General features: G+C 34.6%; 2 protein-coding genes and 1 long non-coding RNA gene across 4 annotated transcripts; 2 read left to right on the plus strand and 1 right to left on the minus strand.

Moving 5' to 3' along the window:
- The first annotated feature begins 31,779 nt into the window (after positions 1–31,779).
- Positions 31,780–35,798, plus strand: LOC127859524 (uncharacterized). Of its 2 annotated transcripts, XM_052397029.1 has the most exons (4): positions 31,780–32,131; positions 32,792–33,025; positions 33,303–33,453; positions 34,806–35,798. In XM_052397029.1, the coding sequence occupies exons 1-4, from the start codon at positions 31,842–31,844 to the stop codon at positions 35,607–35,609; spliced, it is 1,479 nt and encodes a 492-aa protein (XP_052252989.1). In that variant the 5' UTR covers positions 31,780–31,841; the 3' UTR covers positions 35,610–35,798. The 2 variants fall into 2 exon arrangements, with proteins under 2 accessions (XP_052252989.1, XP_052252990.1); XM_052397030.1 differs by lacking the exon at positions 34,806–35,798 and having other exon boundaries at positions 33,303–33,545.
- LOC127859521 (uncharacterized) lies at positions 33,065–38,309 on the minus strand. The gene is made up of 4 exons (XM_052397024.1): positions 37,933–38,309; positions 36,282–36,421; positions 35,618–35,715; positions 33,065–34,619 (listed from the first exon to the last, which is right to left on the minus strand). Exons 1-4 carry the CDS (start codon positions 38,146–38,148, stop codon positions 33,538–33,540), a joined length of 1,536 nt encoding a protein of 511 aa, XP_052252984.1. The 5' UTR covers positions 38,149–38,309; the 3' UTR covers positions 33,065–33,537.
- Positions 38,310–65,646: 27,337 nt separating this feature from the next.
- On the plus strand, positions 65,647–71,121 carry LOC127859564 (uncharacterized). Its single transcript, XR_008039456.1, has 2 exons — positions 65,647–66,092; positions 70,075–71,121. It is a non-coding gene; the product is annotated as an uncharacterized LOC127859564 (long non-coding RNA).
- The last annotated feature ends 968 nt before the right edge of the window (positions 71,122–72,089 follow it).

Genomic DNA, 72,089 nt, shown 5'->3' on the forward strand with positions numbered 1-72,089 from the left:
CAACAAGACTTTTTAGACTTGGTTTTACTTGATCCAGTCTGGTCACCAAAAATCAATCTATGAACAACTTGGCTGGGGTCTCTTTTGTGGTAGAATGCTCTGTATTACGGTACTGTATCAAACATGTTGACACTTTTGTCTAAATTGTTCTTTGATCGTACTTAGCCGCTTTAAGCGCCTGTTTCATAGTCTGAACAAATTTCTCCGCCAATCCGTTTGTTCTTGGGTGATATGGTTCACTGCGAAAATGTTTCACACCATTCATTTTCAGAAAATGCTTGAATGTTTCACTGACAAATTGTGGACCATTGTCACTCACAATTTCTTGACAGACTCCAAAGTCTGCACATATAGCCCTTATCACTTCTATGGTATGCATGGCTGTAGTCTTTTTCATTACATTTACAATTGGCCATTTTGAGTATGCATCAACCAGAACAAAAAAAATATATCCATGAAATGGTCCCGCGAAATCAATATGTACCCTTGACCAAGGCTTTGTTGGGTATTCCCATGGATGGATGGGTGCTTCTGGAGGGCTAGGATTGTTGGCCATGCAACCAGAACATCTTTTGGTCACATTTTCCAACTCAGAGTCCAAATTGGGCCACCATACATAGCTTCTAGCCAAAGACTTCATTTACACCACACCTATGTGTCCTTCATGGAGTTCTTCAATAACTTTTCTGCGTAATGCTGCAGGGATAATAGCTCTTGAACCCCACATAATATAACCTTGGTGTAGAGAAAGTTTATTTTGTCTCTGTATGTACGGTTTTAGTTCATTTTTGACCACATACATATCCATGTTACTCATTCCATTTGCTACCATTTCGTACACTTGCGATAGAATTGGATCGTTTCTTGTAGCATTTGCTATTTGCAAACAGGTAACTGGAAGGTTCTCCATCATATGATTAAGAAACTCTTCTGTTGCGTCTATATTGTTCATATATATATATATATATATATATATATATATATATATATATATATATATATATCCGTTTCATTCAACGGTAATCTGGACAGACTGTCGCAGTTCCCGTGACCTTTAGTGTTTTTGAATTGTATGTCATACCCATATCCTGTCAAGAATAAGGCATACCTTTGCAATCTTGCTCCTGTTGTGGGATTTATTCCCTTTTTTGGGTTAAATATTGATAACAGTGGCTTGTGATCTGTAATCAGTGTGAATTTGTTCCCGTACAAGTACATATTAAACTTTTTTACACCCCATACCAAAGCTAAAGCTTCTTTGTCAATTTGACTGTAATTCTTTTCAGTTGTGTTGAGAGTTCGCGAAGCAAATGCTATTGGTCTTTTTGATCCATCTGATAACTTGTGACTCAGAACTGCTCCTATGCCATATGCACTTGCATCACACGCGAGCATTACTGGTTATGTCAGATCATAGTTTATCAGAACCAAATCTGATGTGATCATCCCTTTAACTTTTCTTACAGCAATTTTTCATTCTTCTGTCCAACTCCACTGCGCATCTCTTTTTAGTAATTGATGCAACAGATACAGCACTGTTGAGAGATTTTTCATTTATCTTGAATAATATTGTACTAATCCCAGAAAAGCTCTCAATTCTTTGATATTGTTCATTTCTGGTGCGTTAACTATCGCTTTAATTGTGTCTTCTGTTTTGTGTAACCCATATTCATCAACTTCATGACCGCAAAACTCAATTTTTCTCTGGAAGAATTGACATTTGTCAGGATTAACTCTGATGTTGTACTCTTCTAATTTGTGTAGCACTTTTTCAATGTTCTCTAAATGAATTTTCTCAGTACTGCCAGTGATAATCGTATCGTCCAAGATTACTCTTACCCCAGGAATTCCACACATTATTTGCTCTATAGTTCTCTGAAATATTGCAGGAGCTGAAGCAATACCAAACATTAATCTGTGGCTTCTAAACAATCCTTTGTGAGTGCTAAATGTCAAGAGCTCTTTACTTTCTTCATCAACTTCCATCTGAAGATAATATAAAGAAGTGAAACTCCAGCTACTGGAGCAGTATTGAATTCTCATCATACACAATTAGTTGGTCCATTATTTAAGGCAAGGCAAGTGACCAATTGCCAAAACAGCACAATACAAAACAACCTACATAACACATAAATTAATAAAGCTGGGGTCACCGCCTTGGAACGGTCAATGCAAAGCATTGGGGGTTTAAACCGGTTTTAGAGCGCTCAACCTCACACTTGGCTCAGCAATATTCATGATACATTTAAGTGTAAATATTATTTAACCTCATAGCATTGTAACTCAAATTAAACAATAATAAAAGGGAATTAAAACACATTTAATTTAATTACCATTTACCATTTAATTACTCAATGGCAGGAAAGAGACCAGAGCAACAGAGCAACAACTTTTTGAGGAACGATGAAATGAAACTACCAACAAGTGTCAACTACATTCCTTCTTTATAGAAACAGATTTAGGAATATAGCATCATATAGTTAATAATTCAGATCATCATCGCGCATATACAGGAAGAATCAGCAATAATGAGTGTAAAAGTTCCATATAACATACGCTAAAGCGACCATCTAAAAATGAAAATTGAACGCTATAAACGCAATGACCTATGCATGTAGATTACAACTGTGAAAGTTGGTCGTATGACTTCTTCAGTGGTGTATACAGATATGAGTTAACGATTCTCCAGTGCGAATGCACAATAGAACCATTGTCTTTTAAAAACCTGCAGCCACAGGAAACAACTTCACGCTGATTTATGCCATGTGCTTTAGACTGGCGCCCTCGGTGTTTATGATGTCGATGAAATTGTAAAAATTGAGGTTAACTTTTTGGCATTCAGTCCTGTTTTATAGTTTTGTGTCGTTTTATTTTTTGCATTTATTTATTTACGCATATTAAAATTTTATTATAGACAGACGCCCGTGAAATTCATGATTCGATGTGCGATGTGAGTCTAAATGTAGTTTTCATGCAGATTTGTTCATACGACACAAAGACACAATTATGTTCAACAGTGAAAAAATGCCCATAATATCACTTAAAGATTCCAAATTTTAAGAGAAGAAAGATACAGTGAATCGAAAACCAACAAACACGTGTTTTTAAGTACGTTAGCATCATATCCTTTTGTTAAAAACGAGTTAATAAAATTGAAAAGTTTAATATAAACATTTTCTTTAACATATTTTAATTTGCGAACACGCTTCACAACATCTCCATAAAATGATGGATGGGAAATTCCATTAGTTAAATGTCATTTTAAAGAAACATTATATTTTGAAATTAAATCACCATACTTTGAGTGAAATTTAGAAGCATTTTTTCAGGTCTTTTTTTGTAAATCGTTTCCCTTTGCCTAAGGATTTCTTCAATTCGCGGTAATGGATATTTATCCACTTGAAGTACTGGATTACCTGTTACTTTGAAATCACCGCAAATTCGGATTTCATCGTTTTTTGCTTTTGGAACTGGCACAATTGGTGTCGCCCAATTGCTATGTGTAACACTCTCCAATATTCCTTCAGTGACTAATCTGTCAAGCTCGTTTTCAATTTTTGGCTTCATCGCAAAAGGGACACTTCTGGCTTTAACAAATTTTGGTTGAGCCGTGTCTTTTTGTTGTAAACGTGCTTTAACAACTTTGATTGTACCTAAATCTTTGTTGAAAATTGACCTGAATTAATTTTTTAAGAGCTTCAACTTTCCTGATTGCCGCATTAATTTGAAGTGTTTTGATTGATGTCCAATCTAGCTTTAATACTTTCAGCTATTCTCTTCCCAGTAAGGGTCTACTTCCATTTTTGACAACATACAAGTCCAACACTGTCCTTTGACCATTTAGTTCCACTTTGCACTTCATAACTCCAATTGGATTAATTACTTCGCCACTGTAGGTTTTTAGAGTCAAGGTAGTTGGTAATAGTCTCTTTTTGGGAAATCATTTTTTGCAATTCTCTTCATTCATGACAGAAACTCCGGAGCCAGTATCTAATTCCATTTTTACTGTCTTTCCATTGATGATAGGGGTAACCCAAATCACGCTTCGTGCCTCTTTATACGCATGTGTCTTCATGTGAAAAATGCTCATCTATGTGATGTAACTTCTTTTGTTTCCTTGGGCATACAAGGGGCAATATGACCCTTATTTTTGCATTCGAAACAAGTAGCATTTCTAAAACGACAGTCATTAGAATTATGGTTCGTGCGTTTACAATGAATGCATTTTTGTTTGATTGTTGAATTGCCCTTCTCCTTATTTTGGCTTTTGTTTTTGTCCCTATTTCTGCAGCTCATTTTGTCCAATTTATGGATATCTTCAGACTTGCCATGTAACTTGAGGACATCCTTTGTGCCAGCTTCCATGGCGTATACTATTTTAACAGCTTTGTCATAATCCAAATCACTTTTGGTGAGCAATCGTTTTTGAATACCTTCATTTTTCAGTCCGTAGACAAATCTATCACGTAAAGAATCATTCAGATTTGCACCAAAATTGCAGTGTTCAGCTAATTTCCTCAAACTTCTGTTGAAATCTTTCACCGACTCATCTGCCCTCTGATCTCTCTTATGGAAACGAAAACGTTCAGCTATGATTAATGGTTTAGGATTGAAATGACTAGAGAGTTTATCACAAAGGAAATCAAAGCTTTTGTCTTTTGGCAAATCGGGTGTTGTAAGGTCACGCAAAATCTGATAGGTAGTTGGTCTCTGATAGGTAGTTGGTCCAATCAGAGCCAATAAGACTGGAACCTTTTTTTCATTAGCAACTTCATTGGCCAAAAAATACTGGTCTAACCTTTCTTTGTAGCAAATCCAGTTCTCACTGGGGTCGTACAGGTCTATTATTCCAATAGCTATAGCCATTTTGATCGAGACATCCACCAAATTCAGCAACAATATCACAAACGGACTAACTTAACAAGTAAAATTCTACTGTGTCACCGCCTTTAACCGGTAACGCCCTTCTAACCGGCAACGCCCTTCTCTCTAGCGGTAAATTTAACGCAACACTGTCCCTGTGTGATTTAAATGACGAAGTTTACGTGATGTTCGTATTATTATCTCGTCGCCAATATGCTATGTATCCGACTTTAGGATGATAACAAGCAAATAACAGGAACGCGTTTATAGATTTATTAACAGTGTAATTTCCTGTACAGTCATTAGGCGGTTGCACACAACTAGATATATTCGGTATTGTATAAATCCCCCGTCCATACATGACAGATGAGACAATAGTTTTCCACACGAACACGTTTGTAGATCTCAAAACGCTTCACTTAACTACATTCAATGATCGGTACCACTAACTTTCGCGGGAGTCAAACATAGATATGCAACTGGCATTCAATGGAATACATTAAAACAGTCACTTTACCGGATTGGCAAACTGTAACATTACATTAAATATGTTCTATACTTCTGTGGTCGATAGTAGTGCTATTTCTATTATATAATAAAAGCAATTTAGCAATCTGAGATATGTCTGGTGTGGTTATTTCTTATATCCGATATGTGTCTGGAGAACTTTGATGCCTTTGATTGGAGGAATAACTTAAAAGATTAATTCTTTTTTTTTTTTTGGGGGGGGGGGGGGTTGTTTTCTGTTGTATTGTGCTTTTGTCGAACGAAATAACGTTTCCGGAACAATTTTTTCTATAATATCTGCATTCATTCGAGATTAACTTCCTAAAAGTTGCTGGGAGGTACCGTTTTGATGGTAATTATAGGAACAGGACAGATCCATCTCTCCAATGACTCCGTTTCAAAACGTGTATACATTGGCAAAACATGCTTGTAAGTTGGCAGTTTTTTAATGAAACACTTAGGGATCGGAATTCATGTTATTAAACCACAAGTTATTTCGTGCGGAAAAATACCAGATTATTTGGTATTGGTCAAAATTAAGTTCACAACCACACCTAGATTCTTTATTGACTGGATAAAAAAAGATCTCGACACTCCTAAGGTTTACTTCCTTTATGGTGCAATCTTACAATACCCGAAATCGACCGCAACTAACTTGTTGGTATTGGTTTTGTTTAATACTCTGTGAATTGGAGCATTTATAAGAATAATTAACCAAATAATATTATCACCGGTCTAATATATTTCAGTCGTCGGATTCTGTCTGAAACGACATTGCTACCGCATTCAGTTATTTTACCAGTCAGAGAAGGATGTCGCCTGTCAGTAATGCATTCGAATAAGAAGCAGCAGTAATTATATATTATATACTAAAATAACTACTAAAATAGCTTTACCGTAACAGTCACGGGTGTTAAATTTACTGAATGAGTCATTCAGCTGTTTATGAAAATTAGTGTGTTCTTTCTCATTTCGTCACTTCTTGTCATGAGGTAAGCGAAATGCATGAAAAAAACGAACTACTTGAAAACCGTCTATATGAACGAATACATTTAATAAATAAAATCCGCACTAATCCACCCGAAGGAGGGTGTTCTTCGGATAGCCCAAAGCGCCCCCACGATTGTAGCTGCAAAGAGTACACTGTATTTTTTATCTATCGGCAAATGGATACTCATCAAGACGATTCAATCTAGATTGATATTCAGTTATATGTACCCACTCCCAAGATATTGCACGTGAATAATTTTGCTTGCAGTCTGAACATGTTTATACGAGACCGCGCTTTCCGCATTTGTGATATTTTTTCGTTAAAAGAATGTCATAATAATAATAATGATTTTTGCAAACTGTCATCTAAAAAAACACAATAACAAGTAAACAAATCCATATACGCCATAACAAATTCATGACCAATGTGTGTTTACTGTTGAGCTTTGCGATGGTGCAATATGTTGAGAATCCGCGCGGATAGGCACGTGACGTCTGAAAGACGGGCAAGATTCACAAGGATGAATCAAATACATAACTATGGTTATTAATGTTTTTTAGTGTATGCTGATATTCGGTTGCTCTTTTTAAAGGTATACAGACACGTATGTTTTTTTTAATAAAATCAACTTCCATGTTATCAACTTTAATATAAAATATATAGTCAAATCTAAAATATGTTGTGGACGTGTGTGTGATTTTACCTATGGTGTGTTTTTCCTTGCAATATTTTTCTATAAATAAAATACCTTGTTCGGACAGTTTTTTTCTGTTTAAGCTGTTAATGCTTTTCTTAGTTTTTATGTTAATGATTGTTACAGAACACATATACCAAATAATAACATAATAATAAAAGGAGCACCACCGCAAGTATTATTCACCGTGTAAAGTGTTCTTGACTGCATTATGCGACTTTTGACACGAAAGAGCATTTCATGAAACACTAAACTTTAACGTATATATATATATTTATTCTTTTGAAAACCGAATTGAATCTAATACTGTTGATTGAGAAGTATTGAATATGTTCGACACAGAAATTGCAATCAATCGCAGAAAATCATGTGCAGATAATATATGGAATACAAGCGTGGTTAAGGGCACGAAGAAACAACTGTTGCGGTAAGACGCAGTTGTGGGCGTATAAGCCGCATTTAAGCGCAATAACCCTTCTATACGGCTGGTACATCGGCCGGCTGGATTTAAGTCGATTTATAATATTAAGGCGCTCCGATTTTTTTGTTGAGACGACCGTAAAGGTAACTAGGTGCGTGGAGTGTAGCAAAACATCAAAATTTCCAAATACCAAATGCCGTTGCATCATTGTTGCGTGTTGTAAGTAAATGGCAAACCAGCGATCATCCCATACGCAGCCCGGGTACGTTGTACCTTTAAGCAGTTAATATAACGCACTATGATTTCATGGTGAAGTTATGTTCACGAACGCATTATCACATTCGCATGAACAATAAACATGTTAGCATGAGGCGTGAAGAACGTATTCACGACAGATTATTAATAAAAATATCATGAGTGCAAAGCTTGTTCACGTGTGAATTAAGATTGCATCACCGGTGGTTTTGGGCGCGCGTGCACAAATTACGGATGCGAACTTCGGCTTATATATTGGCAAATTATTATTATTATTTAAAATATTTATTATGTAATATTCCAAGTATTCCGAAAAACCTATTTAGGACAGAGGATAAAAAATATCGTGTTGATAAAAGAATACTACTACTAAGTGATTGTTCCGCATTCCTTCTACAGCGACGCTTTGCAGTAAAGCTAGGCGGATTAATTATCGTAAGTACTAAACAATATATTTTTTTCTTTAATTGTTAATTTAAATTTTTATCACACAAATTTGGCAAATTTGATGTGATCGTTAAACATTCTTTAACTAGCAAATATGCACTAGGTTTTGAAGTTTTTTCTCTTTCAAATGCATATATTTTTTAAGTATGTTATCAGTATTTAATACATTGTTTAGTACATTTTTACATATACTAACATTACAACAAAAATAACATTAGACGTCAGTTTTGTTGTCAGTATATTTTAAAATAATATTTAGTTGAAGAATAAAATATATTTTGAAAATACTTTTGATATTAAGATCTTGTGTATGTATTAATTAACTATTTTAATGACATATATAACATTTAACATTAAACAAGCTTAATTAAATTTGAAGTAATATTAGGATTCTGTTCCGTTTGTATTGTTTATAAAAAAAGAATTTGCTCCAACCAAAGCTGAATTCCAGAACACAACAAGCTGGTGTTCAGGGATTTTAAAAATGTGTACTTAATCAAACAAAAAATGGTGAATGGTGCGTAATAAGGAAATACCAAATCAATGCTCTGAAGACATTAATCCCGTTCAAAATTTGAATAATACAAATTAGGGTCAGTGTTGTATTAAAATAACACTGAGAAAAATAGATTTAAAAATAAACTTTACACTCCCTTTAGTACGTGGTAAAGATAGAATACAGAGAAACAAGATTTATAGATACCGATACTATTTACCGCTTCCTTCTTTTTTATAGATAAATTAAAAAATATGGTTATTATTTGATGTAAATTCGTCCAATACATTTTTAAAAATTCTACGTTTTTTAATTTACATTAGTTTTTTTTGTTTATCAGTACTAATGTTGACATCTTTTAATGACATTTCATTAACTGTATGTAATCAAGGAGTCTTCCCCCAGGTTTACAATTCATATGAAAAATAATAGTAAAGGCTGCACCATATTTTTCAGATGTAGGCTTTACAGTTTTTCAAAATACTTTGTCTTTTAATGAAATGCGATTAAGTGTCCTTTTCATGAAAACTGGTTTCTTCAGTGCCCTATAATATACTGGTACATTTGCATATATGCGGTAACACAAACACAATATGTTTTATTATAGCTATATTTATTCGTATTCGTATAAATTCGGATAGGGATTTACAGCTTGTGAAATGTAATATTAAACAAATGTTTTTATTTCATATTAATTTCTTTATTCAAAACTAAAAGTTGCATATTACCATTGTCAAATAAAGAATGTATGTGGCTGTATTTTTATAAACAAACATTCTGGTTACATAAATCGCTAGTCAGACGTTATCAACTGCTCTGACATGAAGATTAAAGATAAAACACATGCAGTAGAAAAAATCTGTACGCAAATTTGTGCACAAAGTATTCACATATAATAATTGAAACCACATATGAGGTTTAACTACATATTACTTAAAATATTCTAAATATGTTCAATTATCACCCACAAATAACATTAATTGGACTGTTTTTTGTTTGTAACAATATTGTAAATAACAGATATGTGTTGGTTTCGGTATATTATCGACTTTGATTAACGTATGAAATTTTTGATTGTCTAGGATCACGATTGGGTTAGAAACGATTATCTACAGAAACTAACTTAATTGTATGCTTTTACAGCGTCTGCTTGCAAAGAGTTGAACTGAATTATAACGTCATGACGTAAAAATAATGACGTCTTTTCACTGTTATCTATATTTTTTAGACATTTTTTCCTTTTAAAATCAACGAATTATCAGTTTAAAAATCCCCAAAATTTCGCTACAAACCCCAAAGAAGCATTAAATAAAGTGACAGTTAAACCCAATTGAAAAAGATGTCCGTCCCTTGACCAATATCTGTCATTCTTTTTCAGATAGCGTGATATTTGAAGCAAATCCACTATGACGCGCGCTTTTTCAAGAAGAACGACGTGTATCATTCTAGCGATGTTTCTTTTGTTGACGTTACTTAGTACGTTGACGTCAGCCCAACACATGTGCCGAAGCGTCGGCTGGATGGGTTGCATAGACGTAGGATGCAGTAACGGGGGTCGAGGGTACTGTAGAAACTTTGGGAATCGCCCGGACAACGACTGTAAATGCGTAATGTACTGGTGACGTCGTTCCCGTTGAGTCATGTCACGTTGAGATGGGCGATGACGTGTGTTTGGGTGACGTCATGCTTTTAACTGAGGTTGTAATAGTGTGTTTTCTAGTGACGCCGTCATAAAACTCTAATGGAACATATTTAAGATAAGTCATTTGAAAAATCTGATTAAATATGTTCTAGTGACGCCATACAGAAGCTTTGCCCAAAAAGTCAAGGAAGTCAACTGTAAACTCTCACGTATCATGTTCAAGTGACGTCATCCAGCTGTTCAAATAAATAATGTTAAGTGACGACTAAAGGAATTTATGACGAAACATGTTTCCTGACAGCAGTGGTGGAACTGTTCAAACATTTTTAGAATTGGCTGATAGATTTTGACTGTCTGCTAATACAACTTCAATAGTGTGTTCATGTTGATGTCTAGTGTGTCCTGTATTGAAATTCACTCAGATAAATCTAGCCATTGGATGCTAAAGGAGTCTCGCTTGCCTGATACGTTTTAAAAAGAGAAATTGTAAAAACCACACACGATTTTTTCTCTTTCAAAAAAAAAGAAAAAACTTGTGATATGTAAGTGATAATATAATATTATAATTTAATGTTTTTAATTGTGCTGATTGACCGAAGGGGGGGGGGCTAGTTTTTAATTGTGTTGATTGACCGAAGGGGGGGGGGGCTAGATTATAAGATGGTAGCTAGGAGTGTATTTATCTACTGTTTCAAATAATCTCAAAGTGTCTTGGGTTGGTTAATGTTTTTGTGTTTTTATGTTATGTTTGTAAAGCGGATTATTTATAATTTATTGTCATTCGATCATTATATTGTTGTCATTCGATCATCACATTGAAGAAACAACATTAAACATGCTCTACGTTTTCATCGGAGTTTTAACTTGATTATGAAAATGTGTGTTGCACGCAATAAGAAATACCCCAATACCATTACAAGAGAAACCACTTTGAACACACGCTGGTCCTTTGTTTGAGACAAGTCCCCGAAAGCCTATACGACTGAACTAAACTATTACAACTGGGTTCACCGCGTTGGTACGATAAATACAACAATTAATTTGATGGACTTGTTTTAAAGAAACATGACATACCTCGCAATCTGCTCCTTATTAATCTTAGCACACATACACATGGCGATACAATTTAATATGTCCCTTTTAATCATTTATACATCGAGCAAATTCTTTTGATTTTAACCAATTTAAAATCAATGAAAACCTCAGTTGATTGTAATTGTCGATGCGTTCAGGTGTGACGTCAATGAGTTCGTCTGATATTTACTCTAACATTTGCTAACTCACGCCATATTTGGCGAAATGCGCATACTCTATGATAAAGTCCTCGGAAGAATCAAAAGGGTTTGTCGTAAAATTTCTAAAATACGCTTTTCCATTCACCGAATCTTCTGTTTAAATGTCATACTTATGCAATTCTTTAAAAACTTGTATAGATAAATCATGTTTTCGAATCGCCTTGGCGTACTTGCCTCAATCTTGCTAATAGTTCCTACCAATCATGAACAGCGCTGAACCACGCATTTTTATTTTTCTCAGGCTGGTATCCAGCTTGGCCGAAGGAAATTAAACTTGGGACGTTGAAACAAGAATATAGGTTGTCTCACTTAAATTTCTTATTCAATTTTAACACTTCATTCGAAGATTAAAAAGTTTCTAAAAAAATTAAGTAAGCATATTATTGACTGGGTTTTGTTATTTATTTTGGGCTAAGTGTGAGGTTGGGAATGCATTTTAACCGGTTTAATCCACTTTACATTGACCGTTCCATAGGTGGTGACCCTAATTTAAAGGGTTCTTTTCACAGATTTTGGCATTTTTTGAAGTTTGTCATTAAATGCTTTATATTGATAAATGTAAACATTGGATCTAAAAAGCTCCAGTAACAAATCAAGAATAAAATTAAAAAAAGGAAAAAAAAAGTAGCCCGCAGCAGGGCTCGAACCAGTGACCCCCGGAGTCCTGGAGTAAAAAACAATTAGACCGCTCTGCCATCCTGCCAAGTACGTACGAGTGACGTTTTTTATACTTTATATAAGCAATCTTCGTAGTTTCACAAAATTAAACGACAACAACAGAACTCTCCAAATTATTCAATCGTTTCGCGTTGCCACGCTTTATGATTTTCAGGTTTTTAAATCGTCAAAAGATGCATATAATGGCTATATTAGACCATAGTAAATGTTCAGTATTTCTGTTTCCTCAAAACTTTCATAACTAAAACGAAAATTTGCGAATCTGAAACAACTTTTTCAATTTTGTCAATTTACCAAAACGTGAAAAAATCCCTTTAAAGGGTCATTTTCACGTTTTGGTAAATTGACAAAATTTAAAAAAAATGTTTCAGATTCGCAAATTTCGTTGAAGCTATGATATATGTGAGGAAGCAATAATACTGAAAATTTACCATGCTCTAAAATATCCATTATATGCATCTTTTGACGATTTAAAACCTGAAAATTATAAAGCGTAGCAACGCGAAACGATTTAATAATTTGGAGAGTTTTGTTGGTGTCGTTAAATTTTGTGACACTACGAGGATTGTTTATATAATGTATAAAATAATCCCTCATTGTATGAGCACGGTTGGCCGAGTGGTCTAAGCGTTAGTCTTTTTCTCCAGGGGTCTGTGGTTCGAGCCCAGTTGAGGTTTACTTTTTTCTTTCTTTCATTTAATTCTTGATTTTTACAGGAGCATTTTAGATCCAATGTTTACTTTTATCTATTTAAAGCATTTTATGACAAACTTCAATATCTGCCAAAATCTGTGCAAATGTCTCTTTAATATGCATTCTTTATTTCACAACATCCACTCTAGGCCGAAACAAGCAAGATTGTATTAACATCATTGCCGATATACGAAAATGGTTGATACTCTTAATTGTTACCGCGACATCAAGGGTTCAGAAACCACTCCTGCAAGCGAGAGTATGCATGCTGTTCAACGTACCGAAATCGTAAAGAGACCTGCGCGAACTGCGCATTACCTGCAAATGAATATTATTCGGGTGAAACTAAATGCGATGTGATACAGGCCCGGTACATTAATATTAAATTTACTTCCCTGTATCATATGGTGTGCGTCACTAATGTATTTCATCATGTTTTATTTTCCTCCAGGACAAAGGACAGATGACAAAAGTAAGATATACTGTATTTAAATGACAAAGGGCAAAAGTAAGATATACTGTATTTAATCACGCCATCTCGTATACTTCCGATACGTCATCTAAAGGGGCCTTTTCACAAATTTTGGCATGCATTGAAGTTTGTCAATAAATGCTTTATATTTATAAATGTAAACATTGTATCTTAAAAGCTCAAGTAAAAAACAAGAATAAAATTAAAGAAAGAAAAAAGTTACCCTCATTTGGGCTCGAACCATGAAGTGAAAGTCTTCCGCGTACACCACTCGGCCATCCGTGCTTATGAAATAAGTGCTGTATTTTATACTTTATTTAAGCAATCCTCGTAGTATCACCAACTATAAGTACAACAAATTTTCCAAATAATTCAATCGTTTCGCGTTGCAAAGCTTTATAATTCTCAGGTTTTGAAATATTCAAAAAATGCATATAATGGATATTTTAGAGCATGTTAAATGTTCAGTTTTACTGTTTCCTCACAAATATCATAACTACAACAAACATTTGCGAATCTGAAACATTTTTTTATATTTTGTCAATTCACCAAAACGTGAAAAGGTCCCATTAACGTCACTGGCCTAATATTGAAAGCTACTGGCCTCATATTGAAAATACGCGGTCAGCGTGTGAACTTGCTCAGCAAATGAAAAACGAATATTCTGTACCAGGTAATATATGTTAAATGTCATGTTTGTGTGCGTCAAAATGATATCCAGTTTATGTCATTGTTCTCGGTATAATCAAATGTTGTCACACGCTCCATTTTTTTTAAATATATTTTTTTTCATTTTGGTTTTAATAATGTGTTTTCTTTTGTTTAATAAAAAGGATTTCTTTTTCTGAATATAATAAATAAATATATTTTTTTCGTGAATATTCATTTATTCAACATTATAATTAATTTTCAACTCCGCCATTGTCGGTCGAAATCCCAACTGGAAAAAAAGGAGGAGGGTGGGAGGGATAGCGTAGGGCAAGCTACCTTACAAAGTGAAAACTCCTCTAGCTACAGATACGCATAACAGGGGCCTACGCAGAGATGATGAGACAATACTTTTCCACAAGAACACGTTTGTAAAACACTTGACTTCACTACATTTAATGATCGGTACCACTAACTTTCGCGGAAGTTGTCAATCCTAGGTATGCAACTGGCTTCTTAGGGCATACATTAAAAACAGGCGCTTTACCGGATTGCCAAAAGGGTAACATTTAAAAAAAACTTGTTGTTTTCTTCCGTGGTCGGAAGTAGTGCTATTTCTCTCCTTGAAAAAAAGCCGCATGGCAATCTGAGCTATGTCTTATGTGGTTATTTCTAATATCCGATATATGCCTGGAGAACTTTGATGCCTTGGATTGGAGGCTAACGCAAAAGATCAACTTTTTTAAGGGGGGGGGAGGGTTTTTTTCTGTTGTATTGGGTTTTTATCGAAATAACGTTTCCGGAACACTGTTTTCTACGGTGTCTGCATTCAGTTGAGATTTGCTTTCTTAGGGTTGTTAGAAGGTACCGTTTTGATGGCAATTATTGGAAGAGGACAGATCCATCTTTCAAATGACTACATTGCAAATGTTTTATACATTGGCAAAACATGCTTTGAAAGTTGGCAGATTTATAATGAAAAAGGGATTGGAATTTATCTTATCTTACCACAAGTTATTTCGTTCGGGAAAACACCGGATTATTGGGTATTGGTTAAGCCATAGTTCAAAACCACACCTAGATTCTTTATTGACATGATGAACAACAAACAGATATCGACACTCCTAAGGTTAACATCCTTTATGTTGCAATCTTTCAATACCATAAATCGACCGCATCTAGCTTGTTGGTATTCGTTTAGTTTAATATTCCGTGAATTCGAGCATTTAAACGAATAATTAACCATATAAAATTATCACCGGTCTTATAAATTTCAGTCGTCAGATTCTGTCTGAAACGACATTGCTAACGCATTCAATTATTTTACCAGTCAGAGAAGAATGCCGCCTGTCAGAATTGCATTCTAAAAAGAATCAGCAGTAATTATATACTAAAGTATCTTTACCGTAACATTCACGGGTGTTAGACTTACTGAATGAGGCATTCAACTGTTTATGAAAATTAGTGCGTTCTTTCTCATTTCGTCACTCCTGTCAATAGGTAAGCGAAATACTTGAAAAAAACACACGAAATACTTGAAAACTGTCTATATGAATGAAAAAAAAAAAAAAAAAAAATTCGCACTAATACGCCCGAAGGAGTGTGTTATACGGATAGCCCAAAAACACACCCACGATTTCAGCTGCAAAGAGTGCACTGTATTTTTTTTTATCTATCTGCAAATAGATACTCATCATGACGCTTTAATCTAGATTGATATCCAGTTATATGTACCCACTTCCAAGATATCGCTCGTGAATAATTTTGCTTGCAGTCTGCATGTTTACATGAGACAGCGCTTTTCGCGTTTGTGGCGTTTTTCGTTTTAAGTACGTTATACAAATAATAATGATTTTTGCAAACCGTAATCTTGAAAAACCCACACAATAACAAGTAAACAAATACATCAACGTCATAACACACACATTTCTTCAAACATAATATCGATTTATAGGCATGTAGTGTCATGAAATGCATGGCCAACGTTGTTTTTTTTTTTACTTTTGAACTTTGCGATGGTGCGATATGTAGCAAATCACAGCGAATAGGCACGTGACGTCTCAAGGACGCGCAACATTCACAAGGATAAATACAATATTTTAGTGTATGCTGCTATTTGGGTGCTCTTTTTAAATGTCATATAGACAAACATGTTGTTTTTTTAAACTAAAATCCTTGTCAATTTTATGAACGTTAATATAAAATGTATTTTTATGTTTAAACTATGTTGTGGACGTGTGAGCGTGTTTCCTTTGATGTGGTTTTGGTGCTGGACATATCTTTCTATAAATAAAATACCTTGTTCTTCTGTTTTCGCTGCCCATGCTTTACTTAGTTTTTATTTGTGAGCGTTAGCTCACAAAAAATGCAGACGCAATTTTGCAAATCAGTATGGGCTTAGCTACAGTAGGAACCGTAACCCGTGACTGCCTGTGTGGATAACTCCATTAAATTCAAGCAGACGACGAATGCTAAAAGCGTCTGCTCTAACCACCGCATCTGCATGTTCTCACTGGTACACTAAATAGTGTGTATTTAACAGCTTGTAAGACAACGTTGGCCAGTCTAGTGTTTATCATTGAAATCTGTACATATTGGCTGCTTTCAGGGAAAACGGGGCTTAAGGCATGTCAAATGAGATTAGCATGTGCACACTGATTAGCTGTATCAATGATTTGAAAAAAACAACAACAACACATCTCCACCTGTGTTTTAAGACACACTCTTTATAAATTTGAATGGGTTGTGGTCATTTCAAACTTGCGATACAAAAAGCTATAACATAATTTTGAAAACTGAGTTGCGTCTAAGATTATACAACAGCGAACAAATTCAGTACCTTCAGCGCTTTGATTATGTTAAATTATTGTTACAGAACACATACAACAAATAATAACATAATAATAAAAGGAGCACCACCGCAAGTATTATTCACCGTGTAAAGTGTTCTTGACTGCATTATGCGACTTTTGACACGAAAGAGCATTTCATGAAACACTAAACTTTAACGTATATATATATTTATTCTTTTGAAACCCGAATTGAACCTAATACTGTTGATTGAGAAGTATTGAATATGTTCGACACAGAAACTGCAATCAATCGCAGAAAATCATGTGCAGATAATATATGGAATACAAGCGTGGTTAAGGGCAAGAAGAAACAACTGTTGCAGTAAGACGCAGTTGTGGGCGTATAAGCCGCATTAAAGCGCAATAATCCTTCTATACGGCTGGTACATCAGCCGGCTGGATTTAAGTCGATTTATAATATTATGGCGCTCCGATTTTTTTTGTTGAGACGACCGTAAAGGTAACTAGGTGCGTGGAGTGTAGCAAAACATCAACATTTCCAAATACCAATTGCCGTTGCATCATTGTTGCGTGTTACTAGTAAATGCCAAACCAGCGATCACCCCATACGCAGCCCGGGTACGTTGTACCTATAAGCAGTTAATTTAACGCACTATGATTTCATGGTGAAGTTATGTTCACGAACGAATGATGACATTCGCACGAACGAATGAACACGTTAGCATGAGGCGTGGAGAACGTATTCATGACATATTATGAATGAAAATATCATGAGTGGAAAGCTTGTTCACGTGTGACTTAAGATTGCATCGCCGGTGGTAGGCGCGCGTGCGTAAAACACGGATGCGAGCTAAGGACAAATATATTGGCAAATTATTATTATTATTTAAAATATTTATAATGACATATTCCAAGTATTCCGAAAAAACTATTTAGAACAGAGGATAAAATATCGTGTTGACAAAAAGAATACTACTACTAAGGGATTGTTCCGCATTCCTTTACAGCGACGCTTTGCATTCAAGCAAGGCGGATTAATTATCTTAAGTAATAAACTATACATTTTTTTGTTCTTTAATTGTAAATTTAAATTTTTATCACACAAATTTGGCACATTTGATGTGATCTTTAAACATTCTTTAACTAGCAAATATACACTAGGTTTTGAAGTATGTTCTCTTTCAAATGCATATGTTTTTTTCAGTATTTGATCAATATTTAATAAATCGTTTGATACATTTTTACTTATACTTACATTAAAACAAAAATTACATCATACGCCAGTTTAGTTGTAAGTATATTTGTAAATGATAATGATTTTAATCTTTAACTCAAGATTAACATATGTTGTTAATTTACTTTTGATATTTAGATCTCGTGCATGTATTAATTAACTATTCTAATGACATATTTAACATTTAGCATTAAATAAGCATTAAATAAGCTTAATTAAATTGAAGTCATGTTAGAATTTTGTTCCGTTTGTATTGTTTATGAAACCATTTGTTTTAACCAAAGATTAATTCCAGAACACAACAAGCTGTTGTTAAGGGATTTTCAAAATACGTAATTAATCACAAAAATGTTGAATGGTGCGTAATAAGGAAATACCAAATCAATGCGTTGAAGACATTGATCCCGTTTACAATTTGTATGATACAAATTAAGGTCAGTGTTCTTTTCAAATAACACCGAGAAGAATAAATTAAAAAAATACTTGACACTCTCCACGTATTTTTTTTTGGATGGATAGTTTATAATTTAAACCGAACATAAAAAAAGGTGTGAGTGGTATAGATATAATAATACTTAGAAACTGGATTTATAGATACTATTTACCGCTTCCTTATTGTTTATAGATACAATGAACCATCTCATACTAAGTATTTACAAAAAAGACACGTCAATATTGACAAAAGAGGCAGTGTTTATGTAACGCAATATGGATAGGTGTGGGTTAACATCCAAAAATATGGTTATTATTCGATGTAAATTCGTTCAATACATTTTTTAATTCTTTTTTTTGTTATTCCATTTTTTATTTCCATCGTAATATTTTTATTACATAATTGCAGAACATATAATGTATGAAATACATAGTTTTTAATATATTTGTTTCACATTGTTCTCGATATAATTATGATACAAAGCATCAGTGAAGACTATGGTTGGTGTGAATAAATATGTTTTAAGTTTCACCAACATGGAATAGAATCACAAAGTTACATAAATATATGGAGAGAAAAAAAATAAACAACTAAAAATTAAAAAAAAAAGGAAAGTGTATGTTGCTTTTGGGTAGGTGTACCTATGTTACAAATGTCCAGTGAGTATAAAATATATGTAATTTATTTTGTGTTGTCGCTATTAATTCCTCGAGTTTAATTCGATTATTAAAAAAAGATACAAAAGCATCTATTTGCGGTGTTGCTTTTTCCTGTTTGCATTTAAAGATAAAGTATTTAGCCAATAATATTACGGAGTTTATAACGTGTGCATTTTTGGAGTCAGCTATGGTGAAATTACAGAATGATATTTTTGCAAAATTTAGTTTAATTTTTCTAACCTGTTTGATTTGTTGTCAATAAAGTTTTTGATATCCATCCAAAATTTTTGAATGAGATGACAATCCCAGAATACATGAATATTCGTTTCTGAGTACATATTACAAAAATCGCATAAGGTTGACGGAACAAGATTGCATTTATGTAGGTAAGTGTTGTTTGGTAAAATGTGCATGAGATATTTATATTGGAAATTTCTAAGTTTGGTGTCAATAGTTAATTTAACTGATTGACTGAAGATAGTTCTTTGATTAATTTCTGGATTATTAAGCGTGTCTTTCCATTTGTCAAATTGTTTGAACTTTTCAGGTTTGTGTTTTAGTAAAAGAGATTTATAAACTAGTTTGCAAGCTTTTGTATGTTCTGTTATTTTGTTAAGCATGTATTCCGGGGTGGTATAAATGATATCGTTTACTTTTAGTTTATTTTTCCAATCGACGGGTATGCTTTTGACAATTTGATGGTATTTTATAAAATCTGCTTTATCTATTTCATAAAGAATTACTATATCTTGGAAACTGTAAAATTATCTTTTTCTAAAATCATATATTTGTTCAATATATTGAATACCTTTTTCGAACCATGTTTTAATAAAAAAAGTTTTATTTTCGTTTTTTATAAATGTATTATTCCAGATAATTTGCTTTTGTATTGGGATTTCATTTTTTTCTAATGAGACACTGAGCCATCCACAGAGGATGTTTTTTAAGAATTCGGATTTGATGTTAAGGTCTCTAACATCTTTTTCATGGTAATTTGATTTGAAAATTAACATTCCTCCATAGTTGTTTAGCATATTGGTATATATTCTAATCAGTTTTGAGTCGGGTTGAAATATAAATCTTTTCACCCAACTGGCTTTGAGGGATGTTAAGAATAGGTCAATGTCTAACATTTTTAAACCACCATCGGCATAATCTTGTATGATCTGCTTTCTGGCAATTTTATCAGGTTTTTCATCCCACAGAAATTTGAAACATAGTGTATTTATTTTTGAAATGATTTCTTGAGATGGATTTGGTAAAACTGTTAATGCATATACAAGCTTGGGTATTGCAAAGTTTTTTAAAATTGTGATTTTTCCAATTAACGATAGTTTCCACCGTTTCCATTTATTCAAACAAGTTTCAAAAGCATGAATTTTTTCAGGAAAATTTAATAACATTATTTCTGTTGGTTCGTTACTAAATTATATCCCTAAAGTTGAGGCGTGTTTAGAGTTCCAAATGAATTGTTTATGTTTGCAAAACTCGATTGGGTTATTTTTGAATGCCCCTATTTTAAGTATTTTACATTTCTGTCTGTTTAATGTAAGTTCGGATATTTCTGCAAATTCTTCTATGATTTTTATTAATGTTTCGAACGATGTACGAGAACCGTCTAGTATGAAAGAAGCGTCATCAGCAAAAAGTGACTGTTTTAGTTCTATATTATTAATTTTTATTCCTTTTACTTCTGTGTTAAGTTCTATGTCTATCGACATTAATTCAATGCAGATAATAAAAAGGTACGGCGATAAAGGACATCCTTGCCTCACCCCTCTTTTGATACAGAAAAACTCCGAAAAATGTCCATTATTTGTAACACGCGATGTTGCATCTTTATAGAATAACTTAACCCACTGTAAAGTGTGTTCGCTAAAACCGAAATGGCGCAGGCATTTAAACATAAATTCATGATCAAGACTGTCGAAGGCTTTATTAAAATCAGAAAAAAATATTAGGCCGGTTTCGTTAGATTCATCAATTCGTTCAATAATTTCTTGTAAAAGTCTTACATTTTCGCCAATGTACCTCCCTTTGATAAAGCCGGTTTGGTTTGTACTAATTATGTGATTTAAGAAAGGTTTTATGCGATTGGCAATGGCTTTTGTAGCTATTTTGTAATCCACATTAAGAAGTGAGACAGGCCTCCAGTTATCGATCAAAAGGGTGTCTTTTCCGGTCTTGGGTAGTAAGGTAATTATGCTTTGTTTTTGCAGTTCTGTAAGGTTATTTGTGTCTAAAGAGTAATTAAGAGAATTAACAACATATTCCTTAATATCTGTTATAAAATTCTGCAGAGATACCATCAGATCCTGGACTTTTATTGTTCTTCATGTCTAACAATGCTTTAGCGCATTCATGCTGTGATAGATACTTTTGTTCATTTTGCGTTTGTTCTGGACTTATCTTATTGCATATATTCGTAAAGAAACGTTCATAATTGTTTTTTTCTATATTGGTGTCCTTTTTATAAAGATCTTTATAAAAGTTTGCTGTGTGATTTAGTATGTCTTTTTGGTCTTGTATTATGCTATTATTTTTAGTTTTGAGTTGTTGTATACTTTTGGCTTCTGCTCGTTTTTTTTCCAGATTTGCAAAATATTTTGTGTTTTTTTTCGGAGCCTTCAATCCACTGTGCCTTAGCTCGTAGCAGTATTCCTTTTATATTATTTTCAATTAGATTATTTAATTCACTTTTTGAGTCGATCAGTTGTTTGCATTTATCTAAATCATTGCTATTTATTATTAGTTGTTGTTCTAGCTCTGTAATTTTCGATTTAAGTGTTTCTTCCTGTTCCTTTTTCTTCTTATTTATTTTGCTGGCATATTTAATTGTCTCGTCTCGAATGCTTCCTTTAATTATTTCCCACAAAGTATTTGGATTAGCTTCGCGATTGATGTTTGCGATTTCCGATATAGACGCCCGAATACAACTTTGATATTCTTGTTCCAATAAATATGAATTATTTATTTTAAAGTATCCTGGACCTCTGCAATATACATGTAGATTTAATTTAATTGATATTATTGAGTGGTCCGATTTGAACCCTGTGGAAATGTTGCAATCTGCGAGACAATTTACAATGTCCTGAGATATTAAAAAATAATCTAAGCGACAAAATATAGGCGGTCGAGTGTTTGAATGCCATGTGTAAACTTTTTTATGTGGATTTTTTAAACGCCATATATCACATAGGTCATTGTTTTCTATTATTTCTTTTATTTTTTCGTTACATTTTTTATTTGTATCTGATCGACCGTTTAGTTTATCTAACTTATAGTTAATAACAGTGTTAAAATCCCCACCAAGGATTAGTGAATGATCATTATATTTCTGTATATGTATATCCAAAGTGTTAAAAAAATCCGTATTATCCGTGTTTGGACCATAAATATTAAACAAAACAATTAGTTTCGCTTGTATTTCTATTTTCAATAATTGTAGCCTGCCTATTATAATTTCCTCATATTCTAAAATGTTTAAAGTCTAAATCTTTCTTGATAAAAATGCCAATGCCTAGAGAGTTAGAACTATTTCCGCTCAAGAAAAGGTCTCCTCCCCATTGATTACCCCAAGGTGTGTTATCTACATCTGCGTTACAGTGTAGTTCTTGAAGAAAGCATATTTTAAATTTGTTTTCCTTAAGCCATTGAAACATAATGGTACGTTTTGCTGATGATGCTAACCCTTTTGTGTTATAACTACATATTTCGACTGTCATTTAAAAAAAAATGTATTCGTCGTTCTCATCTTTTCAACCGACACTGTGTTATAAGTATTTGTAACTCGACCCTTAAAATAAAAGTTTTGGTTACATCCCGAAAAGCAACAGGTACACATGATAAATACAACTGTTTACAACAACAAAAAGGGAAGGGTTTTGCCATAAAAAATATATATACAAAAATTGTATAACAGACACATTCAATAAACATATGAACTAATACACTCGGACTATACTAAATAAACTAATTAGAGCGAGTATGTGTGTGCGCGTGCGTTTGTGCGTGCGTGCGTGCGTGTGTGTGCGTGTGCATGTGTGTGTGCGTGTGTATGCTTTTGTGTCCGTGTTCTTATGTGCAAGTGTGCTGAACTTAATATCTAAGAACAGTCCCGTTAATTTTAGCCCCCTAATGGAAGCTAGATTGCCAAACGGTTACAGAAAAAGCATTATTTAACCTTGTGTATTTATTTAAAGCTGCCCCTGTTTGGTCGTCTAAAACACGAGAACAAAAGTTTAGACAGCCATTATGGCAAATTATAAGAAGATGTGTCTATGTATGCTACAAAACAGTTTTAGCGTGTATGCGTCTTGTGCGCGTGTGCGTGTGCGAGTGTGTGTGTTTGACTCCTCTTATCATAACATGCATACACACAATTCTATTCCTCATCTCCAAAAATATCTTATTTATCTTGTAATGTTTCACTTCATAAAACATTTCATATTTAAATTGAACTCGAAAAACTGTAGATCCACATAAAAATAATCTTCAAAAAAGAACAAAAAACAAACAAACAATATTGTGTTATAACAATCACAAGTAAAATAAAACATGTACAAGACGAGACAGCAAAGAGATGTGCCTATATACAGTCCTTAAATATTCACAAAGTCTGAGTAATACATTCGCTTCAGATATAGTAAAGCTATTTTTAGGGGAAAAAAAACAAAAAAAAAAACAACGACTGCTAACAATACAATCTTAATCGGATTACTCGTTAAACTTTAGAAGGTACACATTTTAAGCTGTTTTAGTTATATATATGTAGTACACATTTATTCTGACCTATGCACTGCAAATAACAAGATCTATAACAAAGTATCTAGTTTTTCTAAAAGAAAACAAATGTTGTTAAAAACAGCAGCAACAACATTTATACATACATTAGAAGTTTTCATATCTTAAGTATTTCTATATCATAATCACAAACTTGTGCATTTACTTTTTACAATAAAGGCGACAATTACGAATGAAGAAAGACATCAACAAATTTACTAAAATAACGTGTTGCAGTTAAGAGTTGGTCTTTTTCATTTATAAAAGTATGCGTACTCTCTTTGTGCGTGCGTGCGTGCGTTTGTGCGTGCGTGCATGTGTGCGTGTGTGTGTGCGTGCGTGCGTGCGTGCGTGTGCGTGTGTGTGTGTGTTTGTGTGTGTGTGTGTGTGTGTGTGCGTGCGTGCGTGCGTGCGTGCGTGTGTGTGTGTGTGTGTGTGTGTGTGTGTGTGTGTGTGTGCGTGCGTGCGTGCGTGCGTGGGTGCGTGCGTGCGTGCGTGCGTGCGTGCGTGTGTGTGTGGGTGTGTGTGTGTGCGTGTGCGTGTATGCCTTTGTGTCTGTGTTCTTATGTGCAAGTGTGCTGAACTTTATATCTCTAAGAACAGTCCTGTTAATTTTAGCCACCTAGTGGAAGCTAGATTGCTTTAACGGTTACAGAAAAAACATTATTTAACCTTGTATATTTATTTAAAGCTGCCACTGTTTGGCCGTCTAAAACACGAAAACAAAAGTTTAGACAGCCATAATGGCAAGTTATAAGAAGATGTGTCTATGTATGCTACAAAACAGTTTTTAGCGTTTATGCGTCTTGTGCGCGTGTGCATGTGTGAGTGTGTGTGTTTGACTCTTCTTATCATAACATGCATACACACAATTATATTTTTCATCTCCAAAAATATCTTATTTATCTTATAATGTTTCACTTCATAAAACATTTCAAATTTAAATTGGACTCGAAAAACTGTACATCCACATAAAAATAATCTTTAAAAAACAAACAAAACAAACAAACAATATTGTGTTATAACAATCACAATTAAAATAAAACACATACAAGACGAGACAGCAAAGAGGGGTGCCTATATATAGTCCTTAAATATTCACAAAGTCTGAGTTGAAACATTCGCTTCAGATATAGTTAAGCTATTTTTAGGAAAAAAACAACAAAAAAAAGCAAACAACAACTGCTAAAAATACAATCTTAATCGGATTGCTCGTTAAACTTTTAAAGGTACACATTTTAAGCGGGTTTAGTTATATATATGTAGTACACATTTATTCTGACCTATGCTCTGCAAATAACAAAATCTATTTGAAATATATAGTTTTTCTAAAAGAAAACAAATGTTATTAACAACCGCAGCAACAACATTTATACATGCATTAGAAGTTTTTATATATTAAGTTTTTCTATATTATAATCACAAACTTGTGCATTTACTTTTTACAATAAAAGCGAAAATTACAAATGAAGAAAGGCATCAACAAATTTACTAAAATAACATGTTGCAGTTAAGAGTTGGTCTATTTTATTTATAAAAGCATGCGTTCTCTCTGATTTTCTCATTTTTTAAACCGATCGCTCGTTTAAATGGTTTGTTGCTCAAGTTATAAAAAAACAAAAACGATTAGATGATCATTATCACGAATGTATGTCCTTTATGTGGTCATTTATGTGTTTGGTATGTTAAGCTAGATACAAATGATTAAACGATATATTAATTATTTATATAAAATATAAACACCTGCTTAACAAATAAGTTTAAATAATTTAAGTATCCCAAACTATGTTATAAATATTTAATTGCTTCTTAATTCTATAGTATTTATCACCGCACTGTCAAAACTAACGTCTCTGCTTCGGGAAGTTTCCTCGTGGTTTCCGTGGTTTGTTTAATTTACCTGTGGTTGCAAGATCCCCCGAAAACAAACACACTGTGTTTCTGATAGTGTATAAAAAAGAAAAGGTTCTGTTAACACTTTGCGTTCTCAGTTTGGCCAGGGAAGGTCCAACCAGAAACGATATTGTTCTGTGTTGACTTTGTGTGTCTGTTCATTGACATCCCTGTAAAAGATGGCTCCCTCACGTGTCCATGTTACATTTTTTAATTCTACGTTCTGTATTTACGTTAGTTTTTTGTTAATCAATACTTATGTTGACATCTTTAATTTTCATTTCATTTACTGTATGTAATCAGGGAGATCTCCCCAGGGCTTACAATTCATATGAAAAATAATAGTAAAGGCTACACGATATATTTCCGTCGTAGTCTTTATAGTTTTTTACAATAATTGTTCTTTGTATGAAATACGACCTTTAAATTAAAACTGGTTTCTTCATTGCCCTAATATGTACCAGCGAATGTGCATATAGCTGCACAGTTGGTAACACAAACAAATCATGTTTCATAAAAGCTATATTTAAAACCTCGGTTAGGGATTAAGTGTAATATTAAAATATGTTTTATATAATAATCAAAATTGCAAGTTGCATATAACCTTTTTAATTATAGACTTTCGTTAAATAATTCATTTTTAAACGCTCTTTGCCATTTTACATCATCCAGTTTTAAACGCTATTCGCAATGTTACATCATTCAGTTTTAAACGCTATTTTCCATGTTACATCATTCAGTTTTAAACGCTATTCGTCATGTTACATCATTCAGTTTTAAACGCTATTCGCAATGTTACATCATTCACTTATAAACGCTATTTGTCATGTTACATCATTCAGTTTTAAACGCTCTTTGCCATTTTATATCACTAAGTTTTAAACGCTATTCGCAATATTAAACCATTCAATTTTTAACGCTATTTTCCATGTAACATCATTCAGTTGCAAACGCTATTCGCCATGTAACATCATTCAGTTTTAAACGCTATTCGCCATGTTGCATCATTCAGTTTTAAACACTATTCGCCATGTTACATAATTAATGTTTAACACTTGTCGCCATGTTACATCATTATGTTTTAAACGCTATTCGCCATGTTAAATAATTCAATTTTGAATTGCTGCTTAACGCAAGGTTTATTTTGGTTTGTAATGGGCTCGACCATGTGTAAAGTTCAACCTGACTTCACAAGGTACTTTGGAGCTTATGAAATACTGACCCAGTTATAGGCATGCCCTTGTTTAAAGTTAAAATAGTACTTCAGTAAGTACCGACGAGCATTGAAAGAATGTCTTGATTTCGTCTCAAACAGACCATCTCTTTCCGACACGCCATTTGTAACTCATAAGCCCTACTTTTGTTTAAGGTATTTTTAGCTTGTTAAGCAATATTAGACTTTGCAAGATGGGTAATCATACAAATGTTTAATTGAGTTTAATACGAAAATATCAATAAATCAGTTTAAAGACATTAATACAGTATACCATATGAATAATACAAAGTAAAGCCAGTGTTCAATTTAATTACAAAAGACAAAACTCGATTTTTAAAAATGCTTACCACTCCCTTTGTGTTAATAGTAATAGTTCAAAATTTAAACCATGCAAAATAAAGGTCAAAGTGCTATTGATAGACTTCTAAGAAGCCCGCCTATGGATATTGTTAACCACTTCCTACATCTGTCACCGTAAGCCTTATACAAGCTGTCATTGATGTTATATACCACATTACAAAACATGCAGTAGGCTAATTGTATGCAAAACGATTTCAGTGACACACATTTTTTTCGCCGTTTTGTAATCCATGAAGCATGAATGAAGCATGAATTCTTAATCGAGCATATCGTCTGTACAATAATAATGAACTACCTAAAGTGTAAATCAACTTTGGTTAAAATAGATTATTAACTAAAGCATTGCTTTACAATTAAAATTTTTTTATCTTAAAAGAATAAATCAAATATATATGTATTTGTATTTTTATATACCAAACATAAAACCTAGCTACAAAAATCGCTATGTAGGCTTAATCAACTGTTCAGACATGAAGATAAAAGATAAACCGTATGCATTAGAAAAAATGTGTACGCAAAATGTGAACAAAATATTCACATAAAATAATGTACACCACATATGAGGTTTAACTACATATGACTAAAATGTTTATTACATAAAAGATATTTGTTGGTTTCGGTATATTATCGATTTTGATTCGCGTATTAAACATTTGATTGTCTAGGATCACGATTGGGTTAGAAACGATTATCTACCGAAACTAACTTAAATTATATGCTTTTGAATTAACTTTAATTTTATAATTTTACAGCGTCTGCTTGCAAAAAACTGAATAATAACGTTATGACGTCAAGAAAACGACGTCATTTCACTGTTTTCGATATTTTTCAGATATTTTTCACTTTTTGAAACAACGATTTACCAGTTTACTAATCACCGAAATTTCGCTACAAACCCAAGTCATCGTAAAATAAATTAAGATTTTAACCCAATTGAAAAGATGTCCGTCCTTTGACCAATATTTGTCATTCTTTTTTTTCGATAGCGCGATATTTGAAGCAAATCCACTATGACGCGCGCCTTTTCAAGAAGAACGACGTGCATCATTCTAGCGATGTTTCTTTTGTCGACGTCACTTAGTACGTTGACGTCAGCCCAACACTTGTGCCGAAGCGTCGGCTGGCTGGGTTGCATAGACGTAGGATGCAGTAACGGGGGTCGAGGGTACTGCAGAAACTTCGGGGATCGCCCGCAAAACGACTGTAAATGCGTTATGTACTGGTGACGTCAGTCAAGTTGAGTCATATCACGTTGAGATGGGCGATTACGTATGTTTGGGTGACGTCATGATAGTAACTCAGGTTGTTATTAAGTGTTATTTAATGACGTCATTATAAAGTGTTGATGGAACATGTTTAAAATGCATTTGAAAGTTCTGATTAAATATGTATTAGTGACGTCATACAGAAATTTTGACCAAAAAGTCAGTGAAGTCAAATAGAAGCTCTCACGTATCATGTTCAAGTGACGTCATCCCGTTGTTCAAATGAATAAATGTAAGTGATGTCTTAAGGAATTTATGACGAAACATGCTTTTCTTGCAGCAGTCGAGGAACTGTTCAAACATTTTTAGAATTGATGATAGATTTGACTGAATGCTTATACAAACTTCAATATTGTGTTCATGTTGATGTCTAGTGTTTCCTGTATTGCAAGTCACTCAGGTATATCTAGCCATTGGATGCTAAAGGAGTCTCACTTGCCTGAGACATTTTAAATCGAGAAATTGTCAAAAGGAAACAACTTTTTATTGTACAAACTTGTACAAAATACGATATTGTACAAAATATCGTGTTTTTTCTCTTAAAAAAGAATAAACTTGTGACGTGTAAGTGCTTATATAATATCATAATTTAATGTTTTTAATGTTGTTGAGTGACCGAAGGGGAGTAGGCTAGAGTACAAGATGGCAGCTAGGGTTATATTTAGCTACTGTTTCAAATGTTCTCAAAGAATTTGGGTTGGTTAAGATTTTTGTGTTATTTATGTCATGTTTGTAAATCGGATTATTGATAATTTATTGTCATTCGATTATAACATTGTAGAAAAACATTAAAGCATGCTCTATTTTTTCGTCGGAGTTTTTACTTGATAATGAAAAGTGTGTTGCACACTATAAGAAATACCCCAACATCATAACGAGAAAAACCACTTTGAACACACGCTGGTCCTTTGTTTGAGACAAGTACCAAGTATAGGCCATACGACTGAACTAAACTGTTACAACCGGGTTCACCGCTTTGGTACGATTAATGCAACGAATAATATGATGGACTTGTTTTAAAGAAACACGACAAGCCTCGCAATTTGCTCTTAATTAATCGTATCACACATACACATGTCGATACAATTTAATACGCGCCCTTTATATCATTTTTACATCGAGCAAATTCTTTTGACTTTAATCAATTAAAAATACATGTATATGAAAACCTCAGTTGATTGTAATTGTCGGTGCGTTTAGGTGTGAGGTCAACGAGTTCGTCTGATATGTATTCTAACATTTAATAACTCACGCCATATTTGGCGAAATGCGCATACTCTACGATAAAGTCCGCAGAAGAATCAAATGGGTTTGTCGCAAAATTTCTAAATTACGCTTTTCCACCGTATCTTCTGTTTCAATGTCATACTTATGCAATTCTTTAAAAACTTGTATCGATAAATCATATTTTCGAATCGCTTCGGCGTACTCGCCTCCATCTTTCAATTAGTTCCTACCAATCACAAACAGCACAGAAGCCACACATTTTTATCTTTCTCAAGACGGTATCCAGCTTGAAAGAAGGAAATGAAACTTGGGACGTTGAAACAAGAATATAGCTTGTCTTACTTTAATTTCGTATTCAAAGTTGTCAACTCCAGAAGGCAAGGTTGAGCATTAGAAAAACCGAGTCACAAGCGATTCTAGTGTTGACTTCAACTACACTTTTGAAAGTATGTCTGAAAATGACAATGTTGGTAATGTTGGACTCGACGTCAACATCATGAGGGCCATAAAACGGACCGTTCAAGAGGCCATTAATCATGCTCTTTCGGTCCAAATGAAAACAATGATTGAAACCATCATTACCGGGGTCGTGGACGGCTTATCCAAACGCATAAAATGCCTCGAACACGAAAATACAAAACTTCAAAATGAAAATCGCACTCTTAAAGTCGCATTGGATGCCAGCGAACAGTACAGTCGTCGCAATAGCCTGCGTATCTTCGGCATCCCAGAAAGTGCGAAACCAAATGAAAGCACAGATGATATTGTCATGAACTTGTGCAAGTCAATGGGGGCTGATGTCTTCATAGGCGAAATTGACCGTTCTCACAGAACCGGAAAGCCAGGGGGGCCTCAACCGCGCCCTATTCTAGTAAAGTTTGTGAGCTACCGAGCCAGGCAAAAACTATATTCCCTACGGCGGAACCTCAAGACGAACACGGAACATGGTCGTGTTTTCATAAATGAGGACCTCACCCAGCGGCGTGCTCAGTTATTATTTGTCGCGCGTGGGCTTACAAAAGCCAAACGAATTGAAAGCGCCTGGTCTGCCGATGGGACTGTTCTGCTACGGGTGCTGGAAAACGGCGAGTCGAAGCTCAAACGTATCGCCTCGGAATTCGAGTTAGAAAAGTACAAATAAATAAAGCTGATCTATTCTTTTTTGTGCAGTTTACATCCGAAAAATACTTGTTCAATTTAAAAGCATGGATGTCACGGGATTAATGTAACTGTTTACACTAACTATCATGTCTTTCTTTATGCCCCGATTTAATCTGTCAAATCCCGTAATTCTGCAGGACATCGCAACAATGATTTATTTACTTCCTTCAGCTGTATTTTATATTAAATCTAAAAAACTTATAAAACCCTATTGTTTGTAAATGATTATTATTGCAAAAAGCTGTATTTGAGCTAAATCCATTACATATAATTATTATAATTTAAGACACTTTTAACTGTACTTTCCATCAGTATATTTCATATGTTTCGCCATTCAGTCGTTAAAGTACAAGAAATAACTGTATCTGGTGTTGTCATAGATAAAAATTGCCTTTTTCTAACATTTTAACCGAGAACATAGACATATCATTTACGTTGTTCTAAAGTAGTATGTCATTACGCACTAGTTGCGTCTTGAGGTCGTAGTAATTGAAAACTCATATTGTATGTGTCAATTGCGAACAAAAGTCTCTTGATCGATTATATTGATATGTCAAAAATGTGTAAACTACACTTTGGAGCTCTAACTTATCGATTTTATGTTAACAGTATGTCTATATTGACCTTTCGACAGCGAGAGTGAAGCCACGCCCCCCGATTTCAAGGGAGGTCACTCCGCCGAAGTCCGTCATAAAAATGATAAAAATGGCTACGCGAATCGGTACGCTGGAGGATATTCCCGACGATTTCGGTCCAAATTACTTGAAATGCGAACTGTCATTGAGGAAGAAACAAAAGGCGAAGGCGTTTGTTAGTGGCTGCTATCTGGAAAAACTGAGTATAACGTTAGAACATGGCGAGAAAGTTCATTTGCGGGGCGAAATATATCCAAGCCAGAGGAAACTGGAAAACCGACATGTTGTTGATGTTGACATCAGTCCGCTAAACAAATGCATCGTCGATGCGTACTGTTCTTGCAAACAAGGGTAACTTTTCTATTGCTTTCATTTTTTATTTAAAAGCTTTTCAGTGTAAGCGCAGTGCCCGTAAATTGTTATTTTCAAATTGTCATTTATTTTCGCGACCTAATGGAACTGTCAACAAATCCAGGCCCGTACCCAGGCCATGGGCCATGGGCCCCCAGCTTGCTGTCGAGTTATGAGAATTGTAAAACAATGGGCCCACTGCAAATTGTCATATCATTAAAGGATCCACAATCCACTTTCCCTCAATGCAAAAGAGCAGATGTTTTATTGACACTGATAACAAAGGGATTAGCCAGTTGAGATTTGCCCCCTAGGCAACGTTTTCTTATCACCTTGTATACACATGGATTTCGATGAGACAAGTAACCCATAAACCTCATGTATAGACTAACTCCTCCCTGACAGACGCCTATAAGGGCCATTTGGGGGGGGGGTCAAGAAAATTTGGAATTAATAAAAAAAATATGTAAAAGAATATGAAGACATTTATTTGGTATGGTAGACAAGCATAAAATAGACACCATGCAATGTGCCAAATTAAAAAAGTATTCCCGGTCGGGCCCCCCCAGTGAAAAAATCCTTCGTACGGCCCTGAAATCTTATATTGACTGTTCCTTTCTAAATAATTAATGTTTTAAAAAAATAATTTTTATTTTACAGGCAAAGTGGGACATGCTCACACACATTAGCTGTGGTTTCAGCCATTGAGCAGTGGAAAATCGCTGGCTACAAAGAAGTTCCTGCTTTACTGTCATCCACAAGTATTCCACAACAGTGGGACAAGCCTCGTGGACCAAAAGTCAAGGCGGAACCAGCATCGTACATGATTTTCGCCAGTCCAACTAATATTGGTCGAAAAAGGAAACCAATCATGGCCCAATTTACAGACAATCGGTAAAGTATTGTAGTAAATAAAATTAATAAAAAAAGAAAAATAATTAGTCATTTATTTATATCAAGTTACACTTGTTTACATATAAAAGTTTTAAAATTCCTACATAATTTGTCATGTATTTACATTCAGTTACAAACATTGACATGTCATGATCTAGAAACAACTGAATATTTTCAGCTGCTCCAAACAATTATACAGCAATTAATAAGAATTTATTTCACAGGTATTTTTGAGATTTCACTGCCTAGCATATAATAAATTGAATTATATTTTCAGAAAAGTCAAATTAATGAATGACCACATTCAAGATCTGCAGCTATTGACAAGCAGCCCAATCTCTTACTTAGTGGAAGAAATTGATGAGAATACTCCAACTGTTGAGACTCCACTTGGAAATCAAGTTGTTGGCAGTGGACTTGCTTACCATGTAAGTTCAAGGTTATAGTACCACCACATTGACATTTAACTAAAGAACTCTATTATAATAAATTTCATGGTCGATTCATTAGATCTACTTAATCAAAAAACCCATAAAATTTGTTATAAAGCAAGACACAAACCATATCTGATCAATCGTGGCAAACAAACTAAGATCAATCCTATTTGACAAAATTTTAAAGTTTTTTACTCTTGCAATGGCTCTCTCTACATGTACACGATGACGAGCAATTTTCTCAGTAGCTGCAATGTCTGCCTGACTCATTTGCAACCCAGAAGTTGCAAATGGTGGAATGTTTAAGTTAAGGCCAAGTCCATCCAACTCATCTTTTATCTTGAAGCCTTTGTCCACCATCACTCCATCACCCTCGTGAATTTTTCCACACTTCATGAGTGCTTTTAACTGGTCTAAAAACCCACTTTGAGCTGTAAGTTCTTTATCAGAGATGGAACCAGCGAATAGCATTGATGAAAAAATTATTGATCCACGTGGATCTATGCCCACCAGTCCTTTCAGAGTATTACATGATTTGTAATCTGAGTAGCATTGACTTTGTCTGGTCAATGAACTTGGTTTTTGAATTCGAAGTTCAGTGCCATCTATGATTACCAACGTTGTTGGGAACTCCTCTCTGTACCTAGGAGGCATGTTGGCAATTATTGTATTTCGATGTGGCCATATTGGTACAGATCCACAACGGTGAAACATATACTGAATCCAGTTATTGAATATATAGCTTGCATCTTGCATGGAAATGCCAAACAGTTTTCCGATATGCTTGAAGTCAAAGTTTTGTCTGAGCTTTATTAAAACCATTAAAAGTTGATCTTCCATTTTGAATGTTTTGAGGCATGTCAGGTTTTTCTTCATTGAAAATGGCTTCTCCACAGGTAAAATGAATTTCATAAATGCCTCAAATTGACTATGATTAAGGCCGGTGTAATATATAAACTCATCATATTTAGTGTTTTTTCTCAATGACTCACAACTGAATGTTGGAGCAATATTTGTGGAGGTAACTGCTGGTTCCTGACTGGACGTGCTGTCTTGTTCCTTTCGAAGAATGTTCTCCTTGTCTAGTATCAATTTGGCCAAATGTCGTTTAAGTTGCTCATTCTCAGCAGCCAAGGCCAGCATGTTCATACCTAAACTTTCTGAAAAGGAAAAATAAATTAGTGTCTTGTTCTGATAAAATTGAACTTAATGCATGTGCATTAAGTGGTGTCCCTGATTAGCCTGTTCGGACTGCACTGGCTAATCTAGGATGACACTTTACGCACATGCATTTAGCCCTGTTTTCTCAGAACGCGACTCATTAAATTACTTGCATGTATTTTTAGGCTCCTCTAATGCAGTTGGTGCATGCAGTACGAAATGAGACAGGGTGTGGGAACTTATCATTGCCTGTAGACCGTGCCTTAAATGAGGAAATTCACATTTTGCTGCAACAATATGCCCAACACTGGCAGGATTTAGGGCTTAGTTCTGATGAAAGCAGGGAACTGGAAAGATCTACAAGGCTTCAAGCAAGTTCTAAGAACTGGTTTAGTGAGCGCCAAAAGCGAGTGACCGCTTCAAACTTTGGGGCAGTTATGAATAGGAAGAAGGATATAAATGACGCCTTCATGAAAAATACTTTTTTTCGGAGCCAGTTTGTTTCCAAAGCAACCACGTATGGCCATATAAATGAGAGAACTGCGAAAATAATGTACATTAACAAGACTGGCACCCACTTGCATGATGTTGGATTAATAGTCAATTCCAAATTCCCATTTCTAGGTGCTTCACCAGATGCCATTGTCTGTGAAAATGGGAAAGTAGGATTAGTTGAGGTGAAGTGCCCTTACTCAGCTAGAAATTTGTCCCTTGATGAAATACTCAATGGAAATGTTCCAAATTTCTTTTTGAAAAAAGTAGGGGGAAGTGTTGCTTTAGAAAAAAAACATAGTTACTTTTTCCAAGTGCAGGGCCAGTTGTTAGTGTCAGGATTGCAGTTTTGCGACTTTGTCGTGTATATTAATGACAACATTTATATTGAAAGAATTGAACCGGACGAGTCCATCATGAATTCTTTGTTAAGAAAATTGTGTATATTTTATTGTGAACACTTCAAGGCATATTCACAGAACCAGAGTAAGAAATAATTCCTTACCAGTCGACTTCTCATTCGTTGGCGGCTCCTGGATCTCAGATCTCACTGTTTCAGTAACTATAGGTGTCTGTGGTGATACATGTATCATTTCGTTTGAACTGAAACATATAAATGCATTTTTTTAAGAAAAAAAATTGTTTGATTCTTACGTCATAGTGAAGCATTCTTAGATGAATACAAATATTTTGTTGTTATTTCTTTTACCCAATTCATAATCATAAAGAGAAACAAATGTTTTGTTCAACCATCAATTGATGATTTTAATTTTGTATATGACTACCAACCAGCCAGTTTAAGTCCTGGGCACAAGGTTATAAAACTTTAAGCATACTCGAGCAAAATCGAACTCAAGGATTTCTCCAAACGATTGGGAAGTATTCAACTTCACCAATATTTAATTTGGTCAATCGTGTCGAGTTCTAATTGACAAATAAAAAACAAACTCAAATAAAGGCAAAACAAACTCCAAAATTCTTCAGTTTCATTTGGCTTGATCATGCTCAAAATTTCATAACCTCAGGGCCTGGTCTACCTCAAGAGTCACCCTGTGTGATAATGCCCCAGAGGGCCATGCACAGAAAAACTTAATTTGGAAGAAAGAATCAACATTGTATTCACATATAATCAAAGGATTTGCTTAAAAGAACTCAAATACTGTACATACCTGAAAGATTGAGTAAGTACAGTCCTGGCTTTCTTTCTTGGAGGCTCCGATAATGGCCTGATTTTTGGTGGTGGTCTGACTGGAGTCAGCATCTCATAGGATGTAGCTGGCCTTGGATCTGGATTTTCCTTGTCAAAATGCTGAGGGTACAAAAAAGTAATTATATTATCAAAATATCTTAAAATATAACACAATTACTTCAAAGATGGCATGTTGAATTGTGTAAACGTATTTAATTAGTAGCATATTGAGAAATTTCAATACCCACTATTGATAATTATAGGGTCATCTCAAAATTTAAGACTATGGCCTGTTCTTTGTTATTTTACTGTTTTTTCTCAAGTTTTTTTGTATGTTTCAAACAAACATTGTAGGACCAGGTCATCTGTGCCTAATAGCAGCTACGCCCCTGCTAGATCAAGATATATTGTTGAGTTATCGCTGGTAGTGTGGCTCCGGAAACTCCAAGTTAAACAAACGAATGGGTTTTTTAATCTATCTTTTCTTTACTTGTTGAGAATAATTATCGTTCAATGTTAGCCTATGTTGTTGGGACTGTAATGTTAGCCTATGTTGTTGGGACTGTAATGTTAGCCTATGTTGTTGGGACTGAAGTTCAAGCTGGTACACTCAGGCAAATGTTTGTTGGTCGCAAAACTGGTAGAGACCAAGAAAACTGGTAGTGACCCAAAACATTGGTAGTAAAGTGATTATGAGAGGAAAAATTGCACCCAGTGTTGGGCTCGAACCCACGACCACAGTAACACTAGACACAGTGCTCTACTGACTGAGCTAACTGGTTGTTGCCCCCACACAGTCACTACACTAGGGGAAGAAATGCTGGGAAACATAGCACTAAAAGAAAAGAACCCCCTTTTTGCCTGTAAGTTAGATGAAACTCATGTCACAAACAGACATAAAGGGACCTATAAATAAAGAGGTTCTTGCATCTAAAAATAAATATAGTCTTCCCGATCGATGAGTCAGCAGATTTAACCCTTTCAGTGCGGGAACCGAGTTGTGAAGGCCTTTGCAAACAGTTTGGATCCAGATGAGACGCCACAGAACGTGGCGTCTCATCTGGATCCAAACTGTTTGCTATTCTGATAGTATTCTTTGAAAAAAAATCGAAGAAAATGCTAATTTTAGAAATTTAGCAGACGACATTTTAGCAGACGACATTTTAGCAGACGACAAATTTCCCAGTATGCAAAGGGTTAACCCTACAAAGAATTGCACTGTGGGTAGATAAAGTTTCAAGTATGCGGATAATCAAACGAGCTTAAAAGGCTTTTATGGCACGAAAAAGATGCATAAAACATGGGATTCGCGGGAGGGATTCGATGGCTCATCAATCGTCGGAAGTATACAAATGTATTTAAAGCTGTAAACCGTTTCTATACAAATTGCCTGGAGCGAAAACTATTGAATTTTGACACTTTCGGAACATGGTAATACACAAAGCAGGATCAACTAAAACATCGAAAACACAGAGACAGCAAGCACTATGTATTTTGCATGTAGATTTGACCCTGCTTTCATATGGGTCAAACTGCAAGTGAAATGCGCAGTGTTCTGTTGGTACCAACAGCATAGGATCTTAGGATAACACAACTGGGATTTACACCAAGTAAGAACAAATATACAATACCTTAGAACAAACGTAGACGTGTTTTGCTTTCGGGCGATCGCTTAATATTTCGAGATTAAGCTGTTCGTGTGGACGACCACAAAGACGAATCCAACGTTTGCATTTTTCAAGACTTGTACCCGGTTTAGGAAATGGAATAAACGTAGTTCCATCTATTAACCGTTCTGGATACCTTGTGTCTGAATTACAAGTGCCATAACAGCACCTTTTAACCATTTTCTTTGTTTAAAACACAGAATAGCGTAAGAGCTTGTGTGCCCGTCAACGGCGAGTTTGACGGACAAAATGGCGGATAGAAACGGACTGTGTGTTGTCCAGAACTATGCTGTAATCTGATTGGTTAATAAGCCTGTCAATCATTCGGCTGTCGAAAGGTCAATTGTACTATTTTATGTCTGAATTCCAATACAATTTATGCAGTGTTGTGTCCTAATTGATGTAAACTAAGTTGTTCTAAAGTAGTATGTCATTACGCACTAGTTGTGACTTAAGGCTTTAGTAATTGATAACTCATATGTCTGTATAAATAGTAAAAAAGAAATGTCTCTCGATCGATTATATTGATATGTCAGAAAATGTGTAAACTGCACTTTGGGGCTCTAACTTATCGCTTTTCTGTTAACAGTCTTTTTTAGTTTGTACTCTTTTTATGTCTGAATTTCAATACAATTTGCGCAGTGTTGCATCCTGATTGCTGTAAACTAAGTTGTTCTACAGTAGTATGTCATTACGCACTAGGTGTGACTAGAGACTTAAGTATTTGTTAACTGTTCTTGTCTGTGCAAATAGTAAAACAATATGTCTGACTTCCAATACAATTTATGCAGTGTTGCGTCCTAATTGATGTAAACTAAGTTGTTCTAAAGTAGTATGTCATTGCGAACTAGTTGTGACTTGAGACTTTAGTAATTGGTAACTCATATTGTCTGCGTAAATTGTAAAAAATAATGTCTCTTGATCAATTATGTTGATTTGTCGGAAAATGAGTAATTACACTTTGTAACTCTAAGTTTCCGCTTTCCTATTAACAGCCTCTTTATAGTTTACCTTTTTTTTCTACCAGTACAATTTAAGCAGTTATGCATCTTAATTGATGTTAACTTGTACTATATGTGTAATTGTGCGTGTGTGGTGCATCCACTTGTGAACACGTGCTATTTCAAAAATACAATGTTACAAATAGAGCTTAACATGTCCTTGGTCTAAATCTGTTGTTAACTTAACTATTATTCCTATTGTATCCCTAAAAACGCCACAAAGTGCGCAAGTGCTACTTTATCTTATTTAAATTTCTCGAGTAAAGTGTAATACACAATGCACAATCTATTCAATACCAAACTAGAGGGGTTATGTGTTTATCTCTCTGATGTAATGTATATAACATAATTTTGCTGTGTTTTCTGCATACATATTTTTCTGCAATTCGTTAAATGCTTTCACATTCCCATGCATATAAGTGTGTTCGTCTGAGCAGATAGCATCATAGTTTTTGATGTAATGTATATCACCTTATATTGTTGTGTTTTCCATACATTTATCGCTGCTATTCGCTAATTGCTTACACATTCTTATGCATATAAGTGTGTTCTTTCGAACAGATGTGACCAAAGTTTATGCTGCATTGAAAATCAGCTAATATTGATGCTTTCTTTATTTATATGCTACTGTTTTCGTTAAATGCTCTCACATTTTGTATATATGTAAGTGTGTACTTTTACGTACATTATCATCCTTACACAGATGCTCATTTTAATCATTTTCAATCATTATTTCTTTTTTCTTCAAGGATGTACTATTTATAATCGTGTACGTACATTATCATCGTTACACAGATGCTCACATAAATCATTTACAACCACTATTTTCCTTTTCTCCAAGGGTGATTTATTTATAATCGAACGGTTTGACTGATTTTTCTAGGATTTTTGTTTCATATTATGATCTGCACATCAAACATAACCTAACATATCATTAAAATGTTACCTAACATTTTATCTTCCTTTAGCATCGTCCTCTTTGCCTTTCTTTTTCCTATACTCTCTTTTATTTCAACGTCCTATTTGAAGCAGTTCTGTAGCAAAAGACTTAATCCAATGTTAATATCAGCCTTGCAATATGTTTGTATGATCAAATGCATTAAACGTATCATGTCAGCGTTTCTGGCTCACCTCGTCTTCATTGGAACATATCATTATGTTGTACCTTAAACAGAGACCAAAAAACGCTGTCATGTATGCGTATCGACCACCAGCTATTTTTCAAATTCTCATACACGTAGTATTTGCATACCAATTATGGCTTAGTGTTGTTAGTCTCTTTTCATTACAAAGTAGTGTCTACCAGTCTATAAATATATCACGAAGTATTGAACACCCTCGTAAGCGTATCCCGATAGGAAAAAATATACATACTGATATTATCTTTCTCAAAACTGTCTTACAATGTTTCCTGTTTGGTTTAACATGCTGCTGGATTTCTTTAGTTTTATTACGCTCGGGTGATAAACATCCAAACCCAGGGCCACCTTGTCTGAGACATCTTATAACACAAATGCAAATAATTCCTTATCCACTCCCGATGCCTCTGCAACACACCACTTAAGTTTTATTCATTATAATATTCAAAGTCTGATGCAAAAATAGATGTTTTGTATACAGGGCTACGTGATTTTGATATAATTAGTTTTACTGAAACATGGTTAAATAGCTCTATTTCATCTACTGATATTCTTTTCGAAGGCTTCCACCAGCCAATTCGCAAGGATCGACTAGACTCTTATGGGGGCGTTGCTATATACGTTAATAAAATATTGCTTTCAAACGAAGACACGATCTCGAATTAAATAACGTTCAGTCTTAATGGATTGAAGTGTTCCCCTCGAAACATAAATCCGTTATTTGTTTGGCTTGTTTTATAGACCGCCTAGTGCGGATAGATCGTATATGCATTCTATTGAAAATTCTATAGGACTAGCCAGAGACACACAAATAAATGATATCATTATTACTGTTGATTTTAATATATAAATACTATCGCCGAATTATCAGCACGAACAATTAACGAATTATGTCTACAATATGACTTAACGCAACTAATTAATGAGCCAACACACTACACTGAACACTCATCTTCCATAATTGATCTTATCTTTGTAAGTAATCCGAATACCGTATTACTTTCTGGAACAGGTGAACCCATTTTAGACCAAACTATTCGGTACCACTGCCCTGTTTTTGTTACATTAAAATTCATAAAACCTATACGTAAAACGTTCTATCGACATATCTGGCGTTACAACATTGGTGATTATTCCAAACTTCGACAACTAATGACAGATACTAATTGGGGTTTTCTTAAATGCGAAAATGTTGATATTTATGCAGAAAATATTACCAAGACAATTTTACAAATTGCTGGCTCATGTATTCCTAACAAAAATGTATGTATACGTTCTCGTGATCTCCCCTGACTAAATAATATTATAAAGAAAAAAATTCGACAACGAAAGCGTCTATACAGAAAGGCCAAGCAATTAAATAGCGATATGCATTGGTTAAATTTTCGTCGTGTCAGGAATGAAGTCGTTTTACTTCTACGTTACTCAAAAAATGAATACTTTAACAATATTGCACGTATACTGAAATCATCTGACCTTTGCGCAAAAGACTGGTGGAAAACACTTCGAACATTTATTCCTACTAACAAAAACAATTCAATTCCACCTCTTTTCGACGAACAATTAGGTATCTTTGTAGCAAATGACTCCTGTTAAGCCGATATGCTAAACAGGTATTTTGCAAACCAATGTTCAATTGACGAAAGCAACCACTAACTTCCAATAATCAACAATTCTAACGCTAACACTCTTCAGAATATTCATATAACACAGGAAGAAGTAACTGACTCAATCAAATGTCTTAAGTTAGGCAAAGCATCTGGTCCTGATGGAATTGATAATCGTATCCTCAAAGAAGCAATGCATCAATTAAGCTACCCACTGTGTGATCTTTTTAACTCTTGTCTTAATACCCACAAAATGCCTTCTTGTTGGAAAATTGCTAATGTGTGTCCGATTTTTAAAAAGGGTGATCCAGCGAAAGCGTCCAATTATCGACCAATATCATTGCTAAATACTATTGAGAAGGTCTTTGAGAGGATATTGAATAAACACATTTTTAATTTCTTCGAGATAATTCACTCTTTGCGCCCACTCAATCTGGCTTCTTGCCTGGTGATTCGGCTGTTAATCAGCTTACATATATTTATAATACTTTTTGCAGAGCACTAGACAATGGCCTTGAGGTCAGAGTAATCTTTTTTGATATAAGTAAAGCTTTTGATAAGTATTGGCATAAAGGTGTATTATACAAACTACAACAAGCAGGCATTCGTGGAAATATATTATCTTTCTTGACTTATTATCTTTCTGATCGCAAACAAAAAGTAATCCTACCGGGAGCGCACTCAATCCCTATTGAAATTCTCGCCGGTGTCCCTAAAGGTTCTATTCTAGGTCTACTTATGTTTCTTGTGTATATAAATGATATTATTGCTGATATACAAGCACATATACATCTGTTTGCTGACGACACTAGTCTGTTTATGGTCGTTAATTCGCCAAACGAATCTGCAGCCGTTTTGCAATCAGACATTGATAAAATATCCAGTTGGGCTGACAAATGGTTGGTATGTTTTAACCCCTCAAAATCCGAATCAATGCTTATATCTCGAAAACTAAATAAACCATCTCATCCACCATTGACCATGCATAACGTGAATATAGCCATCGTTGATGTCAATAAACACTTAGGTGTTTTTATCTCTAATGACTGCACTTGGCATGCTCATTTGCCATACTTAAAGGAAAAGGCATGGACACGCGTTCATATAATGCGTCGGTTAAAATCAATGATTGCTAGAAAAACTCTCGAAAAAATATATTTTTCTTTTATAAGACCAATCCTTGAGTACTCAGACGCTGTATGTGATAATTGTACGCAATATGAAAAAGATGACCTAGAAAAAATCCAAACCGAAGCCGCGCGAATAACGTCTGGATGCACACGCTTAGTCTCAGTAGAAGAACTTTATAATGAGCTAGGCTGGGAAACTATCAGACAACGAAGACGCAAACACAAATTAATATAAATGTATAAAATGAACTCTAGTAATGTACCAAACTATTTGCAATCCCTTTTACCCGCTACAGTTGGATCGTTTAGCAATTACTCATTAAGAAATTCGTCACATCTCCAAACTATTCAAGCGCGAACGTCACTGTACTCAAATTCGTTTTTACCATCCACTGTATGTGAATGGAATAATCTTCCCGATGAAATAAAAAACGCCGAATCGATAAATTCCTTCAAAAGTCAAATTAACATAGATCGACAGACTCCAAATCCCTTATTTACATACGGTGAAAGACGCTCTCAAATGCTACACACGCGCTTACGAACAAAATGTAGCGCCTTAAACGAACACCTTTTCCGACGCAATATTGTTGCATCCCCGCTATGTCTATGCGGACTTCATGACACGACGTCGCCTTACTTTCTTGAATGCACTCGGTATGTACATATTCGTGGCGAATTTCTGAGCTCAATATCCGCATATTCCGTTCCATGCGTTGAAACTATTCTATATGGAGACAACACTTGTGACTACTTAACGAATACTAAAATAGCCGATGCAGTGCATGCATTTATTATTAAAAGTAAGCGATTTGATTCGTAATATGCTACAGAACTCTCTTCCCCCCCCTCTCTCTCTCTCTCTCTCTCTCTGTCTTTCTCTCTCTCTCTCTCTCTCTCTCTCTCTCTCTCTCTCTCCTCTCTCTCTCTCTCTCTCTCTCTCTCTCTCTCTCTCTCTCTCTCTCTCTCTCTCTCTCTCTCTCTCTCTCTTTCTCTCTCTCTCTCTCATACACATCCCAAATGTCCGGTTTTTTTAATCCGGTGTTTTCACGGTTGAAATAATATTTTTCTTTTGTTTAATATTGAAAAAAGTGTGTTTTTTCTAAATGTAATAAATAAATATCGTTTTTTTTCTTGATTATACATTTATACATTTATTAAACATCATAATTAATTTTTAACTCCTCCATTGACGGTCCGAAACCCGACTGAAAAAAGAGGAGGGTGAGCGTCGGGCAAGCACTCTAGCTACAGATACGCCTAACAGCTGCCTACGCTGAGATGATGATGCTGTGTATCCGACTTAAGGATGATAACAAGCAAATAACAGGAACGCGTTTATAGATTTATTAACAGTGTTATTTCCTGTACAGTCATCAGGCGGTTGCACACAACTATATATATTCGGTATAGTATAAATCCCCGACAATACATGACACATACCTTTCCCCTTATATGATATAAAATTACCATTATTTCCACTATAGAGGTTACATAGTCAATCTGTTCTTTATGTCTTTAAGATAACACTCACAATGTATTTTTTTAAACATGCTGAAACATCGATGTTCATGAGGCAAACGTTAAGTGTCAAGTGTTCTCTCCTTATTACATGGAATATTACTTTGGATTGTGTGTTTTTTAAATACATTTAATAATATTCATCACAATCTAACTAAAAAAAACAACAACACTAAAAACATAAAACTAAGAAAATTTAATTAGAGTTCTTGATTACCCAGGGCATTATTATGTCCCTTTAAACACGAGTTATCAAGTAATATATTTAATTTATCAACTATGAACATCTGACAAAAGTTCTTGATTACCCAGGGCATTATTATGTCCCTTTATACAAGTAATCAATATAAAGAAGTGAAACTCCAGCTGCTGGAGCAGTATTTAATTTTCATTAAAAACAATTAGTTGGTCCTTTATTTAAGGCAAGTGACCGATTGCCAAAACAGTACAAAACAGCACAATACAGCACAATACAAACCAACATAAACACAAACTATGAATAAAGCTGGGGTCACCGCCTTGGAACGGTCAATGCAAAGCATTGGGGGTTTAAACCTGGTTATAGAGCGCTCAACCTCACACTTGGCCCAGCAATATTCATAATACATTTAAGTGTAAATAAAATTTAACGTCATAGCATTGTAACTCAAATTAAACAATAATAAAAAGGAATTAAAACGCATTCAATTTAATTACTATTTAATTACTCAATTGCATTTAAGATACAAGAGTAACAGAATTACAACTTTTTGACGAACGATCAAATAAAACTATTAACAATTGTCAACTACATTCCTTCTTTATAGAAAAGATTTGAGAATATAGAATCATAGAGTTAATATCTCAGATAATCATCTCGCAAATACAGGAAGAAGCAGCAATAATGGGTGTAAAAATTCCATATTACATAGCTTGGTTGTTTATGTGACTGCTAAACAAATTCAAAATAATTAAATCAAACAAGAAACGCCTATCAAAGAGAAAATATAAATAAAATGGAACGTTATAAACCCAATGACCTATGCATGTAGATTACAACTGGGAAAGTCGGTCGTATGACGTCACAAAAATCCATAATGACATAATGACGTGAACAAATTCCAAGGGCAGTACTAAATAAAAATATTAATGGGGCTGTGCTACTAATAAAACAAGTTTAGGTGATTTAATATTAAGAAGCAAATGAATAAAAATGCTAATTCCATTAAAGCGACATTATTGGAATCAAACAGTATATAGGTGTTTAGACAACTGAAGACAAAAATGATTTGATGTACGATTTAAGTCCAAATGTAGTATACGTGCAGATTTGTTCGTACGACACAATGACACAATTTTATTCAACAGTGAAAAATGCCTATAATGTAGTATTCATGCAGATTTGTTCATACGACACAATGACACAATTTTATTCAACAGTGAAAAATGCCTATAATATCACTAATGATTCCAAATTTTAAGGGAAGAAAGATATAGTGAATCGAAAACCATCAAACACGTGTTTTTAAGTACATAAGCATCGTATCCTTTTGATAAAAACAAGTTTATTAAATTGAAAAGTTTAATATGAACATTTGGTTTTACATATTTTAATTTGCGGACACGCTTCAAAACATCTCCGTAAAATGATGGATGGGAGATTCCATTATTTAAATGCCATTTTAAAGAAACATTATATTTTGAAATTAAATCACCATACTTAGAGTAAAATCTAGCAAATTTATTTCTTAGGTTATGATACAAAAAGCCTTGTTTTAGCAATTTTTAAGTTAATATTAGATTACGATCATTAAAATCTTTAATTCACGAACATGCTCTGGCATAACGTACCAACTGCGAAACGTAAATACCATAGGAAGGTCCTTTAGGGATGTTGCCATCTAGAAACGGAAAATTCACAATTTCAAAGTTAAAATCGTCCCGTTTGTCGTATAAGTCACATATCTAATTTATCTGGCTTCTTCCTTTCCCTCAAGGGATAGCGTCGACTTGAGGATGACGCTTATTGTCTGCATGGAGCTGACGCTTCTGTCTCAGTCGGTTTTGATGGTGGACTAGTGACTCTAGAATTTGACTCAGGAACCAATTCAGGAACTGTACCGGTGTTAATTGCTTCAGTAACTGGTATATCGATGGGTATGATGGAACGCGATATAGGAGTATTTTCCGAAGATGCACGAATTTGGTCTGTGTGTCTACGCCAGATGACTCCAGGCTCAATTTCCACCTCGTAAAAGACCGGACCTGTTTTCCCACGAATGACACCAGATGTCCAGTTTTCGCATCCCACTCTGTAATCACGCACTGCAACATGTTCACCAATTTCAAAGTGCCCATTGTTGATTGATCGCACCATCTTTGATTGTTCATTTTCAACAAGACATTTTTAGACTTGGTTTTACTTGATCCAGTCTGGTCACCAAAAATCAACCTATGAACAACTTGGCTGGGGTTTCTTTTGTGGTAGAATGCTCTGTATTACGGTACTGTATCAAAAATTTTGAAACTTTTGTCTAAATTGTTCTTTGATCGTGCTTAGCCGCTTTAAGCGCCTGTTTCATAGTCTGAACAAATTTATCCGCCAATCCGTTTGTTCTTGGGTGATATGGTTCACTGCGAAAATGTTTCACACCATTCATTTTCAGAAAATGCTTGAATGTTTCACTGACGAATTGTGGACCATTGTCACTCACAATTTCTTGACAGACTCCAAAGTCTGCAAATATAGCCCTTATCACTTCTATGGTATGCATGGCTGTAGTCTTTTTCATTACATTTACAATTGGCCATTTTGAGTATGCATCAACCAGAACAAAAAAAATATATCCATGAAATGGTCCCGCGAAATCAATATGTACCCTTGACCAAGGCTTTGTTGGGTATTCCCATGGATGGATGGGTGCTTCTGGAGGGCTAGGATTGTTGGCCATGCAACCAGAACATCTTTTGGTCACATTTTCCAACTCAGAGTCCAAATTGGGCCACCATACATAGCTTCTAGCCAAAGACTACACCACACCTATGTGTCCTTCATGGAGTTCTTCAATAACTTTTCTGCGTAATGCTGCAGGGATAATAACTCTTGAACCCCACATAATATAACCTTGGTCTAGAGAAAGTTTTTTTTGTCTCTGTATGTACGGTTTTAGTTCATTTTTGACCACATACATATCCATGTTACTCATTCCAGTTGCTACCATTTCGTACACTTGCGATAAAATTGGATCGTTTTTTGTAGCATTTGCTATTTGCAAACAGGTAACTGGAAGGTTCTCCATCATATGATTAAGAAACTCTTCTGTTGCGTCTATATTGTTCACATCCGTTTCATTCAACGGTAATCTGGACAGACTGTCGCAGTTCCCGTGACCTTTAGTGTTTTTGAATTGTATGTCATACCCATATCCTGTCAAGAATAAGGCATACCTTTGCAATCTTGCTCCTGTTGTGGGATTTATTCCCTTTTTTGGTTTAAATATTGTGATCTGTAATTAGTGTGAATTTGTTCCCGTACAAGTACATATTAAACTTTTTTACACCCCATACCAAAGCCAAAGCTTCTTTGTCAATTTGACTGTAATTCTTTTCAGCTGTGTTGAGAGTTCGCGAAGCAAATGCTATTGGTCTTTCTGATCCATCTGATAACTTGCATCACACGCGAGCATTACTGGTTATGTCAGATCATAGTTTATCAGAACCAAATCTGATGTGATCATCCCTTTAACTTTTCTTACAGCATTTTTCATTCTTCTGTCCAACTCCACTGCGCATCTTTTTTTAGTAATTGATGCAACAGATACAGCACTGTTGAGAGATTTTTCATTTATCTTGAGTAATATTGTACAAATCCAAGAAAAGCTCTCAATTCTTTGATATTATTCATTTCTGGTGCGTTAACTATCGCTTTAATTGTGTCTTCTGTTTTGTGTAACCCATATTCATCAACTTCATGACCGCAAAACTCAATTTTTCTCTGGAAGAATTGACATTTGTCAGGATTAACTCTGATGTTGTACTCTTCTAATTTGTGTAGCACTTTTTCAATGTTCTCTAAATGAATTTCCTCAGTACTGCCAGTGATAATCATATCGTCCAAATTACTCTTTCCCCAAGAATTCCACACATTATTTGCTCTATAGTTCTCTGAAATATTGCAGGAGCTGAAGCAATACCAAACATTAATCTGTGGCTTCTAAACAATCCTTTGTGAGTGCTAAATGTCAAGAGCTCTTTACTTTCTTCATCAACTTCCATCTGAAGATAATATAAAGAAGTGAAACTCCAGCTGCTGGAGCAGTATTGAATTCTCATTATACACAATTAGTTGGTCCTTTATTTAAGGCAAGGCAAGTGACCAATTGCCAAAACAGCACAATACAAAACAACCTACATAACACATAAATTAATAAAGCTGAGGTCACCGCCTTGGAACGGTCAATGCAAAGCATTGGGGGTTTAAACCGGTTTTAGAGCGCTCAACCTCACACTTGGCTCAGCAATATTCATGATACATTTAAGTGTAAATATTATTTAACCTCATAGAATTTTAACTCAAATTAAACAATAATAAAAGGGAATTAAAACACATTCAATTTAATTACCATTTAATTACTCAATGGTAGGAAAGAGACCAGAGCAACAGAGCTACAACTTTTTGAGGAACGATGAAATGAAACTACCAACAAGTGTCAACTACATTCCTTCTTTATAGAAACAGATTTAGAAATAAAGCATCATAAAGTTAATAATCCAGATCATCATCGCGCATATACAGGAAGAAGCAGCAATAATGAGTGTAAAAGTTCCATATAACATTGCTTGGTTGTTTATGTGACTGCAAAACAATAATCAAACAAGGAACGCTTGTCAGAGAGAAAAGATCAAAGCGCTGAAGGCACTGAAGATGTTCGCTATTGCATAATTTAACACGCAATTCATTTTTGAAAATCATTCGCAAGTTTGAAATGAACATACGCCATTCAGCTTTATAAAGTGTGTGTCATAGCGCACGGGTCGAGTGTTGTGTGCACTTTTTATCATCCTTATTATTTCATAGAAATAACTAAGACAAAATAAAAACAACATGCTTTTTGGAAGCTCTGAAAGCACAGAAAGTATGATGAAAATGGTAATGAGAACTTAATATAAAGAAAATTTGCAGTCACCATCATATTAAAGGAATATTTTTTCTAATATCAAATGACTATCTCACCAAGAATATAAATTCATAATGAAAGTTCCGTGTACAAAACTTTTGATTTTTGACACCATATACAAATTCAAAATATACAATAATCTTCGTATCTTGTATATGGAAGAATAAAAGTATATAAACATTGCTGTTTATGCTTTACTTGTTATCCGAGCAGTTCACACGGTGTCAACAACGCTAACATAAACATTGGTATAGATCACTAATGCGCTTTTAGGCGTAGCTGTTTCAGTTTTCATCTTAGTGACTTTTACATAACGCCAACAGACACGCATGAATATTTTCGAATATTTAATAAGCTAATTCGAGATACAACCTCTGAATTTTTGCTACATCACTGCGTATGTGATCAATTCAAGGGATGTAGCACTGTTCAGTGTAAGGAATTTCGGACTACTCTCTGTATGCTCAAACGACACAAATTGTGGCCCTGTTACAATTACGCGTTACAATCCATCTCGCAGAATTTCATTTTCGCCTCCAAGATGAGAAAACAATCATTAGCGAAATAGTATAGTGTCACGATAAGAGAAAATCGTTTAATTATCATACCACAATGTTTGCCGTACTTGGTCAGCACGTCTGGAAATCATTCCTTAATGGGTGGATAGGCTGCCATTATTAACATGTTTGCTATTTTAATTCAATTTTGTATCAATAAGCATTGTTCTTAAATGTGGCATTTTCAATTCGCAATGCGATTTGTAATGACCCGCGTCATGCGAAAATGGGTCTTATTCCATATTCGCCCATCATATTAATAGCCCACTCAGCAATCCCTCCTTCTGGTAAGGAGAAACATAACATATTGAGTGATTTTAAAGCGAACAGCATCGCCTATGGCCTGATGGCGCAAAAGCACATGTTGGGTTTAACAAACGCTTGCCGAAACGCATAAGACCCATTTTCGCATCACGGCGCTATTGATGTGTGATTTAAATGTGTCGAAAGAAAACTGCGTTTAAATCAAATATAAACATACGATATAGTTCGATAGTGAAGAAAGATACTCATAACAAGGCATATGAGGACACATATGAAGTTCTCTCCCGTAGTATATTTTTTATTTACTCACACTAATGTGTGGTTTGACAATGCTAACACACATTTCATGCGGTGAATATGCAGCTTACAAGTGAAAAACACAACACAATAGTTTAACTTTTGTTTAATTGTATTTAATTATTTAGAAAAGTAAATTGCTAACTTTATTTCAAAGTCAGCGTATACGCCGACTACATTTTAAAAAGACATTTATTGTTATAAATATATTTAATATAATATATTAAGTTGTTTTCGGTTTTAGCGATTAAAAAGCATTTTCGAAGTTGCCTATAGTATGCCTGTAGTAATTGATGAACTCATATCCAACTGTGTATGTATTGAGAACTGTGAATATAAACAAGCTAAACCTTCTACTAACCTTCTACTATTGCGTTGCTAGCCCCCGTAAATACAAAAGATCGCCGCTATCTGTTGAGAACCAAAGAACGTTTTCCAGAAATAACCGCTGTAGTAGCATGAACGAGGTTATGAAACAGGTCATTCGTATTATTATTATAAATTGTGTGTTATATTCGGGTTTAGCGATTATGAAACATTTTTGTTTTGTTTTTTCTATCGTATCGCTGAAGTTATTGTTGAACTTATGTTCAATGTTTTATAAAATGAGAATATAAATAAGCGTCAACTTTTTCCCGAATCTCTCAATTTACGACCTGTACTACGTCATTGAGTTGTATGTGAGAGCGTAACCTATTTCGTTGTTATAACCCGTAAACATTCCTTTGTTTATCGACAGGCGCATCTATTAATAGTCTCATAATGCCAAAACACCCGCGAAAAAGAACCACGTGACCAAATAGGACGCAAAACGCAAATACCATGCGACTACGACTTTTATTATGTAAGAACGCTCCGCAATTCCTTTGAAGCCGGAGCCTTGTGATTGCTATTACGTAAAGAATTGACCTCTAACTGAAGTAAGCAAAGGAAACGCTGCACCTAATTGACCCATTCCTTCTATGTGCGAAGGCAGATTGAATTTTACTAATGTATGGTTTGCCTATTATAACACACATTATAATGCGGTAAATATGCGACTAACAAGTAAAAAACACTATAATTAAACTTTTGTTTTGAATTAAGTTATTTAGAAACCAAAATTCCAAACCTTATTTCAAAACAGCAAGACTACATATTTTAGAGAATATTCTTGTTATATTTAAATGTTTTTTAACAGTTTCAGCGATAATGAAACATTTTTAATGTTGTCTATCGTATCCCTGTAATAATTGTTGAACTCGTGGTCAACGCATTATTAATTGAGACCTGTGAATATAAACAAGCGTAACCTTATACTAGTGCGTTATTCTCACCCGGACTCCCCTTTGTTTATCGCCAGCCTCAGAGTTATGAATGAGATGAGCGAAATGCTACGTCACGCAGACGCAGCAGAAAGAGGACTATTTTAATCATTCATAAAGAATCTCCTCCGCGACACGTACAATACGATCATTGTTTTTTATTCTTTTCTATAAAACACCATTCGAAACTATTGCATTTAGCACGATATTAATATACTGTTTCCTTTTGTGAATAAACATAATTGGAGAACTCAAACCTCTTACATAAATTATACAACTCTTTATTGCGCGTAGTAAGCGGGAATTGGGTAAATCATACCTAGGCCGTACCGACCTGAAATTTACAATAAAGCGACCATCTAAAAATGAAAATTGAACGCTATAAACGCAATGACCTATGCATGTAGATTACAACTGTGAAAGTTGGTCGTATGACTTCTTCAGGGGTGTATACAGATATGAGTTAACGATTCTCCAGTGCGAATGCACAATAGAGCCATTGTCTTGTAAAAATCGCAGCCACAGGAAACACGCTGATTTATGCCATGTGCTTTAGACTGGCGCCCTCGGTGTTTATGATATCGATGAAATTGTAAAAATTGAGGTTAACTTTTTGGCATTCAGTCCTGTTTTATAGCTTTGTGTCGTTTTATTTTTTGCATTTATTTATTTACGCATATTAAAATTGTATTATAGACAGACGCCCGTGAAATTCATGATTCGATTTGCGATGTGAGTCTAAATGTATTTTTTATGCAGATTTGTTCATACGACACAAAGACACAATTATGTTCAACAGTGAAAAAAATGCCCATAATATCACTTAAAGATTCCAAATTTTAAGAGAAGAAAGATACAGTGAATCGAAAACCAACAAACACGTGTTTTTAAGTACGTTAGCATCATATCCTTTTGTTAAAAACGAGTTAATTAAATTGAAAAGTTTAATATAAACATTTTCTTTAACATATTTTAATTTGCGAACACGCTTCAAAACATCTCCATAAAATGATGGATGGGAAATTCCATTAGTTAAATGCCATTTTAAAGAAACATTATATTTTGAAATTAAATCACCATACTTTGAGTGAAATTTAGAAGCATTTTTTCAGGTCTATTTTTGTAAATCGTTTCCCTTTGGTTAAGGATCCAAACATTTCTTCAATTCGCGGTAATGGATATTTATCCACTTGAAGTACTGGATTACCTGTTACTTTGAAATCACCGCAAATTCGGATTTCATCGTTTTTTGCTTTTGGAACTGGCACAATTGGTGTCGCCCAATTGCTATGTGTTACACTCTCCAATATTCCTTCAGTGACTAATCTGTCAAGCTCGTTTTCAATTTTTGGCTTCATCGCAAAAGGGACACTTCTGGCTTTTACAAATTTTGGTTGAGCCGTGTCTTTTTGTTGTAAACGTGCTTTAACAACTTTGATTGTACCTAAATCTTTGTTGAACATTGACCTGAATTTATCTTTTTAAGAGCTTCAACTTTCCTGATTGCCGCATTAATTTGAAGTGTTTTGATTGATGTCCAATCTAGCTTTAATACTTTCAGCCATTCTCTTCCCAGTAAGGGTCTACTTCCATTTTTGACAACATACAAGTCCAACACTGTCCTTTGACCATTTAGTTCCACTTTGCACTTCATAACTCCAATTGGATTAATTACTTCGCCACGGTAGGTTATTAGAGTCAAGGTAGTTGGTAATAGTCTCTTTTTGGGAAATAATTTTTTGCAATTCTCTTCATTCATGACAGAAACTCCGGAGCCAGTATCTAATTCCATTTTTACTGTCTTTCCATTGATGATAGGGGTAACCCAAATCACGCTTCGTGCCTCTTTATACGCATGTGTCTTCATGTGAAAAATGCTCATCTATGTGATGTAACTTCTTTTGTTTCCTTGGGCATACTGGGGCAATATGACCCTTATTTTTGCATTCGAAACAAGTAGCATTTCTAAAACGACAGTCATTAGAATTATGGTTCGTGCGTTTACAATGAATGCATTTTTGTTTGATTGTTGAATTGGACTTCTCCTTATTTTGGCTTTTGTTTTTGTCCCTATTTCTGCAGCGCATTTTGTCCAATCTATGGATATCTTCAGACTTGCCATGTAACTTGAGGACATCCTTTGTGGCAGCTTCCATGGCGTTTGCTATTTTAACAGCTTTGTCATAATCCAAATCACTTTTGGTGAGCAATCGTTTTTGAATACCTTCATTTTTCAGTCCGTAGACAAATCTATCACGTAAAGAATCATTCAGATTTGCACCAAAATTGCAGTGTTCAGCTAATTTCCTCAAACTTCTGTTGAAATCTTTCACCGACTCATCTGCCCTCTGATCTCTCTTATGGAAACGAAAACGTTCAGCTATGATTAATGGTTTAGGATTGAAATGACTAGAGAGTTTATCACAAAGGAAATCAAAGCTTTTGTCTTTTGGCAAATCGGGTGTTGTAAGGTCACGCAAAATCTGATAGGTAGTTGGTCCAATCAGAGCCAATAAGGCTGGAACCATTTTTTCATTAGCAACTTCATTGGCCAAAACTGTCCCTGTGTGATTTAAATGACGAAGTTTACGTGATGTTCGTATTATTATCTCGTCGCCAATATGCTATGTATCCGACTTTAGGATGATAACAAGCAAATAACAGGAACGCGTTTATAGATTTATTAACAGTGTAATTTCCTGTACAGTCATAAGGCGGTTGCACACAACAATATATATTCGGTATTGTATAAATCCCCGACCATACATGACAGATGAGACAATAGTTTTCCACACGAACACGTTTGTAGATCTCAAAACACTTGACTTTACTACATTCAATGATCGGTACCACTAACTTTCGCGGGAGTCAAACATAGATATGCAACTGGCATTCAAGGGAATACATTAAAACAGTCACTTTACCGGATTTGCAAACTGTAACATTACATTAAATATGTTCTATACTTCTGTGGTCGATAGTAGTGATATTTCTATTCTATAATAAAAGCAATTTAGCAATCTGAGATATGTCTGGTGTGGTTATTTCTTATATCCGATAGGTGTCTGGAGAACTTTGATGCCTTTGATTGGAGGCTAACTTAAAAGATAAACTCTTTTTTTGGGGGGGGGGGTGTTTTCTGTTGTATTGTGCTTTTGTCGAACGAAATAACGTTTCCGGAACAATTTTTTCTTTAATATCTGCATTCATTCGAGATTGACTTCCTAAAAGTTGCTGGGAGGTACCGTTTTGATGGTAATTATTGGAACAGGACAGATCCATCTCTCAAATGACTCTGTTTTAAACGTGTATACATTGGCAAAACATGCTTGTAAGTTGGCAGTTTTTTAATGAAACACTTAGGGATTGGAATTCATGTTATTAAACCACAAGTTATTTCGTGCGGAAAAATACCAGATTATTTTGTATTGGTCAAAATTAAGTTCACAACCACACCTAGATTCTTAATTGACTGGATAAATAAAGATCTCGACACTCCTAAGGTTTACTTCCTTTATGGTGCAATCTTACAATACCCGAAATCGACCGCAACTAACTTGTTGGTATTGGTTTAGTTTAATACTCTGTGAATTGGAGCATTTATAAGAATAATTAACCATATAATATTATCACCGGTCTAATATATTTCAGTCGTCGGATTCTGTCTGAAACGACATTGTTACCGCATTAAGTTATTTTACCAGTCAGAGAAGGATGTCGCCTGTCAGTAATGCACTCGAATAAGAAGCAGCAGTAATTATATACTAAAATAACTACTAAAATAGCTTTACCGTAACAGTCACGGGTGTTAAATTTACTGAATGAGTCATTCAGCTGTTTATGAAAATTAGTGTGTTCTTTCTCATTTCGTCACTTCTTGTCATGAGGTAAGCGAAATGCATGAAAAAAAAACGAACTACTTGAAAACCGTCTATATGAACAAATACATTTAATAAATAAAATCCGCACTAATCCACCCGAAGGAGGGTGTTCTTCGGATAGCCCAAAGCGCCCCCACGATTGTAGCTGCAAAGAGTACACTGTATGTTTTATCTATCGGCAAATAGATACTCATCATGACGATTCAATCTAGATTGATATTCAGTTATATGTACCCACTCCCAAGATATTGCACGTGAATAATTTTGCTTGCAGTCTGAACATGTTTATACGAGACCGCGCTTTCCGCATTCGTGGTATTTTTTCTTTAAAAGTATGTCATAATAATAATAATAATGATTTTTGCAAACCGTCATCTAAAAAAACACAATAACAAGTAAACAAATCCATATACGCCATAACAAATTCATGACCAATATGTGTTTACTGTTGAGCTTTGCGATGGTGCAATATGTTGAGAATCCGCGCGGATAGGCACGTGACGTCTGAAAGACGGGCAAGATTCACAAGGATGAATCAAATACATAACTATGGTTATTAATGTTTTTTAGTGTATGCTGACATTCGGTTGCTCTTTTTAAAGGTATACAGACACGTATGTTTTTTAAAAAAATAAAATTTTCCATGTTATCAACTTTAATATAAAATATATAGTCAAATCTAAAATATGTTGTGGACGTGTGTGTGATTTTACCTATGGTGTGTTTTTCCTTGCAATATTTTTCTATAAATAAAATACCTTGTTCGGACAGTTTTCTTCTGTTTAAGCTGTCCATGCTTTACTTAGTTTTTATGTTAATGATTGTTACAGAACACATACACCAAATAATAACATAATAATAAAATAAGCACCACCGCAAGTATTATTCACCGCAAGTGTTATTGACTGTATTATGCGACTTTTGATGCGAAAGAGACTTTCACGAAACACTAAACTGTAACGTATGTATATTTATTCTTTTGAAAACCGAATTGAACCTTATACTGTTGATTGTTGATTGAGAAGTATAGAATATGTTCGACACAGAAACTGCAATCAATCGCAGAAAATCATGTGCAGATAATATATGAAATAAAAGCGTGGTTAAGGTCACGAAGAAACAACGGTTGCAGTTAGACGCAGTTGTGGGTGGTTAAGCCTTATCAAAGCTGGAATTCAGTCGGTTTATAATATTAAGGCGCACCGATTTGTTGTTGTTAAGACGACCGTAAAGGTAACTAGGTGCGTGGAGTGTTGCAAAACATGAAAACTTCCAAATACCAAATGCCGTTGCATCATTGTCGCGTGTTGTTAGTAAATGGCAAACCAGCGATCATCCCATACGCAGCCCGGGTACGTTGTACCTTTGAGCAGTAAATATAACGCACTATGATTTCATGGTGAAGTTATGTTCACGAACGAATGGCCACATTCGCACGAACAATAAACACGTTAGCATGAGGCGTGGAGAACGTATTCATGACAGATTATTAATAAAATGTATCATGAGTGGAAAGCTTGTTCACGTGTGACTTAAGATTGCATCACCGGTGGTTTTGGGCGCGCGTGCGCAAATTACGGATGCGAACTTCGGCTTATATATTGGCAAATTATTATTATTATTTAAAATATTTATTATGTAATATTCCAAGTATTCCGAAAAACCTATTTAGGACAGAGGATAAAAATATCGTGTTGATAAAAGGCTACTACTACTAAGGGATTGTTCCGCATTCCTTCTCCAGCGACGCTTTGCATTCAAGCTACGCGGATTTATTATCGTAAGTACTAAACTATATATTTTTTTCTTTAATTGTTAATTTAAATTTTTATCACACAAATTTGGCACATTTGATGTGATCGTTAAACATTCTTTAACTAGCAAATATACACTAGGATTCTGTTCCGTTTGTATTGTTTATAAAAAAGAATTTGCTCCAACCAAAGCTGAATTCCAGAACACAACAAGCTGGTGTTCAGGGATTTTAAAAATGTGTACTTAATCAAACAAAAATGGTGAATGGTGCGTAATAAGGAAATACCAAATCAATGCTCTGAAGACATTAATCCCGTTCAAAATTTGAATAATACAAATTAGGGTCAGTGTTGTATTAAAATAACACTGAGAAGAATAGATTTAAAACCACATATGAGGTTTAACTACATATTACTTAAAATATTCTAAATATGTTCAATTATCACCCACAAATAACATTATTTGGACTGTTTTTTTGTTTGTAACAATATTGTAAATAACAGATATGTGTTGGTTTCAGTATTATCGACTTTGATTAACGTATGAAATTTTTGATTGTCTAGGATCACGATTGGGTTAGAAACGATTATCTACAGAAACTAACTTAATTGTATGCTTTTACAGCGTCTGCTTGCAAAGAGTTGAACTGAATTATAACGTCATGACGTAAAAATAATGACGTCTTTTCACTGTTATCTATATTTTTTAGACATTCTTCCCTTTTAAAATCAACGAATTATCAGTTTAAAAATCCCCAAAATTTCGCTACAAACCCCAAAGAAGCATTAAATAAAGTGACAGTTAAACCCAATTGAAAAAGATGTCCGTCCCTTGACCAATATCTGTCATTCTTTTTCAGATAGGGTGATATTTGAAGCAAATCCACTATGACGCGCGCCTTTTCAAGAAGAACGACGTGTATCATTCTAGTGTTGTTTCTTTTGTTGACGTTACTTAGTACGTTGACGTCAGCCCAACACTTGTGCCGAAGCGTCGGCTGGATGGGTTGCATAGACGTAGGATGCAGTAACGGGGGTCGAGGGTACTGTAGAAACTTTGGGGATCGCCCGGACAACGACTGTAAATGCGTAATGTACTGGTGACGTCGTTCACGTTGAGTCATGTCACGTTGAGATGGGCGATGACGTGTGTTTGGGTGACGTCATGCTTTTAACTGAGGTTGTAATAGTGTGTTTTCTAGTGACGCCATCATAAAATGTTGATTGAACATATTTAAGATAAGTCATTTGAAAAATCTGATTAAATATGTTCTAGTGACGCCATACAGAAGCTTTGCCCAAAAAGTCAAGGAAGTCAACTGTAAACTCTCACGTATCATGTTCAAGTGACGGCATCCAGCTGTTCAAATAAATAATGTTAAGTGACGACTAAAGGAATTTATGACGAAACATGTTTCCTGACAGCAGTGTTGGACATGTTCAAACATTTTTAGAATTGGCTGATAGATTTTGACTGTCTGCTAATACAACTTCAATAGTTTGTTCATGTTGATGTCTAGTGTTTCCTGTATTGAAATTCACTCAGGTAAATCTAGCCATTGGATGCTAAAGGAGTCTCGCTTGCCTGATACGTTTTAAAAAGAGAAATTGTAAAAACCACACACGATATTTTCTCTTTCAAAAAGAAAGAAAAAACTTGTGATATGTAAGTGATAATATAATATTATAATTTAATGTTTTTAATTGTGCTGATTGACCGAAGGGGGGGGGGGGGCTAGTTTTTAATTGTGTTGATTGACCGAAGGGGGGGGGCTAGATTATAAGATGGTAGCTAGGAGTGTATTTATCTACTGTTTCAAATAATCTCAAAGTGTCTTGGGTTGGTTAAGGTTTTTGTGTTTTGTATGTTATGTTTGTAAAGCGGATTATTTATAATTTATTGTCATTCGATCATTATATTGTTGTCATTCGATCATCACATTGAAGAAACAACATTAAACATGCTCTACGTTTTCATCGGAGTTTTAACTTGATTAAGAAAATGTGTGTTGCACGCAATAAGAAATACCCCAATACCATTACGAGAGAAACCACTTTGAACACACGCTGGTCCTTTGTTTGAGACAAGTCCCCGAAAGCCTATACGACTGAACTAAACTATTACAACTGGGTTCACCGCGTTGGTACGATAAATACAACAATTAATTTGATGGACTTGTTTTAAAGAAACATGACATACCTCGCTATATGCTCCTTATTAATCTTAGCACACATACACATGGCGATACAATTTAATATGTCCCTTTTAATCATTTATACATCGAGCAAATTCTTTTGATTTTAATCAATTTAAAATCAATGAAAACCTCAGTTGATTGTATTTGTCGATGCGTTCAGGTGTGACGTCAATGAGTTCGTCTGATATTTACTCTAACATTTGCTAACTCACGCCATATTTGGCGAAATGCGCATACTCTATGATAAAGTCCTCGGAATAATCAAAAGGGTTTGTCGTAAAATTTCTAAAATACGCTTTTCCATTCACCGAATCTTCTGTTTAAATGTCATACTTATGCAATTCTTTAAAAACTTGTATAGATAAATCATGTTTTCGAATCGCCTTGGCGTACTTGCCTCCATCTTGCTAGTAGTTCCTTCCAATCATGAACAGCGCAGAATCACGCATTTTAATTTTCTCAAGCTGGTATCCAGCTTGGCCGAAGGAAATTAAACTTGGGACGTTGAAACAAGAATATAGGTTGTCTCACTTAAATTTCTTATTCAATTTTAACACTTCATTCGAAGATTAAAAAGTTTCTAAAAAACTGAAGTAAGCATATTATTGACTGGGTTTTGTTATTTATTTTGGGCTAAGTGTGAGGTTGGGAATGCATTTTAACCGGTTTAATCCACTTTACATTGACCGTTCCATAGGTGGTGACCCTAATTTAAAGGGTTCTTTTCACAGATTTTGGCATTTTTTGAAGTTTGTCATTAAATGCTTTATATTGATAAATGTAAACATTGGATCTAAAAAGCTCCAGTAACAAATCAAGAATAAAATTAAAATAAGGAAAAAAAAGTAGCCCGCAGCAGGGCTCGAACCAGTGACCCCCGGAGTCCTGGAGTAAAAAACAATTAGACCGCTCTGCCATCCTGCCAAGTACGTACGAGTGGCGTTTTTTATACTTTATATAAGCAATCTTCGTAGTTTCACAAAATTAAACGACAACAACAGAACTCTCCAAATTATTCAATCGTTTCGCGTTGCAACGCTTTATAATTTTCATGTTTTTAAATCGTCAAAAGATGCATATAATGGCTATATTAGACCATAGTAAATGTTCAGTATTTCTGTTTCCTCAAAAATTTCATAACTAAAACGAAAATTTGCGAATCTGAAACAACTTTTTTCAATTTTGTCAATTTACCAAAACGTGAAAAAATCCCTTTAAAGGGTCATTTTCACGTTTTGGTAAATTGACAAAATTTAAAAAAAATGTTTCAGATTCGCAAATTTCGTTGAAGCTATGAAATATGTGAGGAAGCAATAATACTGAAAATTTACCATGCTCTAAAATATCCATTATATGCATCTTTTGACGATTTAAAACCTGAAACTTATAAAGCGTAGCAACGCGAAACGATTTAATAATTTGGAGAGTTTTGTTGGTGTCGTTAAATTTTGTGACACTACGAGGATTGTTTATATAATGTATAAAATAATCCCTCATTGTATGAGCACGGTTGGCCGAGTGGTCTAAGCGTTAGTCTTTTACTCCAGGGGTCTGTGGTTCGAGCCCAGTTGAGGTTTACTTTTTTCTTTCTTTCATTTAATTCTTGATTTTTACAGGAGCATTTTAGATCCAATGTTTACTTTTATCTATTTAAAGCATTTTATGACAAACTTCAATATCTGCCAAAATCTGTGCAAATGTCTCTTTAATATCCTTCTTTATTTCACAACATCCACTCTAGGCCGAAACAAGCAAGATTGTATTAACATCATTGCCGATATACGAAAATGGTTGATACTCTTAATTGTTACCGCGACATCAAGGGTTCAGAAACCACTCCTGCAAGCGAGAGTATGCATGCTGTTCAACGAACCGAAATGGTAAAGAGACCTGCGCGAACTGCGCATTACCTGCAAATGAATATTATTCGGGTGAAACTAAATGCGATGTGATACAGGCCCGGTACATTAATATTAAATTTACTTCCCTGTATCATATGGTGTGCGTCACTAATTTATTTCATCATGTATTATTTTCTTCCAGGACAAAGGACAGATGACAGAAGTAAGATATACTTTATTTAAATGACAAAGAGCAAAAGTAAGATAAACTGTATTTTATCACGCCATCTAGTATACTTCCGATACGTCATCTAAAGGGGCCTTTTCACAAATTTTGGCATGCATTGAAGTTTGTCAATAAATGCTTTATATTTATAAATGTAAACATTGTATCTTAAAAGCTCAAGTAAAAAACAAGAATAAAATTAAAGAAAGAAAAAAGTTACCCTCATTTGGGCTCGAACCATGGAGTGAAAGTCTTCCGCGTACACCACTCTGCCATCCGTGCTTATGAAATGAGTGCTGTATTTTATACTTTATTTAAGCAATCCTCGTAGTATAACCAACTATTAGTACAACAAATTTTCCAAATAATTCAATCGCTTCGCGTTGCAAAGCTTTATAATTCTCAGGTTTTGAAATATTCAAAAGATGCATATAATGGATATTTTAGAGCATGTTAAATGTTCAGTTTTACTGTTTCCTCACAAATATCATAACTACAACGAACATTTGCGAATCTTAAACATTTTTTTTTATTTTGTCAATTCACCAAAACGTGAAAAGGTCCCATTAACGTCACTGGCCTAATATTGAAAGCTACTGGCCTCATATTGAAAATACGCGGTCAGCGTGTGAACTTGCTCAGCAAATGAAAAACGAATATTCTGTACCAGGTAATATATGTTAAATGTCATGTTTGTGTGCGTCAAAATGATATCCAGTTTATGTCATTGTTCTCGGTATAATCAAATGTTGTCACACGCTCCAATTTTTGTTTAAATATATATTTTTTCATTTTGGTTTAAATAATGTGTTTTCTTTTGTTTAATAAAAAGGATTTCTTTTTCTGAATATAATAAATAAATATATTTTTTTCGTGAATATTCATTTATTCAACATCATAATTAATTTTCAACTCCGCCATTGTCGGTCGAAATCCCAACTGGAAAAAAAGGAGGAGGGTGGGAGGGATAGCGTAGGGCAAGCTACCTTACAAAGTGAAAACTCCTCTAGCTACAGATACGCATAACAGGGGCCTACGCAGAGATGATGAGACAATACTTTTCCACAAGAACACGTTTGTAAAACACTTGACTTTACTAAATTTAATGATCGGTACCACTAACTTTCGCGGAAGTTGTCAATCCTAGGTATGCAACTGGCTTCTTAGGGCATACATTAAAAACAGGCGCTTTACCGGATTGCCAAAAGGGTAACATTAAAATAAAACTAGTTGTTTACTTCCGTGGTCGGAAGTAGTGCTATTTCTCTCCTTGAAAAAAAGCCGCATGGCAATCTGAGCTATGTCTTATGTGGTTATTTCTAATATCCGATATATGTCTGGAGAACTTTGATGCCTTGGATTGGAGGCTAACGCAAAAGATCAACTTTTTTAAGGGGGGGGAGGGTTTTTTTTCTGTTGTATTGGGTTTTTATCGAAATAACGTTTCCGGAACACTGTTTTCTACGGTGTCTGCATTCAGTTGAGATTTGCTTTCTTAGGGTTGTTAGAAGGTACCGTTTTGATGGTAATTATTGGAAGAGGACAGATCCATTCTTCAAATGACTACATTGCAAATGTTTTAAACATTGGCAAAACATGCTTGGAAAGTTGGCAGATTTATAATGAAAAGGGATTGGAATTTATCTTATCTTACCACAAGTTATTTCGTTCGGGAAAACACCGGATTATTGGGTATTGGTTAAGCCATAGTTCACAACCACACCTAGATTCTTTATTGACATGATGAACAACAAACAGATATCGACACTCCTAAGGTTAACATCCTTTATGTTGCAATCTTTCAATACCATAAATCGACCGCATCTAGCTTGTTGGTATTCGTTTAGTTTAATATTCCGTGAATTCGAGCATTTAAACGAATAATTAACCATATAAAATTATCACCGGTCTTATATGTTTCAGCCGTCGGATTCTGTCTGAAACGACATTGCTAACGCATTCAATTATTTTACCAGTCAGAGAAGAATGCCGCCTGTCAGAATTGCATTCTAAAAAGAATCAGCAGTAATTATATACTAAAGTATCTTTACCGTAACAGTCACGGGTGTTCAACTTACTGAATGAGGCATTCAACAGGTTATGAAAATCAGTGTGTTCTTTCTCATTTCGTCACTTCCTGTCACAAGTTAAGCGAAATACTTGACAAGTTACGAAATACTTGAAAACCGTCTTTATGAATGAATAAATTTCATAAATAAAATCAGCACTAATCCGCCGAAGGAGTGTGTTATTTGGATAGCCCAAAGCGCACCCACGATTTCAGCTGCAAAGAGTACACAGTATTTTGTATTGACCGCAAACAGATGCCCATCATGACGCTTCAATCTAGATTGATATTCAGTTATATGTACCCACTCCCAAGATATTGAACGTGAATAATTTTGCTTGCAGTCTGCACATGTTTATACGAGGTTGCGATTTCCGGTTTTGTGGTATTTTTCGTTTAAAGAACATTATAATAATAATAATGATTTTTGCAAACCGTCATCCTAAAACACAAACACAATAACAAGTCAACAAATCCATCCACGTCATAACACAGACGCATTCCTTCTTAAATTATTTCGGTTTATAGGCATGTCACTTGTTAAGTCGTGTCATGAAATACATGGCCAATGTTTTACTGTTGAGCTTTGCGATGGTGCAATCTGTTGCGTATCTACGCGAATAGGCACGCGACGTCTCAAGGACGCGCAACATGAACAAGGACAAATCACATACATACAAATGGTTTTTAATGTTTTTAGTGTATGCTGCTGTCTGGTTGCTCCCTTTAAAGGTATATAGACAAGTATGTTTTAACAATAAAATCCACGTCGCAGTCGTGTAATGGATATGGTGTCCGCCTAGCGACCGGGAGGTCACGGGTTCGATCCCCACAGTGGGAGCGTTCTTTAGATCTCCCCCAAAGACACCAAGTACTGGTTCTAGGCCCAAGAAACGGACTCGAGAGCATTTATATTAGCCTAAGGCTTTCGATGCAATCGAGCTTAAATAAATAGGTTTAAACTAAAGTAATAAAATCCACGTCCATATTATTAACTTTAATATAAAATGTATATTTAAATTTAAAATATGTTGTGGACGTGTGTGTGTGTTTTCCTTTGGTGTGTTTTTGGTCGGGCCGCTGTCAATATTTTTCTATAAATAAAATACCTGGTTCGTACAGTTTTCTTGTGTTTGCGCTGCCCAAGCTTTACTTAGTTTTTGTTGTAAATGATTGTTACAGAATACATACAACACATAATAACATAATAATAAAAGGAGCACCACCGCAAGTGTTATTCACCGTGTAAAGTGTTCTTTACTACATTATGCGACTTTTGACACGAAAGAGCATTTCTTGAAATACTCAACTTTTAATCTTTAACGTATATGTATTTATTCTTTTAAAGACCAAGTTGAACATTCGTCTGATACTGATGATTGAGAAGTACAGAAAATGTTTGACACAGACATTGCAATCAACCGCAGAAAACATACATCATGTGCAGATAATATATGAAATAAAAGCGTGGTTAAGGTCACGAAGAAACAACGGTTGCAGTTAGACGCAGTTGTGGGTGGTTAAGCCTTATCTAAGCTCAATAATCCTTCTACACGGCTGGTACATCGGCCTGCTGGAATTAAGTCGGTTTATAATATTCAGACGAACCGATTTTTTGTTGAGACGACCGTAAAGGTAACTAGGTGCGTGGAGTGTAGCAAAACATCAAAACTTCCAAATACCAAATGCCGTTGCAACATTGTTGCGTGTTGTTAGTAAATGCCAAACCAGCGATCACCCCATACGCAGCCTGGGTACGTTTTACCTCTAGCAGTTAATTTAACGCACAATGATTTAATGGTGAAGTTATGTTCACGAACGGATGTTCACATTCGCACGAACGAATGAACACGTTAGCATGAGGCGTTGGGAACGTGTTCATGGCAGATTATGGATGAAAATATCATGACTGGAAAGCTTTTTCACGTATGACTTAAGATTGCATCACCGGCGGTGGTGGGCGCACGTGCAGAAAACACGAATGCGAGCTTCGGCTTATAAATTGGCAAATTATTATTATTATTTAAAATATATATAATGACATATTCCAAGTATTCCGAAAAGACTATTTAGGACAGAGGATAAAATATCGTGTTGATAAAAAGAGTACTACTACTACGGGATTGTTCCTCATTCCTTTACAGCAACGCTTTGCAGTAAAGCTAGGCGGATTAATTATCGTAAGTACTAAACTATATATTTGTTGTTTTTTAATTGTTCATTTGAATTTTTATCACACAAATTTGGCACATTTGAATTGATCGTTAAACATTCTTTAACTAACAAATATACACTAGGTTTTGAAGTATTTTCTCTTTCAAATGCATATGTTTTCTTTAAATATTTTATCAATATTTAATAAATCGTTTGATACATTTTTACTTATACTTACATTAAAACAAAAATAACATTATACGCCAGTTAAGTTGTGAGTATATTTGTAAATAATATTGAGTTGAAGATTAACATATGTTGTTAAAGGGGCCTTTTCACAGATTTTGGCATTTTTTTTAACTTATTCATTAAATGCTTTATATTGATAAATGTAAACATTGGATCGTAAAAGCTCCAGTAAAAAATCAAGAAAAAAATTAAAAAAAGGAAAAGAACATTGCCCGGAGCAGGTTTCGAACCAGTGACCCCTGGAGTCCTGCCAGAGTCCTGAAGTAAAAATGCTTTAGCCTACTGAGCTATTCCGCCTAGTACACATCCTTGACGTATTTTATACCTTATATAAGCAATCTTCGTAGTTTCACAAAATTTAACGACAAAAACAGAACTCTCCAAATTATTCAATCGTTTCGCGTTGCAACGCTTTATAATTTTTAGGTTTTAAAATCGTCAAAAGATGCATATAATGGCTATATTAGAGCATGGTTAATGTTCAGTATTACTGTTTCCTCACAAATATCATAACTAAAACGAAAACTTACGAATCTGAAACAACTTTTTTCAATTTTGTCAATTTACCAAAGCGTGAAAAGATCCCTTTAAAATACTCTTAATATTTAGATCTTGTGAATGTATTTATTAACAATTCTAATGACATATTTCACAGTTAACATTAAATAAGCTTAATTAAATTGAAGTCATGTTAGGATTTTGTTTCGTTTGTATTGTTTATGAAACATTTTGTTCTAACCAAAGCTGAATTCCAGACCAAAACAAGCTGTTGTTCAGGGATTTTCAAAATTCGTAATTAATCACAAAAATGTTGAATGGTGCGAAATAAGGAAATACCAAATGAATGCGTTGAAGACATTAATCCCGTTTAAAATTTGAATAATACGAATTAAAGTAAGTGCTCTATTAATAAAATAACACCGAGAAGAATAAATAAAAAAAATACTTAGCACACCCTACGTATTTTGATGGATAGATAGTTAATAATGTAAACCAAACATAATGAAGGTGGGAGTGCAATATATAGAATACTGAGAAACTGAAGTTATAGATACTATTTACCGCTTCCTTTTTATTTATAGGTACAATTAACCACCCCATTCTAAGTATTTACAAAAAATGCACGTCAATATTGACAAAATTAGAGGCAGTGCTTATGTAACGCAATATGGATAGGTGTGGGTTTACATCCAAAAATATGGTTATTATTCGATTGTAAATTCGTTCAATACAGTTTTTAAATTCTACGTTTTTTTATTTACGTTAGTTTTTTGTTTATCAATACATATGTTGACATCTTTAATTTTCATTTCATTTACTGTATGTAATCAGGGAGTTCTCCTCAGGGTTTACAATTTATATGAAAAATAATAGTAGAGGCTACACGATATATTTCTGTTGTAGTCTTTATAGTTTTTTACAATACTTTTTCTTTATATTAAATACAACTTTTAAATTAAAACTGGTTTCTTCAGTGCCCTTATATGTACCGGCACATGTGCATATAGCTGCACAGTTAGTAAAACAAACAAATCATGTTAAATAATTTGCTATATTTATTCGTATAACATCGGCAAGGGATTAAGTGTAATATAAACAATATGTTTTATATAATATTCGATTTTTTGTTCAAAATTACAAGTTGCATATAACCATTTTCAATTATAGAGTTTCGTTACATAATTCATTTTTAAACGCTCTTTGCAATGTTTCATCATTCAGTTTTAAGCGCTATTCGCAACGTCACATCATTCAGTTTTAAACGCTATTCGCCCTGTTACAAAATTCATTTTTTAAACTATTCGCCATGCTAAATCATTCAGTTTTGAACGCTATTCGCCAATTTACATAATTCAAATTTAAACACTTTTCGCCTTGTTACGTAATTCAGTTTTGAACAATAATTGCCATATAGCATAATTAAATTTTAAACACTATTCTCCATGTTACATCTTTCAGTTTTAAACGCTATTCGCCATTTTACGTAATTAATTTTTGCATTCAATTCGCCATGTTACATAAATCAAATTTCAAATTCTGTTCGACATGTTACATAATTCATTTTAAAATGCAATTAACGTAGTTCATAAGTGCATCAAAATATGTTGTGATGTTTTTTTTCTACGCAGTTCACCTCTGTGTACTGAATTATTAATCACGTTAAGAGTTCATTTTTATTTCTTTATTGAAAGAACACATTTTTATCTATACTGAAAGTACACCTTTCTGTCTCTCAGAAAGTACTATATGTATCTTGTTTAGTCGCGACATCGCATGTTATATAATGCATCGCATTGCTGCTAAACTTAAGGTTTATTTTGGTGTAAGTTCAACCTGCCCTATAAAAGGTACTATTGAGCTTATGATTGAGCTTATGAACTACTGAACCAGTTTTGGGAATGCCCTTGTTTAAAGTGGTAATAGTACTTAAGTAAGTACCGACGAGCATTGAAAGAATATCTTGATTTCGTCTCAAACAGATCGTCTCTTTTGTACACGTGATTTGTAACTCGTCTGTCCTACTTTTGCTTGAGGTATTTATAGCTTGTTAAGCAACATGGGCATTGCAAAATAGGTAATTATAAAATGTTAAATTTAGCTCAATACGGAAATACTAAATCAATCAGTTTAAAGACATTAATCATGTTTACATTACGAATAATACAAAGTAAGGAGGTCAGTGTTGAATTTAATAACAAAAGACAAGAATCGATTTAAAAAAAATGCTTACCACTCCTTACGTGTTTATAGTAATAGTTCACAATTTAAACCATGCAAAATCAAGGTCAAATTGCTATTGATAGACTTCTGAGAAGCCCGATTGATGCATACTGTTAACAAATTCCTACATCTGTCACCGTTAGTGTTATTCAAGCTGTCATTGATGTTATACGCCACATTACGAAACACTCTGTAGGTTAAGTGTATGCAAAACGATTCAGTGACACACATTTTCATCACCGTTTTGTAATCCATGAAGCATGAATGAAGCATGAATTATTAAACGAGCATATCGTTTGTACAATAATAATGAACTACCTAAAGTGTAAATCAACTTTGGTTAAAATAGATTATTCACTGAAGCGTTTCTATACAATTAAGATTTTTTTATTTGCAAAGAATAAATCAATTGTATGTGGCTGTATTTTTATATATAAAACATGTACCCTGGCTACTAAAATCCCTATCTAGGCTTAATCAACTGTTCAGACACGAAGATTAAAGATAAACCGTATGCATTCGAAAACAATGTGCACGCAACATGTGAACATATAATAATGTAAACCACATATGAGATTTAACAACATATGACTCAAAATATTCTAAATATGTTCAATTATCACCCACAAATCACATTAATTGGTCCGTTTTTTTGTTACCGTATTGTTTATTACAAAAAAGATATTGGTTTTGGTATATTATCGGTTTCGATTCACGTATTAAACTTTTGATTGTCTGTGATCACGACTGGGTTAGAAACGATTATCTACCGAAACTAACACATTTTATTTAATGTAATGCTTTTACAGCGTGTGCTAGCAAAGAGTTAAACTGAATGATAACGTCATGACGTCAAAATAACGACGTCATTTCACTGTTTTCAGCATTTTTTCAGATATTTTTTCACTATTTGAAACTACCAGTTTACAAATTACCAAAATTTCGCTACAAACCCAAGTAATCATAAAATAAAGTAAGATTTTAACCCGATTGAAAAATATGTCCGTCCGTTAACCAATATCTGTCATTCTTTTTCAGATAGTTTGATATTTGAAACAAATCCACTATGACGCGCGCCTTTTCAAGAAGAACGACGTGCATCATTCTAGCGATGTTTCTTTTGTTGACGTTTTTTAGTACGTTGACGTCATCCCAATACTTGTGCCGAAGCGTCGGCTGGCTGGGTTGCATAGACGTAGGATGCAGTAACGGGAGTCGAGGGTACTGTAGAAACTTTGGGGATCGCCCGCACAACGACTGTAAATGCGTTATGTACTGGTGACGACAGTCAAGTTGAGTCATGTCACGTTGAGATGGGCGATGACGTATGTAACTCAGGTTGTCATTAAGTGTTTTCTGGTGATGCCATCATAAAACTCTAATGGAACATATTTAAGATAAGTCATTTGAAAGTTCTGATTAAATATGTTCTAGTGAAGCCATACAGAAGCTTTGCCCAAAAAGTCAGTGAAGTCAAATGGAAGCTCTAACGTATCATGTTCAACTGACGTCGTCCAGCTTTTCAAATAAATAACGTTAAGTGACGTCTTAAGATATTTCTGACGAAACATGTTTTTCTGACAGCAGTGGTGGACATGTTCAAACATTTTTAGAATTGGCTGATAGATTTTGTCTGACTGCGTATACAACTTCAATACGGTGTTCATGTTGATGTCTAGTGTTTCCTGTATTGAAATTCACTCAGGTAAATCTAGCCATTGGATGCTAAGGGAGTCTCGCTTGCCTGATACGTTTTAAATCGAGACTTTTAAAAAAATATGTCGTGTTTTTTTTCTCTTAAAAAAGAATTAACTTGTAACATGTTAATGCTAATATCATATAATAATTTAATGTTTTTAATGTTGTTTAGTGACCGAAGGGGAGAAGGCTAGAGTACAAGATGGCAGCTAGGGTTGTATTTATCTACTGTTTCAAATGTTTTCAGAGACCTTGGGTTGGTTAAGGTTTTTGTGTTATTTATATCATGTTTGTAAATCGGATTATTTATTATTTATTGCCATTCGAGCATAATATTGTTGTCATTCGATCATCACAAAAAAAACATTAAAACATGTTCTAATGTTTCGTCGGAGTTTTAACTTGATTATGGAAAGTGTGTTGCAAAAAGTAAGAAATACACCAACATCATTACGAGAGAAACCAATTTGAACACACGCTGATCCTTCGTTTGAGACAAGTACCCGAAGGCAGGTACGACTGAACTAAACTATTACAACTGGGCTCACCGCTTTGGTACGATAAATACAACGATTAATATGATGGACTTGTTTTAAAGAAACATGACATACCTCGCAATCTGCTCCTTATTAATCATATCACGCTTTTCCATTTACCGTATCTTCTGTTTTAATGTCATACTTATGCAATTCTTTAAAAACTTGTATCGATAAATCGTATTTTCGAATCGCTTCGGCGTACTTGCCTCCATCTTGAAAGTAGTTCCTACCAATCATGAACAGCACAAAATCACACATGTTTATTTTCCCAAGACGGTATCAAGCTTGGCCAAAGTAAATGAAACTTGGGAAGTTGAAACAAGATTATAGCTTGTCTTACTTAAATTTCTTATTTAATTTCAACGCTTCATTCGAAGATTAAAATAAGTTTCTCAATAAATGAAGTAAGCCTGTTATTGATTGGGTTTTGTGATTTTTTTAGGTCTAAGTGTGAGGTTCGAAATGCATTTCAAACGGTTTAAACCACCAATGCTTTACATGGACCGTTCCAAAGATGGTGACCCTAGTTTATATGGTCCTTTTCACTTTTTGGTTAATTGACAAAATAAAAAAAAATGTTTCAGATTCGCAAATTTTCGTTGTAGTTATGATATTTGTAAGGAAACAGTAATACTGAACATTAACCATGCTGTAAAATATCCATTACATGCATCTTTTGACGATTGAAAAACCTGAAAATTATAAAACGTGAAACGATTTAATATTTTTGAGAGTTTTGTTGTTGTCGTTAAATTTAGTGACACTACGATGATTGCTTATATATTAAGTATAAAATACATCACTCATGGTATGAGC

This window comes from Dreissena polymorpha, chromosome 15, assembly GCF_020536995.1.
Source record: "Dreissena polymorpha isolate Duluth1 chromosome 15, UMN_Dpol_1.0, whole genome shotgun sequence".
NCBI lineage: Eukaryota > Metazoa > Mollusca > Bivalvia > Myida > Dreissenidae > Dreissena > Dreissena polymorpha.

What these genes read in the sequence shown, in the direction of transcription:
- LOC127859521 (XM_052397024.1), bottom strand. Translation starts at nt 38,148, where the DNA reads ATGGTTAAAAGGTGCTGTTATGGCACTTGTAATTCAGACACAAGGTAT. An exon ending in GTACTTACTCAATCTTTCAG is followed by an intron (nt 35,716 to 36,281) that starts GTATGTACAGTA and finishes TATATGTTTCAG; the next exon opens with TTCAAACGAAATGATACATG. An exon ending in AACGAATGAGAAGTCGACTG is followed by an intron (nt 34,620 to 35,617) that starts GTAAGGAATTAT and finishes TTTCCTTTTCAG; the next exon opens with AAAGTTTAGGTATGAACATG.
- LOC127859524 (XM_052397029.1), top strand. Translation starts at nt 31,842, where the DNA reads ATGATAAAAATGGCTACGCGAATCGGTACGCTGGAGGATATTCCCGAC. An exon ending in GCCCAATTTACAGACAATCG is followed by an intron (nt 33,026 to 33,302) that starts GTAAAGTATTGT and finishes TTATATTTTCAG; the next exon opens with AAAAGTCAAATTAATGAATG. An exon ending in GCAGTGGACTTGCTTACCAT is followed by an intron (nt 33,454 to 34,805) that starts GTAAGTTCAAGG and finishes ATGTATTTTTAG; the next exon opens with GCTCCTCTAATGCAGTTGGT.